Below are 72,089 nucleotides of genomic sequence, written 5' to 3' on the forward strand. Positions count from 1 at the left end.
AACTCGCGTAATAGTTATTGCGCAGTAGACATTGCACACTAATTTCCTCATTAATTTTAATTAAAGTAAGCTTGACAAATTAAAATGAAATGAAAAATTTCTAGACTATCTCCAATGTCAATCGAGTCAGCTTTCTAAAACTCGACCCCTAATGAATCTGGAGTTTTTGGATCGGAAAACCGTTGTTTTTTATTCTAACATCATGCTCGAGTTATTGTTTGAAATCCTGTTTACACTTGCATTGGACAGTTGAATTTTTTTATTTTTAAAATTTCCTCCATCTTAATACAGGGAGTTTCCCAAAATAATTTTAGCAAACCTTATCAGAAATGTTTTTAACGCTATTTAAATGACATGTATAAAATATTTTATTCAGAATATATGTATGCTGTTTTAAGATTAAATGTTTCCAGCTTGTTTTTTATCCAAATATTCTTTTACGTTTCTATGAGATTGCAGTTAAGAGAGAAAGCATTTGGTTATATGAGTTTCCGTTGTGTTTTTAACCAAAATAATCCGTTTATTTAAAATATTATATGCATTACTTTTTAATTTAAATCTTTTTCTTCAACTGCAGCACGTATTTTCACGGAAGGAAGTTCGAAACTAATAATCCTTAAACCATGAATACATAACTATACGGTTTTTTAATCATTTACAACTAGCATGGTTTCAGACCTTAAAAAAAACAAGACATTGGAGCTAGGCTTTTCGGGTAATGGGGATTGGAGTTTCGTTGTGGTGGAGTTGTGGACGTGGAATGTGGTTTAGTAAGTTTATCTGGTTGTTTCACCCATCGTAAAAGATAAAAAATACCAGACTTTTTGTGCCGAGCAGCTTAACGCTGCTGCAATCTATGCCTGAATGAAAGTATCGTTTTCTTATAGTCCAAGATCACAAATTTTGGAGTGTATCACACTGGATGTGTTGAAGGGAATGTAGGAAATAATATAGTGGCAACCCTGGGACTCGAACAATGTGTCGGTCATGAAGATATCGCCCTCTCTTCCATAATAAGTACACAGTTGCAAGGAACGAAGTGGTTTTATTAGATGGGGGATAAAATTCTGGTTGGTTAACCGTATTAGGTGAATGCAGTTAATACACGGGTTTTTTTTTCACAGTTAGCAGTTTGAATACCATCTTATTTATGGTTATTTGATTATTTTGTTTGAATATGATAAAATAATTAAATAAATAAATTGTTTTTTAGCCATTTTTACCAAACATTTCTTACAGTATATAATAATTGCATTCCAAACACTTCCACGTAACAAGCGAATCACAAATGGTTAAAATATATATATTGTTAAAAAAAGTGTGATTGCAGCATTCTGCCTAAGAAGCTATTTAATATAATCTCATTCATTTTCCTAAACTCAAAGTTTCCCAACAAACATGAGCCGAGCAATAGTTTTGTTGCATGTCAGAACATTCCAACTTAAATATTTACATAGGCGTTTCTGAAAATGCTAGTTTCTTTGAAAACATTGTTCTATATTTTTTTCCGGTTAGTCAGCGGCATTTAGTGACACTTCGTAACAAATTTAAAAACTCCGTGGGTATCGTTATCTTGTTTCCACAGCAGAATGCAGCAAAAAATACGTATCTATGTCCTTCCGATTTTTTATTGTTCCTTTCAAGTCATTTTTCTGGACACCAGGAAAATACAATTACGTCAATTTTTGGTACACCCGGTTTAATATAATAATAGTCTTGATTTTAAGACACATTTTTATTTTTTATTTTTTCGTGTATGTTTATATAATGTACTTGCTCCAATTTTATTGATATTTACTTTTGTACTATTTAATTGGTTTTAAAAGTACTATTTTTAAATGTTTTACATTATTGTTCTTTTGTAAATTTTGCACGTTTATCTTTTAAATTGTTCTTTTAAATTATTCTTTTAATTGACACTTTTAATATATTGCTGTTTTAATGTTTATCACCTTACATGATTTTAGCTGCTCTACGCCCGCCATGTTCATGGGCTGTTGCCATGTCTGATGTGTATTTTATGTTTGTACTGTTTTCTGGATTTTTTTTAATTTTAATAAGCATTTACCCGTATGCCCTAATTAAGGGCGGGTCGGGGTAAATTCTTCCATATAATGTACTCGAATATTTTTTTTTGTAATGATTTAGGTACAGTGCGCAAAGTTAAAAAAAAAAAAAAACGACATACGTAAAACATCCTGTATTACTTTTGATCTAATAATCGGTTTTTCACGCAGTAGAAGTCTATCTTAATAACCCGAAGGCATTCCCTTAAATATGCTGATTAATTAGAACTGATGATATTTTAAGTTACGAAATCTGACATAAAGACATATTTTCTCTGAATAGACGTACCTTTTTTTTATAACATTAACTATTAATTAATTTAGAAAAAATTATTAATACAAGTTTTAATTATTTTCATGCAGTATAGTAAATACATTATTTAAGGTAGAAATTTTTAAGTATAAATTAATTGATAATGTATGTTTAGGAAACTATTTTTTACTACGAAATTGAAAAATGTATTATTGCAAATCAAAAGTGATTTTTTTTAAATATAATTAAAAATATTTCTATGCAATAAAATAATTAAATACATTCTTTTGAGACCTATTTCGTTAAGTCCGATTTTATTGATAACGAGGATTTCTTTACTAAGAAATACCGAAAGTGATGTGCATGTAAATTATGTTTCAAAATAGACTATACGTTAATAAGTGTGATATGTAACACTTAAATAGTAGTTTTTCATTTAATATATTTAAAATAATTTTCTTGCTATAAACATATTTCAATTACAACCATTTACTTTTTTGCTAATTAAAATGCAGTGTCTTTATATCTTATTGAATATGTAGTTAGAGTGTATCAAGACTTCCATAAACCAGAACGACTTTTTTTTCAGTTATGTTTTCTTATCTAAAGTAATTAATTTTCATTAGGTATCTAGTTCAAAACTTGTCTCCCGATTTTTAATAATCATTACCAAGTTGAGTTTGAAAAATATAATAGTGATTTTTTTTAACTCAGTGATTAGTTTGTAATAATATAATAATTTTATCAATTTTAGTAAGAAATATTAACTATTTTAGTTCTATTTCTTTTAAACAATAGTATGATTAAAATCTTTTATCAGATGCTTTGAATGGTAAATTTTAAAAAATCCAATAAATTTTATTTAAAAAAAATATCCGATTCAAATCAAATCTATACGATTTTGGAGTAAAAAAATTGTTTACCAACCATGGCTTCTGGTCAGAGCTGTAGTCATAAACTTTTTAGTGTGTTAACGATAAAAATTCGAACATTTTACGCGGAAATCTTTTTCTTCTTCTTAAATAATATGCAGAAGTTTGGTTAATATAGACTGGTTTAAAATTTCAATAAAATTAAGTTTTAAATATTAAAGTAGGGTTTTTACAATTTAATTAAAATTTGGTTCTGCAACCAGAACTTTTGCTTTTTATCTAATTTGAGACGATACGTTGGTAAAACTTTTTAACCAATATTCTTGAAAGAATTGCATCGATCTAATTAAAATTTAGACCGATTTTCAGAACTTTAAAAGCTCCTTGTCACCTTAAAATGAACAAAAAATATTTTTTTTCATTGTTTAAATATAGTTTGCATTTTAAAATTTCAGAAATATCAAAATTTACAACATATAAAAAAAAAAAACTCCTTTTAATTGAAAATCACCAAAAGATGGAGGAACACTTTTTGACATACTCTAGCTTCTGGTGAAAATTGTTTCTATCAGAAATTGTTTTGCAGCATAATTGATGGTCATAAGGGTTACCTTGAGCGCAGTACACCAACGTTTCTCAAAGGGGATAATATGTTAGCAGCGCAGTCCACCATGTTTTAGAAAACCATTAGCGCAATCCGCTATCACCGTAAAAAAGGGCATAGTTATTACTAATTATTTACTTTTTAACCATTTATTATCATTAATTATTTACTTTAATTAGCTTAACATTTCCCTCATTTCAAATTTTCGCACAACTAAACCCACGTAGTTTTAAATGACTAAATTCAAAATTTGAATGAATCGGTCTATTAGCTCTTGAGAAATAAAAATTTAAAATATTTATCCAAAATATTTATTTTAATGAAATTCTCACTTACTTTTCAGAAATGATGGGAAAATGACTACTATTATAATGCAAGAAGAGAGAAATTCTATTAAATAATAATAATGTTTGTTTAAAAAGACAATGGAAATGTTGATTATTATTTGATTNCAACTAAACACACGTAGTTTTAAATGACTAAATTCAAAATTTGAATAAATCGGTCTATTAGCTCTTGAGAAATAAAAATTTAAAATATTTATCCAAAATATTTATTTTAATGAAATTCTCCCTTACTTTTCAGAAGTGATGGGAAAATGACTACTATTATTATGCAAGAAGAGAGAAATTCTATTAAATAATAATAATGTTTGTTTAAAAAGACAATGAAAATGTTGATTATTATTTGATTTGAAAAGTATATATTACCTGAAACAAGAATTTTTTGTATGTCTTTCTTATTCAAAACCGAAAGTGCTAAGACAGTTAATCTCTTTATTTTTTCCTTACAATGAATATAATCTGTTTTTTTTTCACTTGATATATATTGAAGAAGAATTTGATTTTGTATGATATCTGAATACATGAATATTTTATATAGAGACATGAATACTTCATACAAAGATATGAATACTTTATAAACATGAATATGTTAATGTACAGAAATGTGAATGCTTGATTTATAGATATGTGAATATCTGATATATTTATATAAAGGTATGAGTCCATGGTATTTGAGTATAATAAATATTTAATATGCTGAGACATGAAAATTTAATTTACAGATATATTAATACTTGCTATGCAGACACGTGGATATTTGATGAACAATGTATGAATTGTTGCTATACTGATATGTGAATATTAGATATACAGATGTAGAAGATATATAAATGTGGGAAAGATATTTTCCACTAGATTTATTAAAAAATTTATAAGTCTTAAGCACTTGTTTAAAGCTTCGATAATAAATTCTATTAAATTTGTAAACTGCTACCAAATCTTTCACGAGTTTCCTGAAATAAACGCATTACTCTGTAATGCCTTCATTAAACTTTACGACTGAATTTCTGTTAAAGTACTTGTATGCGCAGTTTATTTCTAAAATTTAAAGGGATCCATCACTGTTCATTTGAAAGTAATAACTTATAAAGTCAGCTCAGAGGTTGTTCTATCTTTACACGAGTACCACTGAAACGATATTAAACCAATTTTCTATTTGGTTAAAAGTTGAGCTCTAAGTGAATAATTAGTTTGTTTGTGTTGTATATGGCTTCGTGCCTGTCTTTGTGTTAAGTCTCTGTGTAAATATATAGTGAAAGAATTGAAATGTCTGAGGAAGAATCTTTGTGAAAGAATTTAGACTGCGTCATTTGAGAGAATTTATATTGACTGGACTTGGCTTTCTCGAAATAGAACGGAAAGAACAGTTGCTAACATAAACAAATGCCACGCTTCAACAACCCATCAGGATTGAGATACCCACACTACGTCACTTGCAGGCATCTCATTATATTTCATCTCAATTAATTTTTTTGGATATTTTCAAAACTTTCTCCACTCGGTTATTACACAATATTATCACTCGTTTGACATCAGATATCCACGATTAACTATTAAACAATAAAAACAATGATGCATCTTCTTCACTTGTACTACACTGAATAAACATTTGGTATTTTCCTTGTCCTGGATGTCGAAGCATTTATGGTTCTGCGCCATTTTGCATTCTTTTGATCTATTAATTTTGTGGGGGACTTAAGTTGAACTCTACGAAAACAATGTCCTTCACTGTACGGCGTTACATTTCTAGTTGAGTTTGTCATATTTTTTTTTTGTCTCATCTACAGACATTAGGAGACTGAAGCTGAGATGTAACTCTGACAAAAACAATAAGCACCAGTGGTACTCCTAATCCATTCTGTTACATTCGAAACATTTCAAGTCCTTGATGTCAAAGCAAATATATTCTAGAACACCTCGACGTTTTTCTCAATCTATAGATTTTAGATGATTCAACTTAAGTTACAACTCTGCAGCAACAAAGAAATATGAGTAACAGTAATATTCCTTCTCCATTCATTCCTCAGTGCTACTTTCAAAATTTCAACTCTACGAAATTTGATGTTCTTCTCAGTCTATTGACATTACGGGACTTGAAGAATCTAAATTCTTCTAACCACCAAAGTGAACATCAGCCGACTACAGATTCTTCAGTACTATCACCAAGAAATTGCTTCATTATAGCAGCTTATAGTGCAATAATAATCATCAGTCTGTTCGGAAATTGCCTAGTTCTTAACATAGTGATTCGAAATTCAAGACTGCGCACTGCCACTTACATATTCTTCGCCAATTTGGCGCTGTCTGATCTGATGATGACGGCACTTAATGTTCCTTTCAATGTCGCACGATTGATTCTTCCTGATTGGCCTTTTGGTTCAGTCATGTGCTCCATAGTACCATTTGCGCAGTCTACTTCTGTCTATGTATCGACTTTTAGCATGACTTATATTTCATTTGACAGATACAAAGTCATCTGCAGGCCTCTCAAACCAAAATTGAGAAGCTCTCAAGTAAGCTAAAAGTTTTATTAGAAAATTATTTATATAATTTCAAGTATGATTTAATGGTAGTAATACTAATAAATAGGACATAATAGCAATATTCATTAATAGAAACATAATATAAATAAAGTATATAATGTACAGTGAAATCTCCAGGGAAGACCACCTCTATTTACGTCCACTTTCGGGAGGCATGGAATTCTTTCCATTGCTGAAGAAAACCTTTAGATGAGATCATTAAAACCTCTCCCATCGACCAGGAAAAATATCTGCACTAAATGTGGTAAAGGACAAATGAGGAAACAAGTAAAAATATTGATACAAAAAATTTAAAAAAATAAATAAGTAGATTCAAATGTATTCAAAATATTTGTGTGAGGTTCTTATTTAGAGAGCTGTTTCAGACAATACAACCACATGTTGCAGTCTGAGTACACTTAAGACAATGCTATCAATGATGTATTTTTAGAGTTAAAAATTAAATTTTTTTTGAAAAAAAGCTTTTTTAGAAAAAACTAAGCATCTTAAACAAATAAACCAACTTCTCAGTTTTTAAAGCCAACTAATTTTTATGATATAAAAGTAAATGCAAACTTAAACATTGAACCTAATTGTTAAAATAGCTTTATCATTCATAATTGGTAAATTTGTTTTTGCACATATTTGTATCAGTTGAGATCATTTTTATAGACGCTCAATTTTATTCAACGATCCGTCTTTTTATGACGCCAACAGAAGTGCCGTTTCTGCACCAAGAAAATGACACTGACTAAAATTAATATCATTTGCGAAAAATCATGCACCTTCGATAACAGTTTTGAAGCGAATGAAGGTAAGAACAATCCACCTCCATCAACGACCCTTTTACCTCTAGAGCGGAGGGTGGTCACTCCCGAAAGATTTCACTGTAGCATATTAGTAAATAAGATATTTTACTAATAAGACATTGTAGTAATACTAATCAATAAAAAAATAAAAGTGAGCAACTATTAAAAATTACATTTTTCATTAATTGCTATAGTAATACTAATAATTAGTATTAATATTATTAAATCAGACATTGTTGTATACACAATGAAAACACAATAGTAAATTGTTTTTAATACTATAAAGACTAAAACTTAGTACATACCTATATTGCCCAAAAGCAGTCAAAATGACTGCATTGTGAAAGAATAACTATTATGTAAAGAAATTTGTTTAACTAATTTTTAATATTATTTATATTATTTACAGTTATATAACAAGTTATTAGTAAATATTAACAATAAAAAAATTTTACTTTACTTGGAAAAAAAAATATTAATTTTTGCATTATTATTTGTACATTTTTTGCAAATGAAAAAGCAGACGAAATGACTTCCTTTAGGCTACCTAGGGTTAAGAACTATAATCACACTAATACTAATAAAAAGGAAAAGTTAACAAGTAGTAGTAATAAATATACAATTATAGTGAACAATAATTAAGGACTATAATAACACTAATATTAATTCTAATAAATAATAATTAGTATTGATATTATTAAATCAGGCATTGTTGTATACTAATCAATGAAAAAACTTTAGTAAATTGTTATTATGAACTATAATCACACTAATACTAATAAAATAACAAAATTAAAAAATTAGTAGCAATACTAATAAATAAATAATTTATATTCTAATAAATAAAAATAATGGTGAACTCTAATTAAGGACTATAATAACACTAATATTAATACTAATAATTAAGAAAAATTAATAATTAGTAGTAATTCGATTAAATAAGATATCGCAATGATACTAATCCATAAAAAGTAATAGCTGACTGTTATTATGAACTAGGATTACACTCATAAATAAGAAGAACTAATTATTTGCAGTAATCCTAAGAAAGACATTGTAGTAATAAAATGTAACAGTGAACTGTTATTTAGAAATAACATTTCCTATTAATTTTAGGCGTTTATAGTAACTATTTGCATTTGGTTCCTGGCGCTCTCTTTGTCTGTCCCGTATGCTATTTACAACAGAATTATTCCGATCTTCACATTCAAGATAGTGAATCGATGCCAGACACTCTTCCCTGAAACATACAGCCCATGGATTGAACTCATTTCCCTAATGATACAATATCTGTTGCCACTCACAATAACTGGAATACTATGCGGCAAGATCGTCTGCCATATTTGGCAGAGGAGTCCATTCGACAATTTTACTAAAGAACAGATCATCGTCCAAGAAAAAATGAAAAGAAGGGTGAGTGGTTATTCTTTTTTGCTACTCCTATACAAAGGTCGGTCTGTCCCTTCACATTAAATAACTTTCGACAATCTTTTATTACTCCCCCCCCCCTTATAAGCAAAAAAAGCAATATCTAGGAGCCGTGATGGCTCAGGCGATAGAACGCTTGCCTCCTAATGAGATGGCCCAGGTTTAAATTTCAGCGATGGCTGATCGATATGAACTCTACACCCAGTGCACCACAGTGCTCGAATAAAATATCCTCAGTGGTAGACGGATCATGGGTTAGAATCCCCTTGCGTCAGACTAACCGTGGATGGTTTTCGGGTTTTCCTCTCCATGTAACGCAAATGCGGGTTAGTTCCATCAAAAAGTCCTCCACGAGGGCTAGTTTTTCCCAATACTTTATCCAAGAATTTCCTTGTCTTCTGTGTTTGGTTCAATATTACAAGTCTATGAAGTGAATAGTTGTAAAAAAAAATATCCGGTTATAAAATAAATAAATAAAAAAATCCCTATCCAATGCTTACGTGCGAATGTCGTAACGATTGCTTCAATTGTTGATGCATCAATTTTGACTTTCACTGCACAACTTTGACTTTTACTGCATTAGAATAAAATTCAAATGAAAGATGTAGCTTTGCTTAAATCAAAATTTCCGCTTTTATTCATTTTTAAAAATTTTGAGTAAAATATTCTTTAGAATCTCAAGTTTTTCTTTTTGATTTAAAATTCTTGAGCTCTGAAACTCCAAGAAGAAATTTTTTTCCAATTTTTTTTATTCCTCGAATTCAACTTTTATTCATAACTTGAAATTTTCCCACGTGTTTACATTGCAATTTTAATTTTGTTTTTGAGAAAAATTTGAAAAGAAAAGGAATTCAATACTTAAAAAATTTTCAAAAATGACAAAGAAATTATATCTTTCTAGACATTTGAAAGGCCTTGAATCCTATACTAATATGACACATTTTTTGGAGTACAACAGATTGAATTCCATATTGATAACACTATAGTTTCGTGCTGCTATTTTTTAAAAGTACAGATGAAGAAACAATACTTAGGAAAAGCTTGATATGCTACTTTTTTGGAAAAATTATAGATTATCTCCTTATTATCTCAAATATTTTCGTTTCCTATACTCTTTTTTCTTCCTATTTTTTTCGATCCCATTTTTTGTTACTAAATTGATTATAGATGACAGCCATAGAAATAATAGCGATTTCTGGACATAACAAATAATTTAACTCATTTTTGGAATACACAACTGATCATAGTTACATTTTAGTCTCGTTAAATTGTTGCATTTATGGCTGATTTCTTTGGTGGACGCATATTTCAACCTTACATATTCAAAATTTATTAAGAAAAAAATGCCCACTTACTTGCTATTTTTTACTTAAGTATTTGTACATAAAAAAAGTATGAAAAGTTCTAAGCTTGTATAATGTTTGTTAAACTGTCATTTTTTCTCTTATTTTGCATGTTTTGATTCAAGTGAATAAAAAGCATTGTTCGTGAATTACCATAATAAATAACATTGGGGAACACATTTTTATTTGTTTGTTATCTGCTGCATGAGATTCTGTAACAGATCCGCGATACTTTCATATCGCTGATTTGAAATCTGCAATAGTCTCTTCTCGCAAAGCTATAGTTTTTTTTTAATTAAATTTTGAGTGTACTTTTTGTCGAAATGTACAAATTAAAAACGTTTTATCTAACAGGAGGTCACGGAACCCTATCGACACATTTTTGGGAGAGTTAAGGAACATTATCAGGATTAAAATTTTTAAGAAACCACTTAGGGAATGTCGTCGTAAGCCACTAGGGGCGCTTCTCCTATTATGAAATGTTTCTCTGCATGCTTCTAAATATGTCGCAATAGAAAAGCGCCCCTAACCACGTGCGACGATATTTCCAGGCATGGATTCATATTCAGTTTTAATACTGGTGATCTGCCCTAACTCCCCTACAAGTTTAGCACCATTTACGCGACCGCCTGTTATATAGAACGCTTTTAAACTTGTACATTTCCGCAAAAATATTTTTGAAAAACATCTGTAGCTTTAGGAGCAAAAGGAATTTCAGATTTAAAATTCTCACCTCCAAATTATCCAAGATCAAGCATTTGCATAATTGCAACAAAAAATTTGTTACTTAAATTATTATTGCAACATTATTATTACAGCAAAATATTTGTTATCTATTGAAACACATACTCCAAACACCGAGAATTACGACGCTCATATTCAGGACTTGTACTGAGCGTGTTATTTTACAACCGTCGTTGAACAGCCGACCCTATTTTGGGTTTACGACTACTAATGTTCAACTCCGTAGCCTTGTATTTTTGAACCCAATCCAGAAGACAAGGGAACTCCTGGATCAGTATCCTCAGAGGTATTGATTTGTTATGGGAACTTGGAGGACTCTGTGACCCAGACAGATTTAACATGCACCAGTAACCATTTTTAATTCACTGGGATTCTTCGGCCAGCTGGACTCGAAAGCCCATTGTCACGAGCGCGAGTCCAACCGGGCTATCTCGGCCTCAAAATGTATGATTATATTTAACGTGAATTTCGGACATTATGGATACTTTTTTCCTTTTACAGCTGCGCAGTGGACTATTGATAACACGATCTGGGAAACATCTCCGAGGATGATCCGAAGACATGCCATCACAATTTTGATCCTCTGCCGAGGGGATGGCACCCCCGCTTCGGGTAGCCCTACGAGCGAAGTCGAGCACTTTACGGTAGAACAGTTTGACGAGGACCAATACCGCACACCCTGGGTTCATACGTAGGCTGATCAAAGTGATCATCCACCCGCTTACTGACCGCAGCCAGAGATGCTTCTACTGGGAACAGTTTACTTACGATCGGAACCCAGGGAGATGAGTAACAACATTGAATATGCTTTTTTTTCCCTTCACATTCACTTAAGCAATGTCATTTACANGGACACGGTCTGGGAAACATCTCCGAGGATGATCCGAAGACATGCCATCACAATTTTGATCCTCTGCCGAGGGGATGGCACCCCCGCTTCGGGTAGCCCTACGAGCGAAGTCGAGCACTTTACGGTAGAACAGTTTGACGAGAACCAATACCGCACACCCTGGGTTCATACGTAGGCTGATCAAAGTGGTCACTACCAGCTTACTGACCGCAGCCAGAGACTTCGGTGTTCTACTGGGAACAGTTTACTTACGATCTGTCCACTGCGGAACCCAGGGAGATGAGTAACATTGAATATGCTTTTCACATTCACTTAAGCAATGTCATTTACAAAGCATTAAAAATTTTCAAAATAAAATAAACTATTAATGCAGTTTATGAATGACATAACAATTGGACGAAGAGTTAAATAACTATTTTATTTATTTACAGGCTGTAAAGATGATTATTATTGTGGTGTTACTTTTTGCAATCTGCTGGCTGCCGCTCAACACATTTTACATGCTCAAAGAATTCGCAGGAATGGAATTCATGTGCGAGTCATCCAAGTCCACAACTATTCATTCCACCATCTATTTCTTTTGTCATTGGCTGGCCATGAGTTCTGTCTGTTACAACCCATTCGTATATTGCTGGTTGAACGAGCATTTCCGAAACAAGATTTTGAATTGCCCTTTAGTCTTGTGTAAATTAGGCTTAAGACTTTTCACTTGCGTGAGATCAATAACACGTTTGAATCCGACGAGCAAGTTCGATGATATGAACAAAGATGAGTTAAATCAGGGTGATAGTGTCGTAAAGTGTAGTGAATCGAACCCCCCTTTGACTGAAAACGATAGAAATATGACTGTCATGAATGCGTATGAATCGATGCAAACACTTGTCAGTTCAACTCCGAGGTCCTCCATTGAGATGAGTGTTCAGTGTAAATCTCTTCCTGGTCTTGTCGAGGAGGGCATCCATATTTAAGTATAAAAAAGAAATTTCTTCATTCTTATATAATTTAGGCTTAAGACCTCTGATAGAGTCAATAAAAAGTTTGAATCAAACTCTCACAAAATAAGGAGCGATAAGATGAAGTCCTAAATTATGGTAAACTTTCGACTGTGTGGAAATTCTATGAATGCAAATTAATCTATTCAAACACTTGTTATTTTAACTCCAGGGTCATCCGTTGCGATACGCTTTCTTACGTAAGTTAGGCTTAAGACTAACACTACCTGAAAACAAACAACAGGACCCCAATAGCCACTCTCGATGAATGATGAGTTAAACCAGAGCAATGATGTAAAATGTGGTAAATTCACTTTCGCCTGAAAACGCAGAAATTTGATCTTCATGAATACATATGAATCGATGCTGATCTTTATTAATTCTTCTCCGAGCAAGTCTTTCTCGGATGCTACTGTGGAAGACGTAAAAGCAGAAGACACTAATTACAATAAATAAAAAGTGAACATAAAACATGCCATATCCATGATGAATTCGGCAACAATTTGATGCTTTGAATTCATACAAATCAACACAATCACTTCAATGTCGAAGTCTTGGAACAAAATATGCGTTTGGTCAAAAAAAGCTTTTCCTTGAAGTTATTGAATAGAAATAAAAAGAGAAGGAAAAAAACTGTTATAATCATAGAAATAGCAATATTTGTAAATAACTTTTTTACAATTGCGATCCTATAATTTCTATATAATTCTTGATGGTCATCATTTTCCTGCCTTACATTTAGATTTTTGAACACTAGTTCTCGTCAGCACTGTGGTCAGTACGAGCTCGGTGCGGAATTCGTATCGAGCAGCCATCGCTTGAATTCAAACCCGCTTCACCTCATCAAGAGGCGAATACTCTATTCTCTGAGCCACCACGACCCAATGCAGATTATTTATTGATTTGAGAAACAATAAAATGTATTATCACTTCAACTGAATATTTCTACATCGAAATAAAATAACTAATCAAATTAACAACGCTGAAGTAAAAAAAACAATCAATAATTAATATATCTATACAAAACATCTATACATATATCAATAAATCTTTATTATTGTATAGATGGCTACGTTGCAAAAATCCTTTCCTACACTCCTTTATATGTCTACTAAGAAAGCAATCATTACTATGCATGTTTGCATGTTCAATAATGTACTAAATAAATATATAATGAAAAATTTCATATTAATTTCTATTGTTTATTTCTTTAAATTTGTCTCTGTTGTACTATAATAAAAATGTTATTGANCATCTAAAAATTACTTATTTAATTTATCTTATTTTTTTGCAGAAAATTGCACATTTGAACAAAGCAATTTTTTAAAAAAAAAATGTCAAATCTGACAAGTTGCTACTTTGTAACAAACTTTTTTGCATAAAAATTATCATTTACACATTAAAGTACAAGTCATTAACTTTAAAACGGGCTAAAGTAAATGACTTTACGATTTTTTTTGACCGAGATGTGAGATTTTGAAAATTTTTTGTCATTTATAGTGAAAACAAAATTATTGCGAATTCGAAAATTATTTAGTATTAATTTTTTGCAACTTTCTTATTCGGATTAATTAAGTTTTTTATTTAAAACATTATTACAAACAAGAACATTATTTATAAATTTGCAATAAAAATTTTAAAGAACGACAAGAAATTTTTAAGAAATTTAACTTTATTTTGCCACCTATTTTTATACAAAATTTACACTTTTCTCAACTGTGATAAATATAAACTTATGCGAACATTACGTAACAAATAAATAATTGATAGCTAACAAATTTTCAACAGAAAATAGTCAATAGGTTAATCTCTTTAAGCTGAAGAATAAATTTTCGAATTCACAATAATTTCGTTTTCACTATAAATGACAAAAAATTTTCAAAATCTCATATCTCGGTCAAAAAAAATCATAAAGTCATTTACTTTAGCGCGTTTTAAAGTTAATGACTTGTACTTTAATGTGCAAATAATAATTTTCAGGCCAAAAATTTTGTTACAAAGTAGCAACTTGTCAGGCTTGACATTTTTTTTAAAAAAAAAATTGCTTCGTTCAAAAATGTAAAATTTTGCAAAAAATTGAGATAAATTAAATTAGTATTTTTTAGGTGAAAGTAGAAGACCTGATCATGATATCCTGAAATTTTTATGAAAATTGATTCATTTTTGAAAAAGTTATGACACTTTGAGAAATGACAATTTTTTAGAAATTTTTAGTGTCCCTAATAATTTGTAAGGGTACTGTATACAAAACATCTATACATATATCAATAAATCTTTATTATTGTATAGATGGCTAAGTTGCAAAAATCCTTTCCTACACTCCTTTATATGCCTACTAAGAAAGCAATCATTACTATGCATGTTTGCATGTTCAATAATGTACTAAATAAATATATAATGAAAAATTTCATATTAATTTCTATTGTTTATTTCTTTAAATTTGTCTCTGTTGTACTATAATAAAAATGTTATTGATTCAACGTTCTAGTAGTATCGTGTAATTGTTACTAGATGATAGAAACAATTTAACAAACGCTTTTAGTTATTTCCCCAATTATTATTTCATGTTGTCAAATAATGTTTAGAGTAGATGAAACTCGTGGCTAGATTCAGATTTTAGGCTGTGTATTTAATTCAAGAACCAAAAATATTAATGATGAGAAAATTAGCAAGTCGAAATGAATATTAATATTAGAAGTTACAAAAATTTTGAATGGAATTTTAGAACATGTAGTTTTTAACACACAGTTCATAGTATCATATATTTCCATTCAATAGTGTGACCTTTGTTTAATGTTTTACTAAAATATATACTTTCTTCACTTTTTCAATGTTCGTATATATCGAAATTTATCATGAAATTATATACATTTGTCAGTATATTCTGATTTCGATGGTATGGATTTTGTTTTCTTTTCAAATGTTCTGTTAAAATATATATTTTCTATAACTTTTCACTGCTCCTAGATATCGAACTAAGTGATGAAATTATGTACATTCGATTGTAACAGATTGTGTGAGGTTTGTTTTTTAAATATATTTCGTTTTAATATTTAAATATTATAATTTTGTATTGTTAGCACATATCAAACTAAATGATGAAAGTATAAACATTTGATTTTATATTCTGATTTTACAATGTCTTGTAATTGATTGTTTTAAAAAAGTTTTCTTAAAATTATTTTTAGAATTTCGAATTGTTCGCACATATCGTATTTAATAATGAGATTCATTCGATAATATATTCTGATGGTTTTTTAATTGTGTAAGGTTTGTTTTTTAAATGTTTTGATAAACTATTAAATTTCTATATTTTTGTGTGTTCTTCACATTTCAAACTAAATGTCGAAATTATACACCTTTGATTTTATATTTTGATTTCCATTGTTGTTGTATTTGAAATGTTCTGTTAAAATACTTAATTTCCATAATTTTTTATTGATAGCAAATATCAAAATTAATGATGAAATTTTATACATTCAATAGAATATTCTGAGTTTTGACTGTGAAGTGTCTATTTTTTTAATTTTCTTTTCGATATTTAATTTATATAATTTTGTATTGTTATCCAACTAAATCAAATAACGAACTATCCTTTTTAGTGTATATTGTTTTTTTTATTGTGTGATATTTGCCGTTTTTTAAATTTTTTGTTAAAATATATACCTTGTATTACTTTTCGTTGCTTGCACATGCTAAACTGTATGATGAATATATACACCAAAGAGCCATTACATTATGACCACCCTCCATCTATAAAAATGGCCTTGCCCAGGAACAATGTTTTCATGGGGGACATTAGGACCCATAATCCTCATAAAACAATCCCTGACGTCTGTAAGCTACTTGAATATAGTTGCAGACCAGGTTCGCCCATTCATGGCAACAGTTTTTCCTGCGGGGGACGGTGTTTACCACCAGGATAATGCACCATGTCATAAGGGTCGAATCGTCATGGATTGGTTCGAGGAACATTCCAGTGACTTTCAAGTCATGTCTTGGCCCCCAAATTCACCTGACCTTAATCCAATAGAGCATTTGTGGTCCTACTTGGAAAACCAAATTCGTGCTGCCACGCTACCCCCTCGCAATGTGAGGGAATTGCAGGACCAGTTGGTGAGCGCTTGGTACCAGATACCTCAGACTACCTATCAGCACCTTGTGGAATCAATGCCACGGCGGGTGCTGGCAGTTTTGAGGGCTAAAGGTGGTCCTACATGTTATTAGCAGGGTGGTCATAATGTAATGGCTCTTCGGTGTATACATATCTATATATATATTAATGTATACTTTAATTCCAGATAGAGTAAGTTTCGCATTTTTTTTTTTAGTGTTTTGTTAAAATATATAATTTTTATAGTTATTAAATGCATGCACACATTGAATTAAATGATGAAAATATATAAATTTGATAATATATTTCTATTTTCGATTGTGTGTTCAAAATATTTTATTTCTATAATTTTGTATTGTTCGCACTTATCGAACTAAATGATAAAATTATATACATTTGATTGAATATTCTGATTTTGGATTGTATTGTGTTCATCTTTTAAATGTTTTGTTAAAATAATTCATTTCTATAATATTGTGTATTATCCCCCTATACCTAACTAAATATTGAAATTATATTTATTTGATGGTATATTCGAGTTTTTAAATGCTTTGTTAAAATATATGATTTTTATAACTTTTAAAAGCTCTCACATATCGTACTAAATGATGAAATTATATATTAGTCGACAATATATCCCGATTTTCTGTTGTTTGATTGTTTTTTCTAACTTTGTACTTCTCGCACTAGGGAAGTTTTGGATTTTTTCCCCTTAAGTAGTAAAGGGGGGGGAGAAGGTTAAAAAATATCTATAGAATGATTCTAAGTCAGGGGACAGATTGATTAATAATTTTTCAATTTTACAATATTTTAAAAACTTTTCTATCGTAATTTTATGTTTCAGCAATCAAACTAACAAAAAAAAAGCATGCAGAGAAATTTTGTTTTTTGAATTAATTCATAGATAATCCAAAAATATAATATTAAAAGGGCATAACATCCGGCTAGCTAAACAAACTATAGGGATTAAATAGTCAGATCTAATAAAAGAATCTAAATCCCTCAAAAAGTATTATATTTATTTATAAGGAACTATCATATAAGTATTTAATAAGAATTAATTAATAAGCATACTTTCGACGTGCCCGTAATAAGATTTCATCGAGTTAGATCTAATCACTTACAATGTCAGATACCTTTTTGTTTCTTGTTTTTCAACTATTCTAACCAAATCTGGCCAATCCATTAAAAATAATTAACACAATGATAAACATGAAAATTATTCATTTATTTACAATTGCTATAATTTAAAAAAATGTACAATTCATGGCACAACTTTACAAATGATATGATAAACAGTATAGTTAAGAACAAATATAATTAATTTAACATTTCTTATTAATTGATTGTATCATGCTGGAATTTAATGAAAACTCAAATTATCATTGTTTTTAAGGATAGAATTATGAGATTTAAAAAATCATTTGCTGCTTCTGATTACTATCCCCCTAAAATGCAATAAGATAAAAATAACTTGTACTTAAGAAGAAAAATATAAGAAAGGGATAATTTTGTATAATCTCACAACACAACTACAATCAGAAATGGGAGCTTCTGAATATAAAAGTTAACTTTAAAACATTACGATATAATTTTTCGTCTTACTTTTCTTGACTAAACATAAAAAGAAATCCTACAATTTTTCACAACGTTTTAAAAAAACATATCAATATAGTTATAATAAATATAGAGGTTTTTCTCTTCAATCATGACCATTCTTAATCAAAAATGTTAATTATTGAAAGCACTTTAGGGGCCAAAAAATTAATATTTAAGCTAGGAAAAAGAGAAAGACGTCATCGAAATCTATTGAATCACTAGTAAGGAAGGTGGGATGAAAATATGAAAGCTAGTCCGATGACCAGATTAAACTTTTGGTAGTAATAATTGCCTCTCAACTCACGCCTCCTGCTTCCTCTGGGAATAAAACTGAGTTTAATGTTTTTAATCCAGTCTTCAACATCAGTGTTGGATTTAAAAAATATTGTATAGAACATTATAATTGCGAATCATAATGAACTGTACAGAAATAAAGCGACATTCATTCAACTAAGCATATATATGTCTAGTGGATGGTATTTTCTACACTAGGGAGCACTGCTTAAAATTTAAATAAAAAAAATGTTGATAAAAAAAATTTTATACCATAAAAAAATGAGGTAAAATATGTCTTGTTTTTATCATTTAAAACTCATGGAACCCAAATTGTAAGGCTCTTAACAATAGGAAATGTCAAAATAAATGAATAAATACTACATTTAATCACTGTAAAGAAAAAATTATAATAATCGAAACTAGTTACTTTTGACAAGAAATAAAATATAAACATGCTTATTTCTGGATTAAAAGTCTAAATTAAAATCAGGATCAGCATGATTTAAATCATGATTTTAAACTAAGAATAACTTAATTTAAAAAAAAAAAAATCATTGATTTAAATGAATTTTTTTTTAAAGCAATCTTTAAATTAAACCTACTGAATTTTTAAAAAAAAATTATAAATGTATGTTTAAAATATGTTTTTCGCAAATATTATTTTTAATGAAGTTTCTTTTAAAAAAAGAAAAATTTCTGATTTTATTGATAATGAAGGATTTTTAGAAAGAAATAACGAGAATGCATGTAAATTATTATTGCTCACAATAGATTTTTTTTTATTTTTAAAAAAGTGGATAAGAGAGACATGAAGCTTTTAAATATAAATTTTCTATTAGCTGTATATAAAATAATTTACCAGTTATAAACATAGCTCAATTATGTCCAATTCAGTTTCATGTTTTAAATACAAGTACAACAGAACCTCGATTATCCGAGCTAATTGGGGCTGGAAATCTTGGTTAATAGAAACTATGTATAAAAAATAGGCTTACTCGCAAATTTAACATCCCTTGAAATAAGAAACAACAGAACGTTTTTTAAATGATAAAAATAAACATATATAAAATTATGTTTCACAGTTCAACAAATTTAAAAAGAAAATTAACTACTAGAGGCAAATTTTAAAAAGCAAATAGAAATTTTTTAAAACTATTTTTAAAATTAAACTAAAAGATGCATTTTCAAAAATAACACAAATCTCAAGTATCTCTGTATTCTTTTAAATTCAATATACATTAATTTGTTAATTTTACATTACCATTTCTTGAAATATTTTGTTGCAAAAGTACATTTTTACAAAAGTACAGTTTCACTAAATGACAAATATAAACTCTAAACTTTAGAGTTTAAAATGTAGGATTATAAAAAGCGAAGAGTAATGATTATTTCAACACTAAGCTTAGTTAAAATATAGCATAAAAATTGTGCGTTGTTAGTCTAATGCACTAAAAAAGTATATAGTCAGAAATATTAAATATAGTCAAGAAGACCATTATAAAGTTCACTAAAATTTTTGCACTTTATCTTAATTATATGTACAATGCGCCAAAAAATAATTAACCACCTTGAATGACTTTTATTTCTTAATGGTTCAAGGACCTCAAATATGCAAAATAATTAGTGCAGACAATATTTTAAGCTACAAAATTTGACACAAAAACAAATTTTCTATGAATCAACAAGTCTTTATTGACGGATACAGATTTCTGACTCCAAAAATATAGGGGGTAGTTGCAATCTAGGAAATGTGGTCCTAATAGTTTGGTTAGGAGAGCCGTCCAAGGCTTGGACACCTAAACAGGGTGCGTAGCCAAATCTTTGAATCAAAAATAAGCACTTTTTAAAAACTTTTCAAGCACTTTACAAAAATTTTCAAGAACTCAAAAAATTCATATTAATGAATGATATTATTGAAAAACAAAAAATTTTTATAAACAGTTTTAGCGTTAAAAAAAAACCCAAGAANTTACTTAAACAGGGTGCGTAGCCAAATCTTTGAATCAAAAATAAGCACTTTTTAAAAACTTTTCAAGCACTTTATAAAAATTTTCAAGCACTCAAAAAATTTATATTAATCAATGATATTATTGCAAAACAAAAAATTCATATTAATCAATGATATTATTGCAAAACAAAAAATTTTTTATAAACAGTTTAGCGTTAAGAAAAAATCAAAAAGAAACGGGCGTAAATCGAAATAATCAGTACTTTCCCACATTACCGAGTGAATTCAACTTGACCCTGAACTCAGAACAAAAGTACCTTTACCCCCTACGTCAAAAAAAGTGTTAGAAGTAAAATAAAATAAACAAGAACAAAATTAAAATAAATTAAAAAGAAAAACATTTCATAAGGATCTGATATTCTCTATCCGAATTGGAGCATCGGGTTTCGGTTTCAAGAGTGCGTGCATGTGCAAGTCATAACGTGGGTACGACATGAAGTCCGCTTGAATGATTACGTGGCAAACTCCCCATTTTTTGTGAAATGCATGGGATCCACCAGATATCAATGAAGGGAAGGAAAAAAAGCACTTTTCCAAAACGCTAGCTGAAAAAAGCACCTTTAAAAGCTATTAAAAACGAAATCCCTAAAAAAAGCACCTTTAAGTACTTTTTACAAACGCTACGCACCCTGCTAAATGTTAGTTTTACTTTTTGCATATTTGAGAGAGCTTTTCAGAATAGTTCCTGATAAGTCTTATTTTAACAATACCACTTTTTTAAAATTCACTTTTGATTTGATTTCTCAGGAACTATTCGATCGATTTCGGTCAAGTACTTTAATACTTTGAAATTATGAAAAAATTATATATCTTACAATTCAAAATTATTTAGATTATTATTAAATATAGACTAGAAGTAAAATTTTCATGGAGTTTTCTTTAAATAAACAAATTTTATAATTATGCGCAGAATTTTTTTTAATTACCTTATTAATTTCCAGAGATATGGTGAAATACATTAAAAATAAAATTAACATTAAGTAGTCTAAACTTTGCATTGCTTTCCTGACCAAACTATGGGGTTCATATTTTGGGGATCAGAAATCCGAATCTGTCAAAAAAAAGGTATGTTTATTCAGAGAGTGTAATTCGTAATTAAATTCTTAAGTTAAAATATTGTCAGTAATAATTCAGTAACATATTTTAGGTCACCTCCATGAACCATTAAGATTGAGTTCTAGAACGTAGAGATCCGATCATTAGATCAAAAGTTATTCAGGGTGGTTTTTTCTTCTTCTTTTTGGCGCACTTTATATAAATATACATAATTAAAAATCTTCATTGTAAAACTTTCAATAAACAATGCATTATTCTAGGAACAAAACAGACATACTAAGGAAACATGCTACAATATTTTTCTTATTGTTTTTTTTAAATCGCGTTTACATGTTAAACAATGTGGAGCATAACTCGATATGATGATAATTAGACTTATCACAACAGAAATCTTACTTTAATAAATTAATTTACTTAGTGACAGTAAAAATGTTATGCTAAGATTCTGAATAACACAACTCTGACTTTGTGTGAAAATTACCCCCTACACCATTAAGTAAAACTAAGCCTAGAATAAGAATATGACCTTAATTTTCCTACATTATGTACCCTTTATTAAAAGCCACCCTCAATGCTTAACACTATTCAATAAATTTATGATCATGAATTTAATTTGGATGGGAGGAAAGAGCATTATTTTATGCATTGAATGGCGTGCAGAGGTGTGCGGACGCCGTGATCAAGCTCCTCGATTTGATGCTTCTTTAAAATGTAATCTCTGAACAGGACTCATTAAATCAAAGGAGAAAAACAATGGAATGATAAATATTCCAAAAAATTGAAACCCATATTTTATATTCATTTTAATGCAAAAGTTTACAAAAATTATCACACCTTTTGTAAAAATTTATCATTTCCAAAAAAAATTATATATTTTTCATTTTTTTTAATGTAAAAAAATATTTTATTTTTAATAATACAAAATTTTATTACTAAGGTTTGTTGGAAAATCATATATTAATTAAATATCTTACTAAAGTATTTACCTAACAAGACATTTAATTTCCTAATAAAAATATAATACTATTCATGTCGAAACAAATTAAAATATTTTAGTGCACTTATTTGTAAATTGGATATTCCCTGTTACTTGATATGCCTGAGGACGAAGCCTTCTTTTGCCCTTTCTCTGCATGCAAATGTAACCATTGAAATTGTCTTCAGAAGTTAAAAGTTTTAAAGCAAACATATACAATAAAGAGGAGGAAGATTTGAAAGGATTGACTCCATTTAAATGCTTAAAATAAAAATTTCTTCCATTTGTTTTCAACACATAAGAGTAACATAAGGACAAAAATAAAGCACAGTTTATCGAATTTTTTTAATATAATAAAATAATAATTTTACTTGAATTTTAAACACATAAAAGAATAGTATTCTTAAAATTTTTTCATCTAAATTGTTTAAAATTTCAGCACTTGAGTAATGATTTCAGAAGAAAGGACGCAGTTCGGCCAAGAGATGCCAATAAAACAATCTGGGTACTTCCCTAATAACCAGAACTTTAATATAAGGATGTGAGTTTTAAATTTTTCTAAACACTCCTAAATAGTAAAAATAAATAGACTACAATTTAGGCAAAAAAATATATGAATATAGAAATCTTGAAGCCAGCTCCACAAAGTGTGGAAAATTCAATGTTATTAAACATCATATTCATTTATTAGATATGCTTTTATTTTATATGCTATATATAATTTATTATATTATTTTATATGCTTTTATTTTAAAAAAACATGGAGGCATGAATTCAAAAAGTGGTGGTCATTTTCTGATTCAGGAATTCATTCTACTTTAAAATGAATAGGAATGGTATTATAGCTCCAAAAAGAGATGATTTTTATAATTTTGAGCTATGTTATTATAGAAAATAAACTAATTTTCATCACACATAAGTTCTTTCTCTGTAGTAATTAAAAGAAATAATTATTTCAAAAATCAGTTATAAATCTAAAAAGCACAAAAATTGCTGACTGATAAACTGGTAGGAACAAAAGTAGGAACCTTTATAGGGTAAAAAATAATTCATAATAGTATATTTAACAGTTATAACATCATTATAGCCAATTAACAGAGATTATAAATTCAAGCCAAAATTTCTGGTAATTCTTAATAAAAGTTTTAAATGGCATTTTCACAACTTTTATAGTCCAGTCATGTATCATACACAAAAGAAAAAAATTCATAGTGGAAATATGACATATAAAATATGATAACAGTTATACCAGGGCAAGAAATTTCAATTCTAAAGATGTTATAAAAAGATATTTTAACTTACCAATCATGAAAAATATTAAACTTTTTAAAAAAAAATGTAATATGAAAAACTTTTGGTTACCGAAACCATAAAAGAATGTTGGAACTTGAAAATCAAAAAACATACTTATTACAAACAATAATAATATAAAATCAAAATAAGGTTGTCAAAGGTGTCAACTGCCTCCTGCAGGCATGTCAACAAAAACATCGTTATCTTCTTCAGAGTTTATCGTTTCAGAGTTAACAGTCTCAGAATTAAACGTTTCAGAATTGGCATTTTCAGTATTAATAAACTCAGCCTCGTTCACGTCATCCAAAGACACGGCAGGAGAAGGCGGAGGGGCAGAGTTGTGAGACTTCCTCCCCGAGCACGGCCTAGAGGTCTGCGTCGCACTCTCGTCTGCTTTGAGCCTCTGCAAAAACTGAGTCTTGGCACAGGTTTGAGATTCCAGCACTGGCTTTGTTGCCTTTGCCTCCTCTTTTTGCGCTTTGGCTAGTAACTGAGCTTGTAAGCGCTCTTGCATCAATCGCTGAGTGGTAAGCACCTGAGATTCGTCGTAGGAACGCATTCCCGTGTCTGTATACTCGCTGTCCGACAAAACTATTGGAAAATAGCTAGGCTCCTCACTGGCACTATCAGCCCTCGGATGTAGGGGTATCAAACTAGGTTGATACTGATTGGGTAGTGAGTCTATGCTCTGATAAGCGGCGTAAGTCATATAAGGTAAACTGTATGCGGGAAAAGTGAAATTGCTAGCACCCGGATATCTCTGATACATACCATTGATGGGATTGTAGCCCATAAAGTTTGAAGCAATGTTATTCATCACATCATAGCCTTGTGTAAATAGTGGTCTGATCATCCCAGGCAACGGAGTTGGCATACCTGAAGCAATAGGAACAGGAGTGAATCTTTGGCCGACGGAGTTACCCACGGCAGAAGGTGCATTAAGGCAATCCAGGCGGTGGGAAAAATCCGTCATTCCATGCATGAATGGAGGTGGATTCAATGCAGCCGGTTGAATGAGGTTCCTGTGCCTGGGCTGTGGCAATACAGCTGCAGATATCAAAGGTGTCTCGGCAATAACAGGCCCTCCTCCCAAATCACTCGTACTAGTTGATTTAGGAATTTTATTCATTCTGGCAACAGCCAATAAAGAGCTCTGAAGAGAAGTATCGCTCCCACGTCTGCTTCCCGGGTACCATGGTGCGACACGATTAGCTTTTAAGAAACGTTCCCTTTCTTTTCTGGTTTTGCGTCTTTGTCTCGAAACTTGTTCTTGAAAATCTCTTTCACTTATTTGCATGCTGAGAGAGTCTGGATTAGGTTGATTGAAGGAGTCCATCGATATATAACGACTGACATCTAAAAAATGAAGGAGAAAAATAAAGGTGGTTTTATTTGACAAATTTGCAACCTAAAACCTACATAAGAATACATATTTAAAAACAATCAGGGAAAAAAAAAATTTAAATTTTCACGCATGGAAACACGATTGTACTTGGAACCGATAGACGGAGATCAGTTTGGTTAAATCCAGTTGAATGTGAGATTATCAAAATAATGCCATAGATTGTATAGTGTTTATATATAAAAAAGTGTTGTGATTTAAGTAGCAATTTAATTGCATATTCTAACTAATTCAAACACAACCCTAATATATTGGCAATGTATAAAACTATAAAATATATAAAAATAGTAATTTTTTTGGTATAAATAAATGTATGTCCAAGTTGATCACAATGAGTCCAAAAGTTTATATGAATTTTAAATAATTTTAAGGACTGTTTCCAGGTTTAACAAAGTTTTCAATCACAGTAAAAACCATGGTATGTACCCTGTCCAAAATTATCTTCAAATGTCAAAACTTTTTCTGCAAACTTTCCAAAAATCTTCAGTCTATTGCGTGATTTTATAGAAATCCTTATCTTTAAAGTTCATATTTAATTTTTAAAAAAAAAGAAGAATTTAATTAAAAATAGTTTTATCCGTTATATCTTGAACTGTACAAGACAAGTTATTGTAGTGTAATTTTAAGTGAATAATGCTAAACAGTTACAAAAATGGTAAAAACTATAACATCCAATCATAGTTTTGATAACAAATATGAATTTATTTAAAAAAAAAGAAATAGTTGATTTTGTTTTAAGTATTCAAAAGTATTATGAACATAAGTTTCATATTTATTTGCGTTTATCCAATATGTCTTCAATGTAATTATACATTTTAAAATTTTACTAATATTATATTCACTACAGCAAATTTTACAATTTCAGTTGTTAATTAGACAAATATTAAAAATAATTATCAATAAAACCTTGAAATATTACAGTTAGATATTTATTTTTTAATTGCTGTGTGTTGTCAAATCTTGGAGATAAAAGTGCTTTAACTGTTTATTTTATTAGAGGTTTTGTACAATTTAATAAAATTTTTAATACAACTTTTACTACAAATTTTTAATACAATTTCAATTTCATTCAAGCATTAACTTTGTTCCATAAAATATTGATTTACTTATACTAAGAATATTTATTACAGTTAATTTACTTCGAAATAAACCTTTGTATTACGAGATGATATTTAAAAAAAAAACATTACATCTTTCCAAACATTATATTCTTTTTCCATAAACTTCTTGATAAGGAAAATAAATGTTTCATTTGAAAAGCACAAGTTTGGTACTTTTTGGTGTGATATTTGAAAGTATTTATTTCTTACAAATATATTGCTAAGTTGACTGATAAAAATAATTTATCTAAAACCTTAATGGTCATATAAACACTACTATAATTGCCATTACATTACCATCAATGTGTCTAAATACTTGGGCATGAAACCCTCTATTGGTAAACCAGCTGTACAAGTGGCCCTTCACTCAAAGATTGTGAACTCTATACTTTAAATTACTAATAAAGGTGAAAGAGAATTTTCAATGAAACTTTTTTTTCCCTGGAGTATAGCTTTCGCCTGAAGAAGAAAAAATCTTTAATATACCTGATGCAGATGAATAATGCCTTGGGATGATTCCGGGAGGGACATGCGTCACAGCATTCCTTCGCATCAATAAACGAGGAAAGGCCATTGCCCATGAGGTAGAAATGTCATGGGATGCCACACTACTCAAGTCCATTTGCAATCCTAGGGGGAAGAAAAAATATCAACTTCATGGCAAGTTAAAAGTTAGATTTAAGAAAATAATAGCAGGCAGTAAGCACCTGTTAAGCACACAATGTAGTATGTTATCGACACATAGGTGCTATCTTGGAACTATACAGTATTTAAAGCAAAAGTGAATTAACAACTTAAGGTAAACTTTATGTGCTTCTCAAATTTATTAAGAACGATTTCCCGAATGCCATGGAATATATAATTCAATAATTCTAAATCAAATTTATTAAATTAATAATAAAATGTCAAAGCATAAAACTTACTACCACTTTGAATATTCAAGATAAATCTCCCGATAAATCGACGTTTTTTGACAGGTATGTCAATGTATTCAGTATCAGTGATAGCAGGTAGTATCAAGAGTCCAGTTCATAATTTTGCTCATTCTATATTTTCTTCAAAATGTCAAGAAAAAGAATTTAACTTTTTTAATAACTTATTTGCTTGATAATTTATTTGTTTATTTGTATTCAGCAAATATTTTAGTTAATAAAATAGTAAATATACTTAACCTTTCAAAATGTTAAAAAAAAATTCCCATTTGGAATTACATAATTTTACAAATTTTTTTTAACTTTCTGAAATAAATCAAAAAGTTTTAAGAAAGACAAGATTTTTTAAAATATTATGAAGTTAATTGCACAATATTCAACAATTATTCTAAATATAGACACCCATAGTTTTTCCCCTTTTTGTTATTCCTTTTCATATGCATTATTTGTGATCATTTGTGAGCAATAGCATTTTATTTTGGAAAATACAGTAATATTAAAATCAATACTCAAATATCTTAAATTTTCAAAAGTTCAGAATTTACGGATTCTCACATATTCCAGAGCTTTAAGTTATACATTTTTCAAGTGAATCATGAACCACATTTTCATCAGTTGACTTGACTTCAAATTTTAACTAACACAGTTTTAATTTAATTTTATTGATGTCTAAAAGATTTATATTCATTTAGTTAGCGGAAGAGCTGAAGTGGAAGCATCGAATATTAAGCAAACACACTCACCAAGTGGATCAGCATTTTCACTGATGAAGGCAAAATTTCCTTGATTAATTTCTCTTCTATTTTGAAAACCTTGGGCAATGAGCTTGTGCTTCTTCATGGTCGTAGCATTTGCCTCAGCTGGGGCACAAAGGCTGACAAATAAGACAGAAAATGTATGAATGGAAAGTCCATAGCTGCCAACATTGGTTTTCAAAAAAAAGGAAGAAATTAAAAGCTGTAAAATGTCAACATATTTTTTCTCCAGAAAACACAATTAAATTTAAAGACAATTAAGAACACTTAGGAACATTAATTTTAATTATTTTTCAAACTTTGATATGTGCACAATTTGGCTTTCTTTAAAAAAATTTCATCAAATGTTACATTGTAGCAATTTTGATTTTTACAAAAATAATCAGCTTATATTTTCTCTAGCATCTCATCACAAGAGATGACCTAAACTGAGTTCCTGTTTTTTTAACCTGACTGAACACACGTTCACATTCTGCATTTGAATGTGAAAAAGATAACACAGATAACATAAGTTTAGAAATGCTTTTATATTTATATTGGCCCATTTCATTCTTCAGTTCTCCAATAAAAACCCATTGACTGTCCATTCTATCTTCTTTCACTGCTTCGAAACTTTTTTCAATTTGCAATTGGTACAGTTCTTGTTGCAATTTATCAATTATTACATGTTTCTCTTCACCAGTGTTTGCTAACATCACGGGAAATCTTTGAATAAAACATTTAATGTCAGCAAAAGAAGCATCCTGAATCTTTTGAAGATCTGCAACACTTGCATAGCACGAAATTTCATTTTCGAAAGGAAATTTTAATCTCATACAGAGCAGAAGTATTTCCCAACAGATTTGAAAAACTTCTCTTTTTCAGAAGCTGGAAGATTTTCTACAATATCTGAAGCATAGTTACCAACAACGCAATTTCTCGTATGATTGCCGATGTTGTAGTTCTAGCGCATCCATAACTTTTGGCAATTTTTGAATCTGGGAACATTTTTCAGAATAATTGCCCTGCATGATCAGAACAGCTGAGTGGTAAATAATGTTTCACAATGAATGCAGTGAATAAACATTCAGCTTTAGTAACGGCATTCTCGTGTGATGCGTTACTTTTTGCAAATAAATCAATGCTTTGACTGTTTTCAACTGCGATCTAATTATCTTTGTGTTTTTTAGTTTTAGCTAAAGTAAAAATGTCGTTGTGACCACCATGCGATATAGAAAAATCCGATCGGCAAGGAACACAAAAAGCATGAGTTAAACTTTTAGAAGATTTCTGAATGAAATAAAACTCTTTCAAATAACTCTCTTTATAATGCTGATAATAATAAGATTTTTTAGACATGATAAATTCAAAAATAATCGTAAACTAAAAAGATGAAAAAACGTAGATTAAGAAGCAAAAAAACGCACGTTATTTCTTCACGATAGTAAACATTTGCTCCGTTGCCAGATGCCGTCAACTGAATTAGTTTTTAAAAAAAATCTTTTGTGTTTGATAGCCGAGTGAAACGTTTTCTCCCCGATCAATATTTAGAGAGCGTTCTCACCGCCAATCAGATTCGGAAACGCAGCTGTGCTTCCGAGTGTGTTTCAACTTCTGCGTTGTAACTTTGATTTTTCTCCTTGTTCGAGCACGTGCAGAGAAGGTGCAAGAATATGATTCCTGCTCTAAAAAATGTGTTCGGGTAAAAATTTGGATCGTGTATCTGTTGTAAAAAGTATTAAATAAAATGGGGAAATTTTTTTTCAAAATCGAGGAAAATCGTAAGATTAAAATAAAAAACCGGAAGGCAGAAGTTTCGATAAAAAAAAAAAATGGAAATCTATCGGTTAAACCGGAAGAGTTGATAGCTATTGAAAGTCCTATTAACAAATCAAACCAAAACAAATAAAATAGCTCGGATGCAACAGAACCAAATGCTCATCCGTATCGAATTTAAAAACAACAAATTTTTATTATTATTTTACATTGTTGAAATACTTTAAATTTGCAAAGCACTTGAAAATTTGTTAAGGGTATGAACTTATACTGTTTTAGCTGTGTTTTTATTCCTGCACTGCACATTTACATTCATTTCATATTTCATTCCACATTCATTGATAAAAATAAAAACTTTTTTTTCATAAGAAACTTTCTACAAAATAAGTACTCCTCAATTCAATTGATCAAACAATTAAAAAATCTCTCAATGCTTTTTTCCATTATATATTTTAAATTTATCTTTCTTCTACATAGCTCGGCTATTGCACCAATTGGGAAAAAATGACAATTCAAAGTTTTTTTCGTGTTTATTAAAACTACGTATCTCTATAATACAATGTGTTTCAATAAATGTAGTTTCATTTTTTTCCCTTCATAATCTAACTCTGATATTGAGCAAAATTTCAAAAGAATGATTTCAACTAAAATGTTTAAATAGTATTTAAATTAAACTGTACGTAATAAAGCAATTTTTTTAGTAAAATATTAATTTAAATAAAAAATTTAACTAGTATTTAAGCTGCACATAATAAATAGCTATTTTTTTTAAAAAAAATAACTAATTTACAACCATATTAATGTTTTAGAATGTTTGTAAATGTTAATCAAAAAAAATTTAGGATTTTTAAAAAACGAATCAGATGGGGTGAATTTCAGGCAAAGATTATTTTAAATGAACCCTTTAGTATTTACTATAGTAATTGAGAAATGCTTCAAAAGAAATAAACATTAACAATATCAATTGTTTTTTAATAGTTTAGAATTTCCAATCTTTGAAAAAGTGGCTGATTGTTTTCAAAAACAGCCAATGTTAAAGTCGCTAGCCAGTCACAAAATTTCTTAGTATTGCCCATTAAAGGTGGTCTGGAAAGCTTAAAATTACTTACACCCAATGCTTTAAGAATTTCTAGAATTATTTATCATGATTCTTCCATTTGGAAAATACTTTCAATACACAGTAAAATTGTTTTGAATTTGGAAACATATTATGAAAATGACGTTACTTGCATGATTTGTGTAAAATCAGGAATTGTTATGAAAAATAAGAAAAGTTGGCAACCATCAAATTAGATAAAAATTAAAGAGAAAAATAAATTAAGAAGGAATTACCGATAGAAGAAACTTTTCCACGTTTCCAAGGTGTACCTATTCAGAATGTATAGAGATATCATCAAACCAAAGATTGGAATGCACAGCATATGAAGATGATACATGTGGGCATTTGGTTTATGCTTAAGAACACATCTAGGAATTGATGGATCTTCCATAACATAAGCTTGAGCCGAATACATAGCAAGGCACCTATTTAAATAATATTCATTGGGTTACGACTCTTAAATAAAATAAACAGAACCTAATATTTAAGTTGCAAGTATAATATTTAATCTTTACTTTGAACATTGTGCATCATTTTTTTATTACCCTTAAGACAAAAATTCTAAAATTATATGTTTCCACTGGTGATTTCAAAACATCCTGTATAAAAGGACTACATACTGTCCAATATGTTTTATGCAATAAATTTGTAATCTACCCAGTGATTCCTTTTTTTTCCCATCTTTTTTTTAATGAGAATTTTCAGTTTAAATATCTCAAAACAATTTTGATGTAAGTTTATTGAATTTGTTTTAGTTGATTAAAATTTTGCATTGTTGCTTAACAACTGGGCTATTTCAACAATCTACTTTAAATGCTTCCAAGAAACTTTAAAATGTTAATAATATTTAAAAAAAATACTTCAAACAAACTTTCTCATATATATGCAAACATAATTCGCATATCAGCATTAACATGAGTAAAAATAAGACAGGTTGTCTAACAATTCTCTCAACATTAAAAACTGTTCTTAAATTAACAGTTCATTCTCTAGTTACACAGTTAAGAAAATTAGAGCATGCATTCCTTTTATTTATTTTCGGCTTAAGAATATATAAAAAAAGAAAACTATAATACTAAAATTAAAGAAAAAAAATTTAAAAATCAAGGAAAATTTGGTAACATAAAAAAATAATATGCGCACATCAATATGTTTATAATTTAAATCGATACTCTTACAAGGAAATTATGTATCTGTAAAACACCTATTGAAACGAAGCCAAGATAAGTTTAAAGAGCATTGTCAAAAACATAGGCTGTGGTAAAAATTTGAAATAACTACAGCTCCAGGTTCAAGATATGATGTTCGAAATATTTACTTTTATTACGAATAAAATAAATTTAAAAAAAAAAAAAAAACAGATCACAGATGATTTGCATGTTTTTGTGGCGCAACAGTTGACTTATCCACTTAGCGATGGAAAGATCAGCAGTTCTAACCCCACTTGGTATTATTAAATTATAGTTATAATTCTTAATAGGTAAAATAAAAAATTATGATTAATATAAAAAATATTTAATTCAAAATTAAAAAATTTAACCTTTTATACTTTAATTTTTTTTAGAAAAATTATTTGTCAATAAAATTTTATTTTTCAGTTAAAATATATAAGCTATTCAAGAAAAAGTTTTTGTAATTTAAATACTTTTAAATAAATTTTAACTAATTTTTTTAACAAAAATAAATAATTTAAACTTTTTTTAAATTAAGTAAACATGCAAACAAAATATTACACTTGTTAAGAAGATAGAAAAAGAAATAAATAAGAAAAAAAAGAAAGAAAAAAAAAGAAAGAAAAAAATACTTATAATTAAAGTACTTAATTTTAGTACTTAATTAATAGCTTAAAGAAAGTACATGATACTTTTGTTTTAATGCTTCTTATTGGGATGAGAAGTATATTTAAAAGCTTATAGTAAGCTTTTTTAACATTAACAAAAGGTTTGATCTATGATATCACTGCTTTGAAAAATATTCAAATAAACATAAATTAATAACAGTAACTTAGAAAATTTATTTAAAACAGATTATACTGTTAAATGAATTTATAATCATTAATATAAATGTAAAAAGAAACGTAATTGTAAAGTTAACAGTAATCTAATAACACAGTAACCAAATAAAACAGCAATTTAATTGATAAAACTTGCAAGTTTACAAAAATTAAATAGTGAATGATTTTAAATAAGACACGTTTCAAAATATAGAATCTTAATCTCTATAACACCAATTGATTTAAAGTTCTATTTGATCAGGCTTTTTACATTTTGAAAAGTGTAATTACTGTGGCGGAGTAACTACATAGCTGCCAACATGGATAGGACACAATACAGTAGATATTACAAAAAAATACAAATTTCATGATAAATGTACTAAATATTTTACATATGGGGAATTTTAAGGATTTTAATAGTCATCAAGATAGAAAAACCTGCAATATTTTTCAGCTATGATTGACATCAAATGAACTTCAAAATTATATTATGTTTACTCATAATTTTGAATAGTAATAGGCATTTAATTTATCAAAGATAGTTAAGACTTTTTAATTAATTTAAAAAGCTACTTCTGAAAAAAAAATCTGAAGATTTTAGAACAAAAAAAGTTTTCAACTGATTTCTATAAATGAGGCTCGCTTCATCAAAAATTTAAGTATCCAAGCAAACAATCTGGGCAAAAATGCTATTTCAATAGGGATTTTTACAAAACTTACGCAATTTTAGGGAATTTTCCAAAAATATAAAAAAACCAGGAGAATTTTTATTAAACCAGTAGACCAGGAGAAACTGGCAGAATCCAGTACAGTAGGCAGCTATGTAATTATGTTTTTTTAACATTTGTAATTATGTTTTTTTAATGTATATATTTTTAACCGCGCTTATGTTCTTTTAAAAAAACATAATTACTATGTAATTATGTTTTTTTAAAAATAATTAAAAAAACAGGAAAATAATAAAAAGACAGAGAATTAAAGATACAAGGAGGAATTCCATGCCTATAATTGATATGTGCATATTACAGTAAATAACATAAACAAATATTTAAAAAAAAAATACCCACACAAGATGATCTTTAAGACTTTCACTCCATACATTACGATAATTGAACTCATATACATGACAACACAAAGTAATTAAAAACACACCCACAACACAAACAGCAGATAAACCTAAAAATTGGGGGGAAAAGGGAAAATTTAAAAATAAAATAAAATTTTCATTAACTAACAACATGCATTTCAAACAAAAATTTAAAAGCAAATTAAACAAAATAAAAAGGGTTTAACAATAATAAGGTAAAGTGAGTTAATTTACTTACACACTTGAAACATCATACGGCAAATCTTTTCTTTATAACCTTCATTGGTAATTTCTTCACTGTAAAGTCTTATTTTTATCAGCTTGTATAAAGCTAAAATTAAAGGCAAAAAATTAAAAACAACAATGTAGTATAATAACCTGGTATAATATTGTGGAAAAAAAACTTTGGTGAGATAGGACCTGATGGTGATTACACTTCAAAACTATAGTGGAACCTGGCCTACTAGTGGATGGTAGAGATTTTAATCTATATAAAAGCACTTTCCTATTTTNAATTAAAAAACTTTTTCAGCAAATACTCAATCAAATAATAAAAAATAAGAAGTATAATTGATAGCAATTTGTTGCAGAGAGTAGTCTTCAGATAAATGAGTAGCAAACTTTTTTTTGAAAAAATTAAGGACTTCGAAAAATTAAGGACCTTAAAATAGGATGATTGTTTATCATCGAATATACCACCAGTGACAGTTCTTAAAAACATCAACAAATAAAAAACAATTTTATTATAACGCATGTACTGATATAATTGCATTAATTAACAGGGTTCGCCAAAGTAGGATCAGGTAATTTTTGCAAACCCGGGTTGGTGTTTTTTTAATATTTTCAGATTGTTAAGGATTAAAAAGTGACACCTATAAAAATAAACTGTATTTCATTTTTAATGATTTCATTGCAAGTGAATTGTAAAATTAAGTGCAGAAATTAAGATTTGCAATTTTTTTCATATTATTAAAAAAAAAAGAGTAAATCTAGGAAAAACATTGAAAAATTATTAAGACAAGTTCTTATATTTCTTTGCTAGAAACGCACCTCATATTCAGTTGTGTGCCAATCATGCTAAATATTCAGTTATGCCAAAAAAATTCTTTATTTTCGATTAATAAAATGTTTCATTTATAAGGATATACATTAAAAGAATTAATACTGAAAAGTTGAATTAAAGTTATGCATGAGAGTAGTTTTCTTAATTACGTCATGTTAAATTAAGTCCTATTTCAAGTAATAAGAGGCCACACTAATATCTAAACACCTTAAATCATTCCACTTTTTTTTTATTAGACTTAAAATAATTTTTTTTCTTTTTTAATTTTTGCGCTAAATATTTTTATGAAAATTTTTTAAGAATAAAAATACAATTATACTTGAGAAGATTTATAATTTTGAAACAAATATGATTTTTATATTAGTTGTCGGTGAAACATATAAATAAAAGGGTCTAAAACGTTTTTTCAAAGGTATCAACTCATTCCTATGGGCAGAAAATTGGTGAAATTCCTTAATTAACAAATACTGATAAATTATTTATATCTTCATCATTTATAGATATATACTTGTAATATTTCGTTATCATTCTTAATATTATTCTCCAGTATTATTATAATTTGATATTTAATTTTTATAGCAAATTTAAAATTTGAAACTGAAAGTGATATTCTTTAATTATAAAGTAATCCTGTAATATCACCTTATCAGGTAACATTTTGTAAAAAAACATCGAAAAATTTTATGAAGAACGTATTGAAAACGGTATATAATTTAACCATTCTGAAATTATTACTAAGCAGCAAATGTGTCATACTTACTCTTATGATGAGTTTTACATAAAATTATTACCAGCAAAAACTGTTATTAGGAATTAACTGTACATAATATTACTAAGCAATATGCCGAAAAACAAACTAATTTCAAAACCATAAATTGAATAGAAATTTAAAAAGAAAAAAAAAACAGTATATTAAGTTTCAATGTTAGCTGAATAAAATAATTATTAAAATCTAAGTTTGAATTTTATTCTAATAGACATTAGTAACAAAAAATTTGGGATCTTTAATTGAGTAGATTTAAATTTTTATGTAACAATTTGCTTATCCTTAGGAAAAATAATAGCATAGCAATCTAATATCAACAAAACAAGTTATATATAGTTACCAAATATTTAACTTTCTTGTTAGAAGCAAATCATACATTCTTATTTAGTACTTAGTAATAAAAATGCTAAGTAGTTTTGGAAAAAACTGGGGTTTTCATCTAAACCCTGATAAGCTGCAAGTTTTTGATGATAAACCTAGGTGGGCTGGGATGTTTAAAACTCTGTTTATTACAGATCTGTTTAATTTCTAGTGCAATCTTGAATTTTAAAAAATGCTACTGCTTTCTATAAATTTACGTTTACTTATTACACATTGAAATGTTATACAAATTTATTTAATTCTTCAAGATTTTTAGAAATAGTTTTTGTTATGGATTCAAGCTCAAAATTTTTTTTTTTTTATACTTCTTTTTTAGAGATTTACTATGTTCCTATAAACAGATGCGTTACTAGTAGAACTAAATTTCTTGAATTCTGTTGTTTTTGAAGGTCAGTGTGTATCTTCTTAGGTACCTTAGAACTGCCCCCCCCCCCAAAAAAAGCATGATATTTTGCATGTGCAGTATCTCCCTTGTCCCCATTGTATTATTTTCCTTTAAAATGCTCCACTCTCCTCATATCATTCTAGGCAAAAGGAAGAATATATTAACGATAGAGCCAATAGATTAATGAAAGGACGTGCTTTTTTTCCTATGCCTGTTCCTCATTCACACACATCCCTTTCTGTCTTTCTAAAATGCTCTTACCCTCGATGCATGGTCTCATTCAAGGTGATAAAAGAACGACTTTTTTAAAAATATTTCGTAAGACTGAAAAAATTATTCCCATCAAGTAGTGATGAAAAATTAAGGACTTTTAAAAACCTTGTTCCAAAATTAAGTACTTTTAAGGGCCCTTATTCTCCAAAATAAAAATTAAGCAGCTTTTAAGGACAGTGGGAACCTTGCAAAAGTTTTCCATATCATTATTTAAAAACATTTCCACTAAGTTTTCCAAAAGTTTCAAATTTTACAATGACACACAAGCTTAAATGAAAAAACAAAACAAAAAACAATCCTACAACGTAATTTTGACATAGGTATGTCATAATTACGAAGTTTCGCCATCAAGAATAATACAAAAATCCGAGCAACCAAGATTGACTGTCTGTTAATCACAGAAAATCAGAGCAATTGTCTTGATGTGAATGGTTTTGTTCAATTGTTTTTCTAGTCAAAAGCATCATTTGTTGACAAATTTTGTAACTAATATTTAAACTTAATAAGAATAATTGCCAGTTTCCTAAGCAAAAATGAAGCAAATGTTACATTTCTAACAGTGCCCATTTTCTTTAACTAATTTTTTAATTTGAGACGCAACATAATAATACATAGCACAACACAAAATAAATAATGCAACTTAAGAAAGCATTAAGCAACACAAAAACAACTTACTTAATGCTAAGAAGCATCCTCCAACAACAAAGGTAAAGCACACTGGGGCAAGAACATAACCCTTGCGAAGATCAGCATTGGAATAACCAACAAAGCAAATTCCACTCATGGAATCACTATCAACCTAGGACATTATTAATAATAAGATTAGAAAATAAACGGAACCTTTATTTTTACTTTACAATATTATTTCATAGCCAACATAAAAGTGAAAAATCAAGTAGAATGAAATATAAATTTCATGTTAATTATTGCATGATATCTAAAATATTTTAGAATTGGGAAATATTAGGGATTTTTATTATCTATCAAATATAAAAAATTTATCACACTAATAACTATAAATTTAAATAATTGCCTGGAATATTTTCAATTCATAATAAACATCAAATTGTGTTAATTCTTTTTAAGTTAATTTAAAAAAGAAAAACGTAGAATTAATTACAATAAATGAGATTTTCTTAATGCTTAGCAGTAATGCAAAGACACAGAGCTCAAAAACTCTCAAATTTTTAACATGCTTGGGCACTCATGTTAATCAACAAAACAAAAGTTCAAATAAAACCTTTACATGCCCAAATATTTCTTTTTTTTTTTGGAATTTATAAAAATTTATGAATGTACCAACTATACAGCCATCGAAAAAACTAACAATGACAATGTTATATCTAATAATAGAAACAACAGTGTCTACTAATTTATCTTTCATTATAAGCTTAAATCGGAAGTATTAAGTATTATTAACAAAGAAGTGTTAGGCACATATTTTTTTTTTCTAAAAAAAATGTATGATGCTTACTACAAGTGCGAAGAGGGTAAGATTTCATTAAATTAAAATTTAAATGGTAATGAAAATATTTATTCTATTTAAAAATAATAAAAAAATTGTAGTCTTACAGCATTGGTAGAAAATATTGCCACTGTAAGGAAAAATGGTATTAACCAAGCACACAAGTGAACATAGAAGGTTCTTTTATCCAATTTCAATCGAGCAGACTTTTCAGAAACTGTAGCATACCAAGCATACGTTAAAATGACAAACCAAAAACAAGCAGCCATTGAGAAAGAATATATCAGAAAAAACTGTAAAGCACACATATTAAAAGACCTAAAAAAGAAAACAAAGAAAATATGTCAAAAGAAAATCACATATTACAATAATCTTTTTTTTTTTTAAACCAAAAACTAAAATTTACTTAGGCTGTTCTTGTTGAACTGTACCATCCTCAGCACAAATTATATTTTCTCTCGTCCCTCCAAAAAACTGAAGCAAAATTCCAAAGGACACGATAGTCCAGCAAAAATTCAAATAGAAATAGATTTTCTGAGGATACTTGTCAGTTGACTGCCAATTTATAAAAAAAGTTATCTGAAAAAAAATCATATTTAGTATAAAAAAACTTACTAATAACGAAAATATTATGCTGATTATCTAAAAAGAACTATTCTAATAAAAAAATAATTAATAGAAAGTTATGTGACACATAGAGTTGGGCAAGAAATGCCTGAGTTCTAATTAAGACCAAATCAAAATGCTCAACTTTGATGTTTAGTTGCATTTCTGAGGAACTTCTCTCAATTAATATTCAAGAACTTTTTTTGGTATCTTGGAATTGCAACATTGACTATTTCCGTACTTTAGGATTATCCCGTCGACCATTTTCGTACTTTGAGATTATACCTTTGACCATTTTCATACTTTGGGATTATCCCGACGACCATTTTCGCTAAACCCAATATTATCGTTAAAAGAAGCTTTTGCGCTAAGAACCGCAAATTTTATTACTTTGTTTTATCATTTTTTATTTTGTTTCATCAAATTTTAGCATTTTTTTACTTTGTTTTGATTCTCTTTACTACACTTTTTAATTATATATTTTTACACTTAACCTTTTTTGGGTTCTTTTTTTTTTATTATTTGATAAATTTAATGAGTTTAGAATTTATTTTGAAAATTGCTTTTCATTATGATGGTGCCAAAGGATTTGTGATTTTTTTAGAGCTTTGACAGGTCGACAGGATAATCCCAAAGTATCATTTTAACTCTTTCAAACAACTATAAAACAGGTTGTTTTTAAATTTAACATTTGATTTTAATCATTTGAACTTAGCAAAACTCAAACAAAAATAGAAGCGAATCAATTTTCATGAATTAATTTTCTTGAGAATAGAAAAGCTCTGTTCATCGCAAATAATTATAATTTCCTAAACAGCAACAATTCATAACCATTATGTTACCGTGAATGACCAAAATCAAGAGAATGTGAACTTTCACTGGTAAATGTCAACAATCACATAGTCGCTTTGATGAATGTCTAAAATATTTGTTATATCCGATTTGATATGAATTTATTCGTAAATATAATTATATTTATTCAATATTTTAATATCTGCAGAGAATAGGTTAGGAGAAAAATCAGTGTTCGGAGTACCGGTTAAATGCATACTGGGCAATGGCACTTGACCTTAGAAAAAAATTTATGTAAGGCATACGGGGCAGTGTCATTGAAACTTAAATAAATATCAGTGTAGGTTATAAGGGGCAAATGCTTACCAAGTAGTGGCACTTAAGAGGACGATGTACTACAGAAGAAACTTTTTGTCACAAATTCTCATTCACCTCCATAACTAATGTAAAGTATAGAAAAAGTGAGTTCAGACAAACCAAGAGTTAGTCATGAAGTTTTAAATACTAAAGAGAACATTTAAAATATTCAAATGAATATAAATTATGAGAAGATAATTTCAGATTGAGCAATGGAGAAGTTCTCTTCCGATAATTTGCTTGCATTTTGATATTTTGAATTTTTTTTCAGCGATTGAAACTTTAGGGTTGCCTGATCACACTTTTTCTTTCTTTGAAATTAGCAATGGAGGTGAAATCAAATTTTGCGGTGAAATGTTTCTACCGTGGTATGGCGTCCTCTTAACTAGACCTAGTATATATTTTGAACATTTACCAAAGCAACTATGTGGTCCAACGGTGGAAGTCAACAACCACAAATTTCGGTTATTCTCAGTAACAATTATTAGTAAATTACTTAAACATTTTTATTTCTAAGCAATACTTTATTCTATGGTCACATTTATCCACAGTTGTAAGTAAGAATTACTTACCACATTAAAGAGGGTGATTGCAAAGCTTACTGAAGAATAAATAGACAGCCATTTGTGTAGATAGGCATGTTCTTTTTCCGTGTACAAAGGATTCTGGCATGGCACTCCACAACCTTCAATATTGTACACCCATTTAACAGGATTATCAGTCTCGATTAAAGGTGGCATGCATTTGGAGGTGATGTTAAATTTTATTTCTTGCAGTGGGTTCTACAGAGAAAATATTTAAACAAAATCTAGAGCAAAACCAAGTATGTATTTGAGTCAAAAATGTAAAACAAATGAAAAAACTTTTAAGTAAATATTTAAAAACATAATACAATTTAAAAACTAAAATTTAATACTAAACACTTAAAACAGTGTTCTCCCTAAGTGTTTTTAGAAGGGCGGTCCATCCTCCCCTTAAAAACATTGAACTTTTATTCTTATTCCAATTTAAAAAAATTAACAAACTATTTAAATAATAATTACACAATGGTAAAATTATTTTTGTTTAAAGGTTTAATTCTGATTACTATTACAGATATTTATTTTGTCAGGATTATTTTCAACTGGTTAAATTTTTAAAAGTTTCACTTTTTAGGGGGGGGGGTATATTGATGAATTTTTTAAGTGATTTTAAAATTAGTTTTTAAACAATTTTTTCTTTTAAAAAAAGCATTTTTAAATATTTATTTTGTCATAATATTCAGTTTGAATTACAGAAAAAAGCTTTCAAGTTGCTTATCAATAATCATTCCCTTTTTAGTTTACTTTTTTTGAAAAAAAAATTGAGCAGTGATTCTGTTTTATCATGTCTTAATTTTTTTTTAAATGAACTACACATTTTTCTCTTGTTTTGATAATAAGTGAGAGTTCCTTTTTGAAATATATACAAAAAATAGTATCAGAGGGTAATTTAAAAATTGTTGAGGATAACATTTTGTTATTACATAATATAAAACATTTGACAAATTTTTACAGTGTTAAGTGAGCACTCTTTCAAAATTTAAAGTGCCCTATTCTGTGAGGAAATGCCCGGCCCTTTTTTACTCCCAGGGAGAACTCTGCTGAAAATAAACATGTTATTTCGAATTTAAATTAATACTAAATATTTTCTGAGAAATAACATTTTGTTTCAACTTTTCTATCAGATAGAGAGCAGAAAAAACTTAATTTTTCCTTCTAGTAAATTTATTATTATAGTAACCAGTATTATTTGTATAAAAAATAAATTTACAAGTTTAGGATGTTTACAGAATTAATTCCTATATCTATGTAAATAAAAGGAAAAAGTTAAACCAGTGAAAAAGAATAATTAAATTAATATTTTGTTCACAAATTTAATTTTAAATAAAGGCAATTGTTTATACCCGACAATGAGGAGGAAATGACTTCTTATTTTCACACTTCAAAAATGGTGGCCAACCTTGCTCCAGATCAACCAATTTGCAAGGACCTCGTGTGATGCGACACATCTCCTGGGAAGGAAGAAAAAGAGATTCGTTCTCACACTTTGGCATGTAAACGGCACACAAAAGAGGTTGAACAACTGCCCAACATCTTGGAACTGCTTGCAATCCTTGCCAGAAAGCAAGATTATCCTATAAAAAGTTGTAAAGTAATTAAAATATCGCACGAGAGAGAAAAATAACACTTGATTAAAAGAAAATAGCTAAAAATATTTTAAAACAAAGAAAGCAAAATGTATTGATTCAGTTGATTTCATGATACTAGACTTTGAATTTACCAATTGATTATAAATATTTATTCATTGTTAATAAATGAGACATTATTAGTTAAAAACAATATTAAAAAAATGAATAGAGCCAGTCTTATAAAATAACAAAAATTTGCTATTAAATGTAAAGGGAGTAGAAATTATATCTTGTACAAAGTTAATCTGTGCTCATTTTCACTGGTCTGCTTCTATGTCTTAATGAGATTTCCCATGTTTAACTCTTAAATTAAAAATTTATAAAACAAAGACAATATTAAAGAAAATGAAATAACTAAAAATGCAAAAGAAGCTTTATATAAACTTTTATTAACATTAAGTGAAAAATCACAGAGAAAGCATAAAAAGTATTCACAATTATGATGAATTGTACTATTTTGTGACAGAACTGCTATCAAACCAAATCAGGAAGTTTTTACATTTGATTGACAGTAATTGGTTACTGCTCTGGAGCATACCAGTGATAATTGATATTGTTAATTGATGATGATTCAAAATTCTGTAGGAATCCTGAATCACCATTAATTTTGATCCCTGTAAGTTTATAGTTATTTTTCTTCCAATAAAATTAATAATTTCGTAATAAATTGCTATTTGGAAGAAGAAGAAAAAAAGACATCAGAGATAATCAAAATCTGGATCTATGAGTGAGAAATTGAAAAAGTTATATCAAACTGAGAATGTAAGGAAAAATAAGAAAAACTCAAACACACAATTTTTAAAAAAAAAAATTTAAATGAAATGTTGTATAACATTAATGCTAATTTTAACAATCAACTATTAGGTGAAACTATAGTTTAAGAGCTCAGTAATAAAAGGTACCATGCGTCAATCTTAAAGCTTTATATTTTCATAGTTAGAAATTAAGATTTTTTTTTCCCCTTTCTGCCCTATCTTTAAATAAAGTGGTTCTATGAGAAAAGATATTTTGTAAATAGATTTCTGATAAATTTTACAGAGAAAAATTTCTAAATTATGTAAAAATTTCACTAGGCACTTTCTTCCAATGAGTTTTTAAATTGTTTTTAATACTACATAAATTTTCACAATCAAAGCAAAAATCTATACTTATCCAATTGACCATTTTCGTACTTTAGGATTATCGTGTCGACCATTTTCACCAAACCCCAATATTATCACCAATGGATAGCTTCTGCACCGATTACTGCACATTTTATCATAATTACTATGTAATCCTTGACTATGCGAGTTAGTTTTCATTAGCGTGTTGAAATATACTGTTTATTTTACTCTGCCGCAAAATGATTAGAACTTTTGCCTAGCACCAAAGAGAGTGCAGTAGCATATTTTAAAGAGTATGGCATTATTCCTTCTAAGGAAATGTGTGTAAATTATTTAAAAAAAAAATTTATAAAATAATATCAAAAATTATTTTTAAAAAAAATTATTAAAAAAATAGAGGTTTTTACTGCGTTGCGTTTCTTTTCATTAACTTTTTTATCACATATTTTTACACCTACACTTCTTCGTTATTATTATTTGATAAATTTAATGTGCTTAGAATGTTTATTTAGGAAATTGCCTTTCATTATGATGGCGCCAAAGGATTTGCGCAATTTTCCGAACATAGACAGGTTGATGAAATAATCCCAAAGTAACCAAAAATCATATAAATAAAGTTTTGAGCCATGTATTTTGCCATAAACTTACAAAAATCTCCAAACGTGAATCAGAATCCTCTGCAAGATCTATGGAAGTATGGGAATATGGTAATGGTGTACCAAAACAAGTTAAATTCTGAAAAGGAACACAGGTAGCTTTCTGGAAACATGCTCCAGGATTTTCATAATAACTTTTGTGAGCAAGCTTGGCAAGTTTATTAGAGTGACTCGTGATGCTAGCAGAGGAAAATTTGAGTTCCCAAGAAAGGAAAACAAGTAGTAGAAGAAACATATTGACAGAAACCTATTGAAAACATAAAATTTGTCAATTCAAATAATAATTAGACACTTAGTATAAATACAAACTTACTTATTAAAATAGAAGTCAGAAGTAATAAACAACAGAATTTTTAATCAGAAGTAATAAACAGAGTTTTTAGAGTAGGGAGATTTCCTTATAGCGATCTGTGGCAGAATAATTGCCAAATCTTCGCTGATGCTAAAATTTCTAATGCTCTTGTTTAAAAGTAGTTTCAGAAAATATATAAAAAATATGAATACAAGTCTTGTCTTAAGCAACTTGCGCGACAGTGGTCTGTGAGAAACTTTAAAAAAAAAAAAAATCTTGAAAAGGGAGCAACTCAAAAGGTATAACTCGCTTTCACCCTCAGGCAAACATCTACATGTTTTTTTTATAAAAAATTTTCTGCAAGTTTAAAGTCTATTTGGCACTTTGGCAATTGCAGTTGGCACAACAGATCACGATACAGAAATTATCCCTTTAGAGTATTTGATTTTTTTCTTTGAGATAATATTTAAGTGCTTATCAGATTCCCCAATTATTGAAGAGATCAAATCAGAGTATTCAAGGAATCAATTTTGTTAACTTGGATTTTAAGGAATTTTTATATCCGAAAGAAAAAACTATGAAAAAATAGTTGGAGCACAACCAAATTACTTTTTTTTAAATTCAAAATATTCATGTTTAGAATTATTGGACAGAATTATTGTAAATTATTGTTCAGACAATTTTATCAATAATCTAAGGCGGAAACCCTTAAAATTGGATGATAGTTTTAATGTACAGTATACTCTGGATATCTCAAAGTTGAAGGGACGTTAAAAAAGTTTCGAGATAGCAAGTTTTCGAGATAACAAGTTCAGAACTAAATGTATTCTAAAAAGTAGAAATATGTTTGTAATGATAGTAGACTATAAGTCTAAATAAAACAATGATAATTTTATTTCTAAAAGTAAGACAAAAATGATTTTGCATTACATATAAAAGAATTGGTGAACAATAAACTTACTTTGTGATTTTTCCAAAACAAAATTCAATTTCTATTTCAAAAAAAATTTGACACAACAAGGTTTTGAGAAGAAACTCTTCTGCATAAGAATTCAAATTAGCAATAGGTGGAAATGCAATGCCGAGGGGGAAAATATTTTTTCGACAGTACAAGGTTTTAGAGATATCGAAGTTAGAGGAATCGAGAGTGTATTGTAATTGATTTCCCACTTTAAAAAGATTAGGAGAGGATCAGAGCTCTGAAGAAGGTAAGGTGTGGTAATTTTTTTGAATGGGTGGACAACAAGAGGCACAGAATAACTGAAAAAGGATGTGCAACACACAGTGGCTTGAAAACCATCTTTACTGATTACAAGGAAGTTCATTCAAAAAGGTTGTCAGATTCTCTTTCAGTTGTGAATCGAATGCACAGATCAAAGAATTTAGAGTCTTGAGTTTCCTTAATCGTTGATTGATTTTCATTCAATAAAACAAAACAGACATCAGCAAAAAAGTAATAGAATTCAAACTATTGGAGTTCAAAATAATGCATGTAGATATCATTTTGTCTGGAACAAAATGGATTACCCATAGCCAAGCCAAAGAATATATAATGTGAGAAGAAGTTTAGCTTCTCCGATACGTAGAAGTTTAGCTTCTCCGAAGAGGGGCCAGCAAGGTCTCTCTGTATGACAAGAAAATCGTCAAAGGGTTTTGAGCCGACGCATGCGCACATCTTTCATCCATCATAGCATCTCTAAATTTGCTTAACAACAAATTTTTTGAAATCTTTAAAGTGACATCTTTAAGTGAGCGATATCTATTTAAATTATACGCCTGTGTTAAAATAATAAATTATATTTATTTTTAATGAATTCGTCACAAGTAAATATTTTTCTTGTTTAATAAGTAAACCTTTTTCAAAACCATATAAGTCTGTAAAGAACAAAAGCAGACAGGGTTTGAGCATAGAGTTGAAATACGGGGAATACTACTATCTCAACTCTATGGATTTGAGTCACTTTTCATTAGCTGTTTACACGAGGGAGGAAAGACACGGTGAAAGGTGTTTGTTAAGAGCGGAGAGGAATGGGGTTGCTTACGGGGTATGGACGGAGGGACCCTCTGTAACTAGGCAGGTTGTTTTCCAAGCAATACTTCCACACCTCGATGGAGGTAACTGTTGCCTTCGGAACAATTTTACATGGGGCCCTATGAGAGCTCGCCTTCTTCTCCTAATATATATTCTTTGGCCAAGCTATCTGCAATCCTGTAAAACCAGTTATAAGAAATAGAGATATTCAGAGTACGAGTTCATCAATTTGATTTGACATATTGTACAATTTCATATACTTGAAGTTAATAAAATTATGAATATGATATATTATGAAGTTAATGAAATAATGAATTTCGCTCAGTTGTTTCTGATGGCACAATAATTCGCCTTCGACAGGTATATTGGTGAACAGGATATTGACATCAACAGAATTTTGGTGCAATTAAATGTGTAGAAGTTATATTTAAGAAGAGATAAAAACATTGTAATAATATATTTCAGGGTTTTTGACCCATCCACAGAGAAAAAAAAACATTAAAAAACACCCATTTGAGCCCGGATTTTATTGGAGAAAAAAAAAACAATAAAACCTGAGCTCAAATGGGGTTTTTATGAAAATAATCAAAATAGATTAAAAAAGAATAAAGAGAAATAGATAAATTTTAAGGGATTTCATATTTATCTTAAATATATTGATTCTGGAATTTTCAAATCCAAACTAATACTTTAAAAAGAAATTCTTAAAACTACTAAGAAATTGTTATTTAACAATTTTGTGCAAACAGTAGTTCTGGTCTGCAAAAGGCTTTAGGAACTAAAAATTGAAGCTATAACTTATGAATATTTAAGAGAATAAATAATACAGCATATTTCTCTATCCCCAATATTATGATTCATTTCTACTTAGGGAAAAAATTAATTTAAGAGTCTTTTATTAATACCAGCATGAAAGGATGGCACTACATTAAAACTTTGTTTTAATTCATAGTTTTAATTATTATTTTCGTATAAGCTTTCCTTTTATTAAATTTGTTCTCTTTTGAATTAAACATTAAATCTAAAAAGTGTTATATATCTTAAAAAACCCAAAATAGCCCAATAAAACCCACTCGGTTTGGTTTTTTTTTTTAAAAAAAAACTCTTTTGTTTTTAAACCCTGGTATCTAGTGAGTTTATAAAAAGTACTGACTGGGTTGGAAACGATGGATTATAAATAACTGCAATTTTTCAAGTCTTTTACATGAACGCAGTTTAGACAAAGGTTACTATTTATAGAAAAAAAATTTTTTTAGAGAATGACAACTTTATTTCATATTAAAAATAATCAACATTGACAAACCCTGGTTGTAAGTAGTTAACATTTACAAAATAAAATAAAAATCATGCAAATTATAGCAATGAAAAGAACATTTCCATTTCAGATAGCGGTCAGAAATATTTCTGAACCCAGGGTCCTGGCATACTATTAAGACGGCCCTGTACGGAAATCTTCCCATTCAACATCAAGGAGCAGGGGTTATCATAAAAATATTGACACAACTTATTTTTAATCAGCAATCTTCCGTTTGATGATAGAAAGTATGAAATTTATGAGTTATATTACCACTTATACCCTCAGTCTCATCAACCATGCTGTTTACATTTGAAAATAAATAAACTTTAAAGAAAGCAAAAAGAGCAACACAAATTTTTCTACATACGGTCACGGTTAAAAATATGTAGGAAGAGCATTGCTTAAAAACGTCGTCTGTAACCGAGTTACAAGTGCTCTGTCCTTAACCAAGAGAAAAAAGAAAAAACATCTGTGTATACGTAAGATATACAAGTAAGCACCTTAAACATTAAAATGAAGGAAAAAAAACATTATGCTCTCTTAAGTGCAGTTGAGTTTTCTTAAACCGATTTTTCCTGAACGTTTAATCTTTCTGACCTGGTATTAGAGACAAGGTATAAGTGTAGAGAATATCAGGCAAGAGTATGGAGCTTGTGGAATACTAAGCAAACTAAGCATTAACCCTTTAACTTCAAAAAAAGAAAAAAGAAGCCGACTATGAAGGAAATACCGGACAAGTGTATATAGTCTTGTATTCTTTTTTTCTTCTTCAGATTTAGGGTCATAGCACTTACTATTCCATACACTGATGATTTCTTAAGAATTATTCAGGCCCATAGAGAGGAAACCTAGAACTGAAGGATACACTTTTCAATCTGATCATTCGTCAACAACGATTCGCGATCGCGACACNTATTCTTTTTTTTTCTTCAGATTTAGGGTCATAGAACTTACTATTCCATACACTGATGATTTCTTAAGAATTATTCAGGCCCATAGAGAGGAAACCTAGAACTGAAGGATACACTTTTCGATCTGATCATTCGTCAACAACAATCATGCCTTTTCTTTCTTTAAAAATAAATAAATAGAAAGATATTTTTTTAAAAAAAAGGATGTTGATTGCTTATCAGATTGACCAGTTGCCTAGGAGATTCAAGAAATTGATTACATCTGCCTTATTCCATAAATGCTCATTCTAATTACACAAGGTTTTAAATATGTTATTAGTTTTTATTAGTATTTTTAATCATTAGCATTTGATTTACGTTTTATTAAAATGATTTTACAGCTTTTGTGTTTTTATCCTCTACACACTGTGCTGCAAATTCACATACAGTTATCCTTTCCAGATAGCGTACTCGGAAGTTGCGATCGCAAACTGAAATGTTTTTAGCCAACAGATTATATGCCATGCATACTTCAAAAGCATACTATGAAGGTTTTTAATGGTGGCAGCTTGAAGACTGATCAACAGGTACCAGCTTGTCTGTGAAGTTAAGACGGCCGTGCGCAATGCCGATCGTTGATTTAATCGTGAGTGGAACCAACAACTATAATTTTTATGATATTGTTTAACCTGTTACTTGAAGTTAAAAGCTACATATCGGGGAATGATTATCGCGATATTATTAGTGCTATCGGTGGAATGATTAAACATGCTGTTCTGTCAATATCACCTTTAATACAGATTCTTATAATGCCAGTCGAAAATAATATAAGAAAAAGTATCCGACCGCATTGAGAGTCACAAAACAATATTTAAACAAAAATGTACATCAATGTAAAATGTTTGCTGTACACCACGTTGCAGAAATGAAACCCTTGTACATTTGGAGTTCAAGTTGCATTTTAAATATATTTATTTCTGAGTTGGATTGTTTAGATTTAATTTTGAAGCATATTTTAAAAGATTAGCATGGCAAGGGCAATTGCAGCAACTACTTTGAATGATTCTTGAACGAACCTTTTACTCGCTATAGCGAGTAAAAGGGCAAGGGAAAGATAAACAAGAGCAAAAAAGGACACTAAATTAATGAAATTCAATCCTATATTAACGTATGCTGAAATAACTTTAGAGTTGAAAATTGTATTTTTATTTATTTATGTTTTTTTTAATAAATTGACAGTTAATTGGGGAGTGTTTAACGGAAACCGGGTGATGTATCAACTTTTTCTTCTTTTTTTTGACGCCTAAATTTTAATAAGGCAATGCTTATAGATATGCAAGGAGTCACTTTGTCAACAGGATCGTTTAGAGCCGTGATGGCTCAAGAGATAGAGTGTTCGCTTTAAATGAGGTGAACCAGGTTCGAATCCCAGCGATCCCTGGTTGATACGAATTACGCATCCGGCTTGCATCGCCCACAGTACTGACGTAAAATATCCTCAGAGGTAGACGGATCATGGGTTAGAGTCCCCTTGCCGTCAGGCTAACCGCGGGAGGTTTTCGTGGTCATCCTCTCCTTGCAACGCAAATGCGGGTTTGTTTCATCAAGAACTCAACGATGGCAAATTTCTCCCAATACTTGATCCAAATGTTTTTTCTGTGGTCCAAGGGTCGTTTTATCGATAGGGTTTGAAGAAAAGTAAAATGATAGGAACGGAATGGATAGACAAAGCAATGGATCAGTGTAAACATTAAACAAACGATTCAAGTTGCTAATAAGTAAAAATAAAAGTTTACACAATCTTTAATTTTTTGCAGAGCAGTAGGAGATTATAATAATTTTACTATTTATTTTTGTTAACATATCAGCGACGCGTCGTTGATGCATGGATTAGAAGCTGGGTACATTATTTTATGTTATTTATTATATCATTACATTATATGTAGAATTTCGGTCTCTTTGTGATCTCTAGGTATATTTAAACTGTAAATCTGCTCCAAATGTGAAGGGAAACAAAACATACATGAAATCACGAACTTAAAAATTTTTCATAAGTGAATAATGCTTCTTTTTTTAATGTGTTCTTAAATACGAATTTTTTTATCAATATGAAATTTCGCCTACCCACCCCCTCCAAAATAGTCTCCAATTTGTCACTTTAATATTTTTAATATCTTATTTGATTTGATATTCTATTTGATTTGATTCTTATTTGATTTGATTTTAAATATCGCTTGATTGTTAACGTCACACTAGAGCCACAATGGGCTGTTACGTTCCGAGGGCAGTCCTTGCGCATTGCTCTATTGCAATTTAGATATTAAAAAATCAAATGTTGATACATCAATCAATCTCTGTTACTCTCGATTTATTATTATTATTAAAAAAAAACTAAATTAATGAGCAATTTTTAGTTTGAAAATTATTTCTAAATCGAATAGGAATTAATATTTCGTGAAAAGAAAAATTACCAAAAAATGAAAAATTCAGTCTTTTTCATCTATATTTTTCTGCCATCTTTCACTATATCAAGAATCATTTACAGAAATTGCTTTGCCGTTCCAATAATGTATTATTTATAATCTTTAAAAACTAAACATAAACAAACAATGTTAGAAAGAAATATCAATAAAAGACCAATTGAAAAGACTCGGTTTTTGCAACGTAGCAATTTCAAATTAAAAAAAAAAAGAAAAAAATAGGACAAAATCTAGAACACAAAGTTTAGCTTTAGGCAGAATTTAAAAAAAATTTAGACACGTAAAAATAAACTAAATTGCGAAGAACTGCAGATAACGAAACGACCTTGCGCTTGTCGACGAAGTGTTATCGATGAAATGAACCGTATTCAATTTTTGTATAAGCTACATATTACAATAAAAATAGTGATATATTTTTTTTAATCAGTTATCTGAAATTCTGTTTTACAGTTGATAGTATAAAAAAGAGAAAGAAAAACAGTTGTCAAGCTGAATTACGCGAAATCTTACATAAAACTCTAGCGTTGTTTTTTCACATTGTTCGACAGTATAGAGAACATCTGTTACGTATCTATGTTACTGTGAATGACCAAAATCAAGAGAATGTCGACTTTCACCGGTGAATGTCAACAATCACATAATTGCCGAAATATTTGTTATGTCCAATTTTACATTAATTTATCCCTTGATATTATATTTATTCGATATTTTAATATCTGCTGAGGATAAATTATGCGAAACATCAGTGTTCAGAGCAAAATATTTAAATGCATTACAAGGCAGCTGCCCTGAACCTTAAAAAACATCAATGTTGTGTATGCAGGGCAATGGCTCTCAACTAGACGTAATATATATTTCGGTTATTTACCAAAGCGAGTATGTGATTGTCAACATTCACCAATGGAAGTCAACCAACAATCACCACTTTCGGTCATTCACAAAAACATGTACATTTTTAATATCTACATAATGGACAATTCCACCATTTAGGAATATCATGTTTCTAGTTTTTAAAAGCACATAACATATTTTTTTAAAAAAATCAAGCAGTTATAGAATTTTTGTTAAAATAACTCTCTGTGTCATTTACATTTACTCCAATTTACAACGTTCATAATAAAAAAATTTTACAGACGTAACAAAATATGTCATGACCACAACAGGCTGTTTTTAAATTTCTTAAAATAAAAATTAGAGCCAGTGTAAATGACACCGAGAGTTATTTTAGTAAAATTTAATAGAACTGTTTGATTTTCTTAAAAAATAAAAAAACTCAAGTTTATACATTTAAGGTCTGCAAATATGGCATTCGTAAATGACATCGCCCTATATATATTTGTCTTTTCTCCTAAACATTGTGCATATGGATATTAATTAAAAACTTCTCGTCACTTTCTTCTAAAAATCAGTACCTAAGAACATTGTAGCAATAAGATTGTAGCAATAGCGCAACGACCTCCTTTACATCTAAGGTACTTATCAATCAGAAACAGTGGTATGAAAAACTACATTATTTTTGTAGTTTACTATAAATACAACTACTTTCTTACAAATGTAGTTAACTACAACGACTTTTTTTAAATGCAATGACTGCAGACTACTTTCAAAATGTAGTCACTACTTCACTACTTTAAGGAACTTTTCTGGGGAAATTAATTTACACCCAAGTTCAAAAAGGTTTTGAATAAAAAATTGACTTACATTAAGCATGAGGAATTTTTTTTTTACAAATAAAAAAAAATTATGCTTACGAGAGACAATTTGTTATTCCAAAACACTTTTTTCCAATTTGTTTATTTAACATTCAACATTTTATGTCTTATTCGACAGCGACTATTTAACTTAAGAAATGCGAAATTATCAAACACTTGCCATTTTTAAGTTGTGTAATGCTCTTTTAATTCCTCTAAGAAATTAACCACATCAAAAATGCACTCCATTCGTTTTAAATAACATTCATGTTTCACGAGTGTGCATTCACATGTGAAATGTGCGACTGAAGTGATTAATTAGCGATTTTTCGTAATGACTAGCTTAAATATTAGTTAAACATGATTCTAGATGCGTAATTCCCGTTAACGCTTAGCTGCCGCCACATTTTCATTCCATCCATTGACTGACCTGCGAACATTTGTACCCATCATGAGTTGCGCTGGAGCCGTGCTTCCTTACTAAACTAACGTTATAAGTAATAACCAGGAATCGCTACAAACTACTTTTTTTGTATCGTACTACTCACTACATTATTTTTTTAAAAAAGTAGCACGCTACACTACACACTACGAAGAAAAAGTATCGACTACAGCTGTTACGCTACTTGTAGTGAGCTACTTCTGACCAATGATCTAAAGCTTAGTGGATTTCAAATCAACCCCGGTTGTAAAACCCCAGTCCATAAAAATGACAGTTCAGCGACTTAACTGTAGTGCCACTGCGTCTTTTTAAACTCAAACAGTTACTTTTATCTCTTGTTCAATTTTGGTGCACTTCTATCCGTATATTAAAGTGTTTTTTTTTTTTTCAAGTTGTTAGTCCACATCTTATTCTATAACTTTTGTAAGTAGAAATTTGAATACAAAACTGTGAATTCCTACCATTTACGTAATTACAATTACATCGATGTCAATGAATGGTTTTAAAATGATTTACAATACTAGCAACTAATATTGATAGTAACATATAACACGGCGAAAGACATGACAAAGATACATCTATAGTAAAATGGAGATAGCGAGTTCGACTTCCATGTCCCAGGATATGTCTTTCTGTATCTGTATTTTGAATTAACAAGGGCATATGAGCCGGTCCCGCAGTGTACTGATCGTTAAGACACGGTTCCCAGCAGATCACCGAAGTCAAACATCACAGGCTGCGGTCCATGTGCAGGTGGGTGACCACTTGGATTAGTCTGCGTAGGGACCGAGGGTGTGTGGTATTGATTGGTTCACGTTAAACTGTTCTACCGTAACGTGCTCGACTTCGCGTGCAGGTCGTTAGGATACCGAAGCTGGGGTGCTATCCCTCCGCAGAGAATCAAAATTGTGATGTCTTGTGTTTGTCTTTGGATCATCCTCAGATATGTTTCCAAGATCGTCGCCAATAGCCCATTGTGCAGCTCTAGTGCGACGTACATGAACTACAACAGCAACAACATATGAGCCGAGTTTTGTACTGGGCATAGTGTGGTTTAAGGAGAACTCCTCCAGATACCCGTCTCGCGTCGTGGCGGGTACTATGGTTACGAGGAAAGGTCACTTCGAATAGGGGTGTGGGGTGAATAGTTTTGTCTTAATCTTAGCGTAGGACGTCGTGAGTAAACCAATTAACACCTTCTTTACTCCATTTCACCCTCATTAGAAATTTGCTCTCGCATGTTGCCATAGCAGCAGACAGCCGCAGACTTTCAGTCTGGAGGAGTTCTCTTCAAAACCGCACTATACACAAGCTTCGTATGTAACCGAAATAAAAAATAAACAAACATACATAAATAGACGCATCCAGGGTTTCACTTATTCGAGCATTTTGCGACAGAACAATTTAACGCCGATCGATACACCACACCCTCGGTTCCTTCACAGGCTGATAAAAATTGTCATCCTCGCATTTAATGAGCACACAAATCTGCATATGTAAGTGTAGCAATAAATAAATATAAACTGAATACTTCGAGGGTTGCGATGCTGGGATTCGATTATGCTATCTCTATACTATTTAGTTGAGACAGCCCTGATGCGTATCAGTTAAGCTACTTATTTAGTTTAGACTTTTAGAGGTATTTGCACAATTATAAGGGTAAATTTTTTTTAGTTTCAAACGTTAATCGATGTTAACTTATAACTTTCGAAGGAAAAAAAAACTGAATAGACGAGAAAAAAATTTAATAACTATTTACTAAATAAAATAGAACTGAGCATTTTTGCGTTATCTCAAATTATTACTATTTTACCTCATTTTTTACTAATACTATTAAAATTACCGACTTTTGATTAAAATTACTAAATATTACCACATTTACTACCATACAGCATGCTAATAAAAACCATATTATATTGTTAATTTTACTAAAATCTTAACAGAATAGCTTGTTTTAATAGTCAAAATAGTTAATCTTAACAGAAGAGCTTCGGTAAAAATTATATTACTTTTTGTTGCCACTGTGAATGTTCTCATATTCTGATAGTTTTCACCAATCTTTTTTCTCAGTGAATAATTACCAATTAGAACAATTGTTTTCATATAAATGTTAACATCACGCAAAAAAAAAAAAAAAAAANAAAAAAAAAAAAAAAAAAAAAAAGAACGAAAGGAAAAAAAAATATGTTACACTCCAGACCAAATATTCAGATTTTTCCTTGACAAAAATAAGATATAGTCCTCATGTTTCGAAATGCACATCTAACATTAATATATGGTAATTAATAAGTGTAAATTGTATAATGTAAGCAATTATATCACTACAAAACGCATTTTCCTTTATTTTTCTTTTCTTCCGCAATAAATTTGGATATATAAGAAAAAAATGCGATTGTATTAAATAACTTTTGACCAAATAATCGGATTTTTCCTTACCAATGATAAGATGGTCTTCATGCTTCGAAAGGCACACCTAAATATGGTAATTAAAATTAATAAGTGCAGATCGTATACCATATCAACACGAAAACGCCCTAATTTTTTGTTTCTTCAACAATAAATTTGATATTTAAGGAAAAATTGCGATCGTATTAATTACAACAGGGTAAAATGTTGGATTTTCCAAGTGATTGAGATGATTTTCATGTGCCGCCGCAGAACTATTCGTCCCTCTGGAGATTTTCATGAATTTAATGCGTTAAAAATTATTATGCGAAATTTTCAAGTTTTGTACATAATATTTAGAAAGTACAATTTTTGACGTAAATCAAATTTGAACTTTAAGATGATAAGAAGTATAAAAAGTGAAAAGGAATTTTTCATCTTTCATATTTATCAACTAAAAATTATTAAGACTCCTAAATATTTTACTGATTCTTATAATTACACTAATCGCTTAGAGATATAATGTATATTAACTGCTGTGATATAACCAATTAAAAAAAATTACATGAAAATGAAATATTTTTATCTTTCTGTTAATATTTTTAATTTATCACAAATTTAGCCCACTGAGGGACTATTATTAATTGATACTCGTGATAGTACTATTAAAAGAGAGAAATAATTTTAAAAACTAATTGTAAAGTATTATTAGTTCTTTTCCGTAAACTTTAAATTAATTCTCATATATTTATTAATTTTAAGAAGGATAGAATAAATATTTAACCGCATTTAAATTCTTTTCTGCATTTAAATTCGTATCGAACTTGATCAGTAATGATGAAAGTTCGAGAATAACTTTCTTTAAAAACAATTTCAAAATGCGATTCTGAGTTGAAATATTTACCAAAAAGAAAGCTAACTTATCAGAAATAAAAAAACAGTAGGTGAAAAAATAAGATGTTAAACCTAAATAGGAAAAGAAAGAAGCTTATAGAGAAGAATGAAATCCTAACTGTACTGGGTGGTCTTCTCCACTTGGGTGGCCTTCTTTGATGGACTCGCCCTCGAGGGTTTTCTTTCTTTCTTTTTTTTTTTTTCCTTGCTTATTTTACTAAGTTGGCAGGAATGTTATGAGATTAAAATGATTGAAAGAAGGGGACAGAAAAATCGCATCTTTTGATTTAAAATCGTTTGCAACTGCTTCGAAGGAAATCCTTCTTTAACTTTAGCCCACAGACAACATTTTTTTTTTATTACGAATGTATTTTGTTCTTTTCTGATTCCTTGGTCTTTTATTCTACAACAATGCTTTCCATGGAGGAAAAAAAAATTGTTTCCGTTTTTTTATCCTTCTTTCTTTTTGCGTCTTTTATTAAAGTCCTGTTTTATCTCTCATTATCATTAGTTAAAAATCTTGCGGAGATATCATTTTCCCTAGAAAATGATAGATCTGAAGCATAGTTAATTTATTCAGTACTTTTCATTAAAAACAAAAAAAGAAAGCACAGTTAAAAATTTCTTCTTCTGAAATGGAATGTGATTTTTATGCTCATGTTCGTATAAATCTGTCGTCTGTCATTTTATTATTATTGAATTTAAGATTACTCGGCCTCTGTATTTTACCACTTTAAATATATTTATTTGCCTAAAAATTAATAAGGCTTTTTCCTTTATTATTTTTACTTAAATAAGTTCAAATAATAACAACCATTTGCTCTTACTTACGATTGATTAATATTTCAGTTTTGTAATTGATTGATTAATATTTCTGTTGTATACCATTTGCCCATTAATAAGAGAAAAACACAATTTAGTTAGAAAAAACAACAAGAGAAAAAATAGAATTTATTAATAAGTTTTAATAAATAACGGCCATGTGATCTCACTTACGATTAAATTATTTTCATTCCTTTTGCACCCTGTAGGTTAAAGGGCCCCAATTTTTGAGAAGACGAAATTAAAATACATAGTCACAAGAATTTTTTGAATTTCACACAAGAGAAGAAAAAAAATCTAAATGTACAAAATACCTTCGGAGAGATCATTCAGTTTTATCTTCTTCTTGTCTTTAACTTTAAAGAATTTAATGTAACTAATTCGCTAACACCTTCAATATTTATCTGAAATATTGAGGGTTTTTTCTCCAGGAATTTCCAATTATTGAGAATCTATACCTCCTACCCCTCCTTCCCATCGACGCCCAAAGATTGGCATATTAATGTAGGTAAAAAACATAAATTGGTTAGAAAAAAATAACGTGAACAAAAATAGAACTGTATAAAATGAAAATTTAAAGAAAAAACTTGAAAAGAATGTAAAAAATCCTGACAATTAATAATATTAGAAACAATTTTATCAATATAACAATTAAAAAAAAATCTTGACATCAATAAAACATTCTATCTGCGATGTCTGAAAATTTTTAAGGAGTAAAAATAGATTGACCAGATAGACTACATGAATTTTCACTAAATTATTAAATTAAATACCATAAGTAGAAAAAAAATAACCGATGTGTTAAACTGGAGAGGAAGGAAAAGAAAAACTGTTCGCGAATTTGCATTAAAAATTTAGATTAAAAATAATATGTAGAAAAAATAACTGATGAGTTGAAAATTAATTTAACTAAAGTGGAAGGAAAAGTTCACTCAAAAATTCACCAACAGATTTTGCTCTCTACAAAACTGTAAAACAATGTTTCCTTCTGATGCATCTTTGACCAGTTTAATTAAAATATTTGTAAGGTTGACTGTTGTAATTTTGTCCTCACAGATATTGTTACAGCAAATGTTATTTTTTCTGAGACATTGTTTTTTCCCCTTTTTATTTTCACAACTAGCTGTGCTATCCGTTGGCAAGTTTCGTAATAAGTTTTTAAACGTGAGGAAAGTAAATTCTGTAGTTACTGAAGGAAAAGGCAAGAACCCATGCATTTTTTACCCGTTTTTCTTTAATTATTTTTTTTAAATACTACAGGAAAAAAATTTTTCTTTTGTTTTCTGTTGCATGAGTTTTATTAACGGAACTTGGATCTTTTCACAAAGCTAATTTTAAACCAGCAATTGGCTTTCTATCCAAGCTATATATTTTTAATGACATTTTTAGTCTATTTTTTGTCGTTATGTACAATTTTAAAAACCTTATACACTACAGGTGGTCACGTAAAATGTTGCGACTAACTTTAGTGGAGTTAAGGTATGTACATATCATCACGATCAAAATTACATTGGAACCAATGTCCGATAATGTCGTCATTCTCCGCAAGAAGTGCTTAAATATCATAAATTATTTATTCGTGATCGAATAATCCAATCCTGGGGGAAAAGACCGTTTTGTCTGGGGGAAAGACAGACTCCATGTTTTGATCCTCCCCCCTCCTCTTCCAAGTTGTGTAAGAATGTACTACGATATTTTCCCCTTTGATAATTATTTCGTATTTACTTGCCAAAAATATTTTTTTTAAATTTCCATGACGTTTTCTTTTAAAACTATATTCAACGTAATTTTCGGTTCCAAATTTAAAAGTTTTTAATCTATTTGAAAATGAAGGTAGAAACTAACGTACTTCCTTCTCCTACGACTCTCCACACACCAATGGTGAAAGCATACGAAGTGTTGCCGTGGGTTCTGCTCTTCATCCCCTGTAGCCCATTTTGATAACCAAATAATGTGCTTCTGAAAAAGTCATAATAAGAAAGCGCTTTTAGTCAGCACGTACGATGACACTACTGAGCATGAGTTCCCATGCAATTGTAATCCCAATGTTGCGCCCTAACTCACCTCGAAGTTTGTCATACTTACGTGATCCCTTGCTACATATAGTTTTTTTTCTGAACTTGTAGATTCAGACAAAAAAAAAATGTCCTTTAAAAAAAATATGCAGAAGCAAAACTAATTTCAGATTTGTAATCCTCATACCCGAATTAGACAAGATCAAGCATTTGTATAAATATAACAAAAAATTCACACCACAGTGTTACCAGCCTTGTTTTCCAATACTAAGCATTCCAAAGAAACCATGTTTTATTCAATATAACAACAATGAACTTTTAAAATAATTATCCTGATGACGTGATCGCCTAAAAGTTTGTCCTAACATTTATGCAACTCTCTGTTGTATAGAACGTTTCAAAATTTGTATGTTTCAACCAAAAAAAAAAAAAAAAAAATTCTGAAATTGAATCTTTAAGTAAATTTGTTAATTTGAAATTAGCGTTACCATTATTCAATTTCTCCCCCCTCTCTTCTTTTAAGGGATCTGGAATGGATTGAACAAATAATTTAAAATTGTGAAATGACCACTGTGTCTATGCCATTCCGAACTTAGGTAATGAAACTCGTAGTTTGCCCTTTAAGTAACAAAATCAAATGACACTTGATATAATAGGGAATAAAAATAAAACAGAACAACTGAAGAAGAAATGAGTACGGAAAGGGCATTTTGAGGTCATGAAATATGTATTTACATAATATAATTTTTTTTTTAAAACTTGTTTCTCAAGTAGACTGAAAAGGAGAAATAATTTTATTTCTGTCAGACCTAAAATGAAAAGCGCAGGGAATTGAAACATCACTTATAAAAAATGAAAGAGATAATTTTCAGCATTAATAAAAATAAAAAAAAAGAGGATGCGCCTAACGTCTTTTTTTAGTCAGCATGAAAAACATTTTTAAAATTTTTAATTTCATATACTTTTTTTATTATTTTTAGTTCTGTGTAAATTAATTTGTTTACGTAAGAAAGTTCTTGCAATTTTGATTGAATAGGGCTATACATTTTGCTTGCATCGTTCAGGAAACAATAATGCTAGTACCATTAGCAGGGATGAGAGTGGTCAGAAAGTAAAAAAGAGGAAATCCAAGAATGAATGAATGAATATATATATATATCCAAAAATTTGACAAAAAAAAAGTGAGATTCTTAAACTTGTAAACCATGCGATTATAAATCCAGATGATTAATTTTAAAATGGTATGAATGTATGAATGTGAATGGCATGCATAATTTTAAATTGAGAAAATGTGAATCCCGAGATGAGGCTTTTAAATCACATGAATATGAAACTGTATATCGAATTAAAAAAATGCGAAAGTACAAATCATGCTGCGTAATTTTTTGATCACGTAAATACGAATCACGAAAGCCAATGTTTAATTTTTAAAGCATGTATAAATATGAAAATCGATGTTTGATATTACAACCGCAAAAACGAATCACGACAATAGATTTTAAGCTCGTGTGAATACGAATCACTACATAGGGCTTTAAAAGGGCGTAAATACAAATCGCGATATTGTACTTTTAAATCTCGTAAATTAGAATCGCAATGTAAGATATTTAAATCGCCTGAATAAGAATCGCAACGTTCAACTTTTGAAAAAGGTAAATATACGAAAATCGATGTTTGATAATAAAATCGCAATTTTAAAAATGCATGAATACAAAACGGGATATTGGATTTTTAAATCTTGTAAATAAGAATCATAATGTACGATATTTCAATAACTTAAATAAGAAAATGCGCAACTTTTAAATCAGGTAAATATGGAAATCGATGATTAATATTAAAATTGCGTGAATAAGAATCCACCCGGTGGCTGAGTGGTAGCGCTCCCGTGCCACAGGTCCTGGGTTCGATCCCCAGTCCGGACAAGGTTGACTAAGCCTTTCATCCCTTCAGTGGGTCGATTCTTGAAGAGTAATTGTTGTTATGATACTCATATATGATTGTGATGTGCTCATATAATGCAAATTTCATTAGTTAGATAAATTGTGAATTTTAAAGAATATTTTCTCAAACATTGAACCCCAGATACTGGATAAAAGTGAATGAATTGAATGGCAAGAAGGCTTGATGCAATTTTATCCCACCTAAACTCTTACAGCAAACTAGTTTTTTTAAGAAATAAACTAAAGAGGGCAAGAAACTACGTCTGATACAGAAAATAGGAAGACTAGTATCGATCACAGATGTGTATGAATTTTTATTTGAAAAAGGTAAACAACCAGAGAGGAAAAAGTGTTCCAAATAACTGGATATTGGAGGATTTAACTGAACTCAATAAATGCGCAAATATTGTAAGCACATCAGCAATGTTGACAGAATTCGAAATTAATCGACAGAATATTTATTTCATAAAATAATTACATAACAATACATACATTTAATACTACGATTACAGGTAAATGTAAAATTTTAATTCAGGGCTGTAATAAGAGGTCTCCTCACATAGAACTTTATTTTCAGCATGCACATATGCAAGATTTGTGAAAGGATTCAAGATGAATTTGAAACCGTTCATAAAAACAACTAATTCAATCACAAAGGCCTTCAAAGTCTGAGAGAAGGATATATTTGAAATCTTCGCCTTAAGATTTAATCCTTAAATTACCAGGAATGCACATTAAAATTTTTAGTTTAAAATTCTAGACATCATTACTGAAAAAATAAAGCACAATAAAAATCTGACAGAGTTAAATAAAATGAAAAACTTTCAGCAAGCATTGATTAACTCTTTTGTAATCAATCCTTTCGTCACCATTTTCGCGAAATTCGTTTGAAAATCATTGATTCTTTTTGCAAAATGTTTAATTTTTATAGAATTCTATACTGATTCATACCACAGTTAGGTTAAAAAAAAAATAAAAAAGGCTGAAACCAAAAATTTTATGTGCAGAAACCTTTAAATAATTGAAAAAATATCTGAAATTTATAAAAGAAAAAAGTCTATGTAAGAAACATTTATTCACAGAATGTTAACAACGTTATGTTCTGTATATATGTTTTAAGCCCATCTTCCTAAATAATAATTTCCTAGATTAAAATACCATTTTTCGTTTTTGCTTTGCTTAAATATAATTTTGATTTACATACGACAAAGCTATAAAAATGAATAAAATTTTTAAATATATAAATTAAAGAATTGATTAACGAATTAAATGATACGAGGATCGTTTTTTAAGTAAGGGCCGTTTGAAAATAAAAACCAAACGAAAGAAAATTATCAAGATGTAAATTTACTTTCAGATTCTGCATACAATCAATTCTACATATTATCTTTTTTTTCCAGCATAGTTGCCAAATTTGTTCAAACACTTATCATACCTTACAACTAGATTTAGAATACCCTCTTCATACAAACTTACCGCTTGCTCCGGTAACCAAGAGGTCACGTTATTAGGATGTTGCTTTTTTTTCAAACAATCGAGACTGCTAAACTTATAACTGCCATATGAATTATACGCATACGTAAATGTATGCAGCAGACTGGTTTTTTGCCGATAAAAAAGGCATCATTGTTCAATCTATTTCATGCATTGTGGGCGATTTTTTTATTTGAACATTTTAACAACACAGAACTGATCGTAAAATTTACCTACACAGCTGTAACTAAGCTCTGTTGCCAAGCACTCGTTGCGACACACGATTCACGTTTTGGCATACACAACAAAACAGCCCTTACTTAAAAAAACCCTCATTTTATCAAAACTTTAATTTAGAAAATTCCAAAAGAATAAAATTTTATTTTATTTAAAATGCATACAATAATGTAAAGTCACATGGACCAACTTCTTTTTTACAACTGAGGAAATGTATTTATTGAGACTTAGATTTATAACTACAGCCCTTTAACAATAGTAGATATAAAATGGAAATTTAGTTGAATACTGAAATTCAGTTTATAAATTTTCGGGCATAACAATAGTAAATTAAAATGTGAAGACACATGTTAAAGCTCGTTGTTTCTATATATATTTTTGACAAGAATGTTGCCTGTTGGATTAAAAAAAAAACTATATTTTAGTTGGTTTAAGATAAAAATTAAGTCTTGAAATAAAAATAATTCTAACAAATAAATAGCATCATAAAAATGATAAATTGATAGCATCAAAAATAAGTTTAAATAGCAGCTTCATAATAATCATGGCAATCTTCATAATAATTTTTTATGAAAAGAAATTTGCTTTCTAAAAATAAATTCATTCATTTATTTGATTTAATTCTTAAAAAGAAAATAAACTAATTAAATAAAAAATAACTTATATTCAGCATAGATGAAATTGATAAGGCAGAAAATAAAGGAAATATTTAAATAATTCAATGTTACAAAACTAATAAAAAATGTGAACCAATAATAACCTTAATTAAAATAAATATACAAAAAGACCAAAAAACAAATGTATAAGTGGAACATTCCAGATCGATAAAATATTTTTAAGTAAAAATATCCAAAAAAGTTGAGAAACGAGTGAATAAAATTAAGAAAAATAAACCAATGAAAGATAAAATTACAAAACTATTTAAAAAATGAGCTTTTAAATGAATAAAGCAAAAATATAACATATGATTCTTAAGTTAAGAACAGCTAATTTGACCTTAATAAGAATAATTACATGACTAGAAATTTTATGTGTGAGCAAAATATTCTACATAGTAAAAAAAAAAAAGAAATAGGAAGACAGTAAGATAAAGCTAATGTTTTTTGAATAGTTAATATGACCATAAAATATATGTATATCAGATATATTAAAAAAAAACTATTAAAAAATAAAAAAAAGGAGAAAAATAGTCTAATGTAAGGGAATATTTATGTTCCGTAAATAGTTAACATGACCATTAATACTAAGATATCTATATAAAACAATGTTTAAAAAGATTGTAAAAAAAAAAGTTGAACAATTAAGGGAAACTTAATGTTTTGTGAAGTTAACATAACTTACACAACATATGTATATGTAAGACATTGTTGTTATTAATAATATATTTTGATGAATAAAGCCACAGACATCAAATAAAACAAACGAGAAAATCAAGTAGAAGAAGTTAAATTTTTGTAGAAATGCTGCAAATCATAAGTAGAAACAAATATTCTAGATATTCATTGTAAAAAATATAAGTTATTATTTAGTTCTACCTAAGTATGATTTCTAAAAAGAAGTTATTTTAAAAGATGTAGGTCAAGTTAAAAATGACAGAAATATTTCTGCCATTAATATGTCACAAACAATGAGTATCTCAAAGGCAATTTTCTGGTTTAACTAAATTGACACATTTTAAGTAAAAGTTTTGACTTATTATACATTTATAATAAATGTCTTAACTATTTAAATTTATAATTTTTTTTAAACTATTATAAACCTATAATTATCTATTGGCACAAGTATTTTTCAGAGACATAACAGTTAAATTTTCAGTAATATCAGATTTTTTAGGACAGTTTTTACTATAAAATGTAACATCAGCTTTGTAATTGATTAAGAAAAATCCATTTTCAGAAAATCTCCCTGGTATATCCGACATCTCTAACCAAACAAATGGTGCCACATAATCTGTTGTTAGGGAAATCTTGTAGGAACAATCTGAACTCTCCGTTTTAAATGGTCCACTGATAGAAGTCTGAAAATTTAAAAAAAGAAGCTATTATAAAACTCATAATTTTTACTTAATTCTTGAATTCATGAAAGCTAGTTAAAACTAGAAAAACACAGAAGAAAATATCTTAGAAAATTTGTTTTTTTTAAACTTCAGAATTAATTTTTACTATGGTCAAAATTATTCTTCAAACGAAAGTAGGGTATGTTTTGAGTAGGTTGTATGAAGATAGGGTCAAAATAGTCCAAGTGTATGCATCGGAACATTGGCAAAACAACGTAAATGAAGCAGAAATAAGGTATATTTTAGTTAAATATCTTTAACAATAGTATACCTATAATATACCTATAGTATAACTATATAGCTAAATATCTTTAAGTTTTAAAAAATGGACATATTATTGTTCCAGTTCTATAAACAACCACTTAGAATCATTAACAGTGTTTCAACACAAAATGATGTCTTGTGTTTAGAGACTGAGGAAGGTTATTGCTTATAGAACCGAAATTATAGTATGTCCATTTTCGTAGATTCATTTGAGCTTTATAAAATTTTTTTTTGCTTTATACAAAATTATCATTTTAATATAATTTGATAAATTGTTTATATATTTGAAAATTTTTATACATAACATGTGTTTAGAAATAATCGTTTAAATACAATATTTTTATTTATCATATATTGAGGATCACAACTTAACAGTGAAGGGTAGAAAAAGTAAATCATTGCAGAAATCTAACAAAATCCAAAGTCAGATGCAAAATTACTTGGTTTGGCATCATGGAATTCACAAATATTGAAACTTGTAAGGTTTTTGAGGAAAGGAGAAAAAAAAATCATGTTATTGCAATTAAGATTTGTGATAAATGAAATGGCTTACTATTGTTAGATTAGGCTTCTGCATCCCCACTGCACTGTTAAATTCACTGAGTAGAAGTGTGTTAGATGATGCTAGAGATAAGCCTTCACTCTCATATAGATTAAAACTCACAAAGCAATGGTTTCTGCTGAGGCAACCACTCTTGGAGAGTAAACCATCAGGTCCATCTATATTATGTCGAAAGACAACTTGGGAGGATTTAGGCAACTGAAAATAATTATAGTAATTTAAATTAATTAATAGAAAAATTATATTAAAATTAAATAAAAATAAATTACATTAATTAAAATTACTAAAAAAATTATATTAATTAAAATTACTAAAAAAAATATATTAATTAAAATTAATAATTAAAAAATATATAAATTGAAATTAATTAAAAAATATATAAATTAACATTATTAAATATCATTAATCAAAACAATTGTGAATTGATTAACAGTTTGCCACAGAGTGGAATTAGTACAGAGTAAAATGAGGAAGTTTAGCAACAGGCCAGTTGCAGCAGTATTAACAGTGGCCATTTTATCAAAAATTAAAAATTTTAAGCAGTTAAAAAATTGTTAAAAAAATCTTTAAAAAAAAACAGTAGAGCATTTGCTTTGACGAATTAATAAAATATGATAAATATTACAATTTTTATTTCGAAAAGAAATATTTAGAGAAACAAGTTGAAAATATAGTAATTTTCAAAATGGTATTAAATATTCATAAAAATGTCATATTTACTAATAAAATAATAATTCAGTATTAATTAATAAAATACTAATTTTTTATTTATTAATAAAATAAGAATTATTTCATGAACTAATAATTTCAAAACTAATTTTAAATTTGAAATCCCCATACCCAAATTAGGGAAAATCAAGGATTTGTATAAAGGGAACAAAAAATTCGCTCCTCTGTGTAATGTGTTACCAGCTTTGTTATCATATACTATGTATTCCAAAGAAACAATGTTTCATTTAAAAAATTGTTTTATTTAACAACAATGTTTTATACAACAAGTTGTTCAATGATCTTTTAAAATAAGTATCCAGTTGCCAATTAGAGCATTTTTAACAGTGAACAAATTTTTCAAAATTGAAAATTTTAAACAATATAATAGCAGAATATGATGTGGCTAAGAGGAAGTGCTTCGCGCTCTCGTACCACAGGTTCTGGGTTCGATCCTCGGGCCAGACAAGGTTGACTCAGCCTTTCATCCCTTCAGTGGGTTGATAAATGAGTATCAAGCATGCTTCGGAACTAAACACTGGGGGTTCCACGTTCAGCTGACCACGTTCATCTGCTCCTGCTCCTTAGAGCCCAAGGTCAAGAAAACTGAGATGGGCACAGTAGGCTATGGCCTTTTCTGGGCTGTCGCACCACTGAGTTCAGTTTAGTAGTAGCAGAACATAGTAATTTTCAGAATAGTACTAAATATATTCATAAAAATTTCCTATTTACTAATAAAATAACAATAATGCAATAATAATCAATAAAAATAATAATTTATTAGTAAATCAATACTAATTTCATATTTTGTAAGGAAATAACAAATGAACACGGAATATATTTTTTACTGAAAATGTGAGGATAAGTTGGTAGCTGGCAGTCAAATTTTTAAACACCATTTGTTACATTCTACACCATTTGTTACAGCCGACCCAATTTTGGGTTTACGACTACTAACGTTCAACACCGTAGCCTTGTAATTTTTAACCAATCTAGAAGACAAAGAAACTCCTGGACCAGTACCCCCAGAGGTACTGATTTGTTATGGGAACATGGAGGATTTTGCGACTCGACAGATTTAATGTGCATGAGTCACCATTTACAACGCGGGGAGTCTTCGGCCAGCTGGGATCAAACCCACGACCTCTTGGACATGGAGCCAATGCCTTACCAACCGTGCTATCCTGGCCTTTCTATTGAAATTGTAAAAATTGACGTGTTAAAGAAATAGTATCTCATTTCGATAAAAAGAAAAATTAAGCCCTTTTTAAAAACATCAAATGGGAGAAGCAGGTTTAAGGGCATTTAAAAAACGAAAAAAAGTACCTTTAAGCACTTTTTAAAAACTCTAAGCACCCTGATATATAGTTTTTAATGTTTTTTTTTCTACCTATGAAGCATTATTTTAAAGAGTACTTTTACACAAAATTTTATAAAGAAAAAAAATTGCATTCTATGCACTTTTTCTGTTTGTTTTCAAATTATTATAAAAGTGAAGTGTCAATTTTTTAAAATTTGTCAAGTACTATTTTTGAAATATGAGTGAATAGTTATAGTGTACTCACAATATAACAACCCCACATCATAGAACATCTGAATTTACATGATTACAAAAGTCATTATAACGAGTGTTGACCGCGGTTGTGTATATATATATCAGGGATGCTACTCGCAAAGTATCAAATTGTCTCACCAGAAATTGCATTTCGTCTCAGTTAAAATCTCTTTTTGGCTCAGTTTGTCTCGGCTAAAATTATTTTTTTCACTCAGTTTATCTCAGCTAAAATGATTATTAATCAGTTTGATAACAATATAAAGATAATTTTCAGGATCCATAAAACCATTAATAGCATACTAGGAGTACTACAATTATACATACATTCACTATTGCTAGGATTTTAAAAAACCTGCATATGATTGATTATAAGAGTCCACAAAATTGTTTTATGGACTCTGTTGTTTTCATATATATTGCATTTATCATTTATGCCAATGAATAGTATCTGTTCCAGAATTTTACAAAGTAAATTTTAACTTTCTTATTTTTTAAAATATAATGGTGTTAACTTTCTAAAAAGAAATATCTATTTAGTTTCAGTAATTCAAAAGGGAAAATACCCATTTTATTTTGAGCTCAAATTTCATCTCAAAATATATAACTATTCAGTTACAATGAAAGGTCTACAGATTTCAATAATTAAAAGAGAAATTCAGTAATTAAATAATGAGAGTTTAAGAAAATGCAAATAACACAAAAATANAGTTTGCCATAGAGTGGAATTAGCACAGAGTAAAATGAAGGAGTTTTGCAGCTGGCCAGCTGTAGCAGTTTTAACAGTGGCCATTTCTTCAAAAATTAAAAATTTTAAGCCATTAAAAAATTGTTTGAAAAAACAAAACAAAACAGTAGAGCATTTGTTTTGAAGCATTCATAAAATATGATAAACATTACAAGGTTTATTTTGAAAATAAAGAAATATTTAGAGAAACAAGTTGAAAATATAGTAATTTTCAAAATAGTATTATATATTCTTAAAAATGTCATATTTACTAATAAAATAATAATTCAGTATTTATTAATAAATAATAGTTTTTTTATTTATTAATAAAATAAGAATTATTTCATGAACTAATAATTTCAAAACTAATTTTAAATTTGAAATCCCCATACCCGAATTAGGGAAAATCAAGCATTTGTATCAATGAAACAAGAAATTCTCTCCTCAGTGTAATGTGTTACCAGCCTTGTTATCGTATACTATGCATTCCAAAGAAACAATGTTTTATTTAACAACAATGCTTTATACAACAAGTTGTTCAATGACCTTTTAAAATAAATATCCAGTTGCTTGCAGTCAGAGCATTTTTTCAAAAAATGAAAATTTTAAACAATATAATAGCAGAATATGATGCCCGGTGGCTAAGAGATAGTGCGTCGTGCTCCTGTGCCACTGGTCCTGGGTTCGATTCTTGGGCCAGGCAAGGTTGACTCAGCCTTTCATCCCTTCGGTGGTTCGATAAATGAATACTAAGCATGTTTGGGAACTAAACACTGGGGGTTCCGTGTTCAGCTGACCAAATGACCGGAACATCTGCTCCTGCTCCCCAGAGCCCAAGGTCCAGAAAACTGAGATGGGCACAGTAAGCTTGGCCCTCTCTGAGCTGTCCCACCACTGAGTTTTGTTTAGTAGTAGCAGAATATAGTAATTTTCAGAATAGTACTAAATATTCATAAAAATTTCCTACTTACTAATAAAATAACAATAATGCAATATTAATCAATAAAATAATAATAATTTATTAGTAAATTAATAATAATTTCATATTTTTTAACGAAATAACAAATGAACACAGAGTACATTTTTTACTAAAAATGTGAGGATAATTTGGTGGCAGGCAGTTAAATTTCTAATCACCATTTGTTACATTCAATAGCCATGGAGCCGCGGTGACAATTTTGCCCTATATAAATTAGTGTTTTATAAGTAATCAGCATAAATTATGTAGTCATTTATTTAATCAAACTAAAAAACTAATGAAATTACTACATATATGAAAAATAAAGTGGCGAATTTGTTACCTTATTATCAAAATAAATTATTTTTTAACATAAATTAGACATTCTATTGAAATTGTAAAAACCATGCTTTTTGCCTACTTAGTGGCAAAAATTGAAAAATTTAAAGAAAAAGTATCCCATTTTGGAAAAAGAAAAATTAAGCCCTTTTTAAAAACATCAAATGAGAAAAGCATGTTTAAGGGCATTTAAAAAACGAAAAAAAAATACCTTTAAACACTTTTTAAAAACTCTAAGCACCCTGGTATACAGTTTTTAATGATTTTTTTTCCTACCTATGAAGCATTATTTTAAAGGTTACTTTTACACAAACTTTTATATAGAAAAAAATTGTGTTCTATGCAATTTGTCTGTTAGTTTCCGGGTTGTTATAAAAGTGAAGAGTCGATTTGTTAAAATTTGTCAAGTATTTTTGAATTATGAGTGAATAGTTATGGTATTTTTGTGCACTCACAATATAACAACCCCACGTCATAAAACATCTGAATTTGCATGATTACAAAGGTCATTATAACGAGCGTTGACCGTGGTTGTATATATATATATATATATATGCATATACAGTAAAAACTCCAGGAAAGACCACCTCTATTTATGGCCACTTTTGGGAGGCATAGAATTTTTTCCATAGACTTTGCGCTGAAGAAAACTTCTAGGAGAGATCATTAAATACTCTCCCAGCGACCGGGTGAACTGCTGCCCCAAGCGCGGAGAAGCTCAAACAAAGAAACATAAAAAATATAAAAACAAATTAGTAGATTAAAATGTATTCNGGCTCTCTTTTGAGGAACTAGAGAACATATCTCTAATACTTTTACTGGAGGAAGAAGCGGCACCATTCGCTCGATGGCGCGATCCCTCCACATGCCGTAAACAGTCATTTCGACCTCCATGAGCGATAGAAAAATCGCATTTGCAAATATTACAGTATACATGATTCATAGATTTAGTCGAGCGAGAAAAAACTGGCCATTCGACAGAATATTCTTTTCTATACATTTGTGAATGTTTTTTTGGAAGCCATGATTTTATCTTCAAACAGCAACTAACTTCAACTAAGCCTAGCGTCGGCAGCAGAAAAAAGTAAACACGACAGGCTCGCACCACAGTTTTAATGTAATGGTGACGTCATTCGACCAGTTCTAGCTCTGCAGGTTCGGTGACGTCAGCACTATACCACAAGAGCGCGGGGAAAAGAAACACCGTTCTCGATTGGGAGGAGAAGGAGCTGACGTGAAAGGGGCGGGGAATAGGATTACGTGACGTCATCTTAAGAAAAATGTGAAAATTAGCTACTGGGTTTATTTTCCGGGTAAAATGTATATCTTTGCGGAGTGCCCGGAGTACACTGGAATTTCCGGAGATGCTCCGGAAATTCCGGGGTTGTTACCGGGTATGTACACACACATATATACACATATATGTATATATACACACATGTAAAACAATAAAACATTAAAAATTGTTTCCCTGTTAACTTCTTAACTGTCACACTTATTTTGTTTACAAATTCTAGAGTCAAGCCCTTTTTTCACCTCTAAACACTCCCGAATAATAAAAAATACATAACCCTAAAATCGATTAATGGAAAACCACTTGCGGACAGTGCGTAATAATTATATCAGAATATGTCATAAAAAATTCAAATGTTAAAATAATTTGCCATTAAAAAGAAAAGCACTATTTACCAGAGTGAAAGAATTT

General features: G+C 29.2%; 3 protein-coding genes across 9 annotated transcripts in view; 1 reads left to right on the forward strand and 2 right to left on the reverse strand.

The window, feature by feature from the left end:
• Positions 1–6,127: 6,127 nt before the first annotated feature.
• On the forward strand, positions 6,128–12,803 carry LOC110282008 (G-protein coupled receptor 83-like). Its single transcript, XM_043053067.2, has 3 exons — positions 6,128–6,652; positions 8,587–8,883; positions 12,267–12,803. The coding sequence occupies exons 1-3, from the start codon at positions 6,128–6,130 to the stop codon at positions 12,801–12,803; spliced, it is 1,359 nt and encodes a 452-aa protein (XP_042909001.1).
• An 11,385-nt stretch (positions 12,804–24,188) lies between these two features.
• Positions 24,189–48,359, reverse strand: smo (smoothened, frizzled class receptor). 6 transcript variants are annotated; one of them, XM_016074155.2, is made up of 13 exons: positions 48,220–48,359; positions 44,321–44,575; positions 42,285–42,515; positions 40,933–41,142; positions 39,012–39,184; positions 38,713–38,923; positions 37,816–37,939; positions 34,511–34,603; positions 34,253–34,361; positions 31,426–31,617; positions 28,327–28,457; positions 27,138–27,281; positions 24,189–25,505 (listed from the first exon to the last, which is right to left on the reverse strand). In XM_016074155.2, exons 2-13 carry the CDS (start codon positions 44,561–44,563, stop codon positions 24,313–24,315), a joined length of 3,054 nt encoding a protein of 1,017 aa, XP_015929641.2. In that variant the 5' UTR covers positions 44,564–44,575; positions 48,220–48,359; the 3' UTR covers positions 24,189–24,312.
• Positions 48,360–63,142: 14,783 nt separating this feature from the next.
• LOC107456313 (beta-mannosidase) overlaps positions 63,143–72,089 on the reverse strand; it is a 35,438-nt gene continuing 26,491 nt past the window's right edge. For both annotated transcript variants that reach the window (XM_043053068.2, XM_043053069.2), the window contains exons 14-16: positions 72,074–72,089; positions 66,092–66,298; positions 63,143–65,235 (exon numbers count right to left, since the gene is read on the reverse strand). The exon at positions 72,074–72,089 is cut by the window's right edge and continues 190 nt beyond it. In XM_043053068.2, the coding sequence (XP_042909002.1) occupies positions 64,984–65,235; positions 66,092–66,298; positions 72,074–72,089 (475 nt within the window). In that variant the 3' untranslated portion in view covers positions 63,143–64,983. The remainder of the gene's footprint in view (positions 65,236–66,091; positions 66,299–72,073) is intronic.

This window comes from Parasteatoda tepidariorum, chromosome 5 (assembly GCF_043381705.1).
Source record: "Parasteatoda tepidariorum isolate YZ-2023 chromosome 5, CAS_Ptep_4.0, whole genome shotgun sequence".
Lineage (NCBI taxonomy): Eukaryota > Metazoa > Arthropoda > Arachnida > Araneae > Theridiidae > Parasteatoda > Parasteatoda tepidariorum.

Bases quoted from the DNA above. Each gene is read 5' to 3' on its own strand.
- LOC110282008 (XM_043053067.2), top strand. From the start codon at position 6,128: ATGAGTAACAGTAATATTCCTTCTCCATTCATTCCTCAGTGCTACTTT. The intron at 6,653-8,586 runs GTAAGCTAAAAG...TATTAATTTTAG, and splicing joins CAAAATTGAGAAGCTCTCAA to GCGTTTATAGTAACTATTTG. The intron at 8,884-12,266 runs GTGAGTGGTTAT...ATTTATTTACAG, and splicing joins AAGAAAAAATGAAAAGAAGG to GCTGTAAAGATGATTATTAT.
- smo (XM_016074153.3), bottom strand. From the start codon at position 48,119: ATGTTGAATGGGAAGATTTCCGTACAGGGCCGTCTTAATAGTATGCCA. The intron at 44,576-48,062 runs GTTCAGAAATAT...TGTTTTCAATAG, and splicing joins ATAGTATGCCAGGACCCTGG to GTTTCTGTCAATATGTTTCT. The intron at 38,924-39,011 runs GTAAATTTTAGT...TTTCTTTTTTAG, and splicing joins GTTCAACAAGAACAGCCTAA to GTCTTTTAATATGTGTGCTT.